This window comes from Callithrix jacchus, chromosome 5 (assembly GCF_049354715.1).
Source record: "Callithrix jacchus isolate 240 chromosome 5, calJac240_pri, whole genome shotgun sequence".
Taxonomy (NCBI): Eukaryota; Metazoa; Chordata; class Mammalia; order Primates; family Cebidae; genus Callithrix; species Callithrix jacchus.
In genome coordinates, this window is record NC_133506.1 from 58163838 (window position 1) to 58233655 (window position 69818).

At 58.0% G+C, this 69818-nt stretch overlaps 1 protein-coding gene across 6 annotated transcripts; it reads left to right on the top strand.

Moving 5' to 3' along the window:
* Positions 1-20190: 20190 nt before the first annotated feature.
* SLCO4A1 (solute carrier organic anion transporter family member 4A1) lies at positions 20191-52212 on the top strand. 6 transcript variants are annotated; one of them, XM_078372075.1, is made up of 13 exons: positions 20703-20747; positions 28768-29840; positions 34521-35451; positions 36860-36950; positions 38804-38925; positions 39401-39512; positions 43923-44077; positions 45249-45444; positions 46567-46732; positions 46820-46992; positions 47230-47294; positions 48661-48809; positions 51724-52212. In XM_078372075.1, the coding sequence occupies exons 3-13, from the start codon at positions 34638-34640 to the stop codon at positions 51865-51867; spliced, it is 2187 nt and encodes a 728-aa protein (XP_078228201.1). In that variant the 5' UTR covers positions 20703-20747; positions 28768-29840; positions 34521-34637; the 3' UTR covers positions 51868-52212. The 6 variants fall into 6 exon arrangements, with proteins under 6 accessions (XP_035155014.3, XP_078228201.1, XP_035155017.3 ...); XM_035299126.3 differs by having other exon boundaries at positions 28768-29044; XM_035299123.3 differs by lacking the exons at positions 20703-20747; positions 28768-29840 and adding an exon at positions 20191-20224.
* Positions 52213-69818: the final 17606 nt, after the last annotated feature.

Here is a 69818-nt window from a genome sequence, read left to right on the forward strand (position 1 = left end):
ACACCATCCTCCACAGCCATCGGGCGGGCTATGGTGGTTTTGGCTCCATCAGTGAAGTTTTCTTTGGTTCGCTCAGAGTGGAGCTGGGCATGGCTTCTGCACGGTGTCTCCTTGGGGGCACTTGGGAGCCTTCCCGAGGCCTGTGGAGCTTCAGGTGTCTGCTAGCGTGTGTGACACAGGCCTGGGGCTCCCCGCAGCAGCGGAGAGAAGAACCCGGAGGGGGTCAGGTGCCCTGCACCAACAGAGAGGAGGTGTGCGTGAAGAGGAGGGGTGGGACAAAGTGTGGGCATTGTCTGCAGACAGGAGAGGGGCAGCCTGTGCGGGTTGGAGCTGAAGGGCACCTGGGTGCTCAGTGAGTTGCAGGCCTGCCCCTCCTGGGACTTCCTGCCCTGCCCGGGGCTGGCTGGCTGTTGTGTTTTCTGCCTTAATGATTTAATGGGTATTTAACCCTCCCTTGGTATTTGCCTGGCTTCCAGGTACTCTGAAAAATTTCCCTAAAGGGGCTGGGGGAGGGAAGCTGGCGCCGTGCAGGTGTGAGTCAGGTGGGTGAGACCATGCTTGCTGGAAGAGGCCACGCGCCTTCTGAACACATGACTTAGAGCCTGCAGGTGTCCCAAAGGCCGTGCTTCCCTGTGACAATGACTGGACCCTGCCCATGTCAGGAAAGCCTCACACAGCTTTCCCAGCCTCCGGAGAACAGGAGCGACTCGCTCCTCAAAGTTCCCAGGAGCCCAGATTCTCCTGCCGGCTGAGACCAGCCCAGGAAACTTCAACCTCAAACCACCCCCCCCGCCGGGAGCAGAAACTTTGTGGCTTCCTGGCCGGGTAATTTTCCAGCGTTGAAACTTTCCTCCCTGGGGCAGGAAGGACCTTCAGCCACCAGCAGCTCAACCAGAAACGTTTCTGCCCGACCAGAAGTCACAACCGCCCAGAGCCTGACTTGACTCAGCCCAGGGGCAGGGCTGTGGGGAGTGGTGGGGGTGGGCCCACCTGCAGATAGGGACGCTTCTGGCCACGCCCCAGCAGCCTCTTCGAGGGACTGTATGTTCCAAGGCAGGCGGCCTGAGGAGTCAAGGACTCCGGTCAAAGGGAGAGGGGCTGCAGCAGGCCATCAGCTCCCTGGTGACCTTGGCAGGAGCATCATGCAAGGATGAGCTGGCCCAGGTCTCCTCTAGGCCCTGAGGTCGCAGGACTCCAGAGATCTCTGTGGCTTCCCCAAACCCAAACCAAGACAAAAACCTCTCATGCTGACCCTATATTCCCAAAATATAGGGGCCTCTCACGCTGGCCCCACGTTCCCCGCGCTGGCCCCACGTTCCTCACGCTGGCCCCACGTTCCCCACGCTGGCCCCACGTTCCCCACGCTGGCCCCACGTTCCCCGCGCTGGCCCCACGTTCCCCACGCTGGCCCCACGTTCCCCGTGCTGACCCCACGTTCCCTGCGCTGGCCTCTCGTTCCTCAGGCTAGTCCCGCGTTCCCCGTGCTGGCCCCACGTTCCCCGCGCTAGCCCCTCGTTCCCCGCGCTGACCCCTCGTTCCCGGCGCTGACCCCACGTTCCCCACGCTGACCCCACGTTCCCCGCGCTGACCCCTCGTTCCTCAGGCTTGTCCCGCGTTCCCTGCGCTGACCTCACGTTCCCCGTGCTGGCCCCTAGTTCCCCGCGCTGGCCCCACGTTCCCTGCGCTGACCTCCCCCCACCCGTTCCCCGAGCTTGCCCTACGTTCCTGAAACTGACCCCACGTTCCTGAAAATGGCCCCACGTTCCCGAAACTGGCCCCACGTTCCCCGCGCTGGCCCCACATTCCTCACGCTGATCCTATATTCTTGCTCCTCCTTAGGGGCAAGGGGCAGGGTTTGACTTCCCAGGGGTGGGAGACTCAGGTGAAGTGGCTGGAAGGGCCGCGTGTCACCTCTGGTGGAGACCCCTGGGACCTAGTGAGCAGTGCACCCGGCCCTGGCAGCGGCACCTGCAGCCTCCAGGTGGTGCCCGCGGGACCCGTGCAGGGACAAGGGACCCGGGTGCTGGCTCCTGTGGGGCCTGACCTGTCCGTGTTGACCGGCGCACCTCAGAGCCTGGAGGAGGCCCAGGAGGACCCGGAACCCAGCCCCTCCCCCATGCGGCTTCCAGGTACTTCTGTATTTGGATATTTTTAGGGGAAGTTCTTTATTGTCCAATGATGTCATTACTGAAAAAGGGAAACGACCACCACAGTTCTGCCAGCTTTACCGGAAGGGGCAGACTGTGCTGGAGTCAAGTCAAGTCGGAGAGGAAGGGCGTGTCCTCTCAGCCGAGGGAGGAGCAAGGACTGGCAGCTCAGGGGTCTTTGCCCGGCGTGCCAGGCTCCTGGGAACGACGCAGCCTGTGCCCCCGAGAGTCGCCCAAGTTGGCCTGGACAGAGCTGCAGGGAGCTGACCACACAGGGGGGTTCCTGCCGACGCTCGGGCTCCAGGTTCACTCATGCAGGGCCCCAGGCCTTGACTTTCCTCCCTACACAAGAGGGCAAAAAACACGTGAATCCCAGGCCTGGGGAAGAGCTTGGTTTTCCATTCACAGTGACGCCGGGGATTTGGAGGAGGAACCGGTAAAAGGCTGAGCCACATGGCCCGGGGCCTCCGTACCTGTCAAGCCGGGCCGTGGCACTCAATGGGCCAGTGAGCGAAGCAGAGGTGGCTCGTGGCTCGTGGCTCTCCGCGTCCTCTGTGCCACCGAGGCACATGTTTTTTCATCACCACAGCCACATCACACCACAAGCCCCACGACATTCCAACACGTTCATTGCTTCACTTACAGGTAATGCCGCACAAACCAAACCAAGCCATCCCCAGCCGAGGAAGCCAGGAGGGCGGGACGCCTCGCTGCGGGCTGAGCTGCGGTGCCCAGGGGACAGCTGGGCCGGCCCTGCAGAGGGTGCGGCCAGCCTGGGAGAGCCACGCAAAGCAGCAGAGAGGGGAGCCGCCTGCACCCTCAGAAGGGTGTGTGCCGCACTGCCGGGGGCATGTGATGTCGGAACAGACGAGAAAGACAGGGCTCTGTGAAGTGGGAGCAGCCTCAGGCTCCCCAGGAAGCCTCACCCTCTGGAGGTGGGCAGAGCATTGGCTTGGCAGGACCGCACATCCCACAGGCCTGGCGGCCCCTCTCGGGCATCTCAGCTGGAACAGGGCTTGAGCAAGGGCACAGAGGAGCCGAGCCAAGGCCCCACGGGGCTGCCTGGTTCAGAGCCAGAAGTCGAGGGGCAATGGGGCTGGCGGCACTGTGAACCGCGGGGTGGCCCAGTCTTTCCCCGGAGTCCCCTGGACTCCCCAGGTTGCCTTCCCCCCAGCTCCAGGCACCTCAGGGCCCACCAAGGCCTCACACTGGGCATGCAGGTCCTGAGGGCTTCCAAACCAGCTGCACAGTGCCCTGGTGGGTCTGTGGGCCTGGGGCAGAGGCCGACGGGGGTGTGTGCCTCAGTAGTTCTGCTCCTGTGTGTCTTATTCACTGGGGTTCTGGGTCAGGGTTCAGTCTCGCCGCTCTCAGAGCTGGGAAGCTGAGGCTCTGAGGAGGGAAACCAGAGGAAGAGCAGGGATGGATGCCCTCAAGGGGCGACCTGGCAGGTGTCTTCTGAAGTAATCTAGGCCCACAGTGCCACTGGTCACACCTGTCGTGCCTGCTCCCAGACCCAGCCGGCCTTTGCCTCCTCAGTCCTGACACTGGGCAGGAGAACCCTGCACTCTCTTGCCTCAACCACTGGGCCACCCGGGCGAAGCTTCCCAGGCTGCCTGTCAGGCTGGCAGTACCCGGGGCTCCCTCCTGACACTGAGCATGTGTGGCCTCTGGACTGACCTCCCAGGCCAAGGGGCACCAGGGAGAGGTCAGTAGCCTTTCCTCAGGCTCCTTGGGCACCACTGGCAGCCCCAGGGCACAAGCAATGTTCCAACACTCCCGCCCCTTCCTGCTGTCCCAGCCCATGCTCACTTTCACCAGCAGCCTCACCCAGAGGGCACCAGCCTTGGTCTAGGTAAATGCCACCTCACCTCCACAGATGACCCTGCATTTCTCACCTCTAAGCCTAACTGTCCCCAAACCCAGAGCTCCCTGTCCAGTGGCTGACCCACCATCGCCTCTGGCACCCAGCAGAGCTCCCCTGCCTGACTCAGAAGTTCTTCGGCTTTTCCCCAGCTGGCTCTCCCTGCCCCACTGTCCTCCTCATCTCGCTCTCCCTGCCTCACTGTCCTCCTCATCTCGCTCTCCCTGTGCCACCTGTCCTCCTCATCTTGCTCTCTCTGCCCCATTGTCCTCCTCATCTTGAGAATGGCCTCTTTCCCTCTGCCACTTCTGGCCTAAGAGTGAGTCCTGAGCCCTGTCCCCAAAATTTTCTCAAGTCTGTGGCCTCCTCACCACCCCTGCCCATGGCCTCTTACCTGGTCTCCTGCCTCCATCAGTCCCCCTCTCCAGGCCATAAGATCAACTAGGAACATACATCAAATTATGTCACATGCAGTTCTCTGTTGCTCTTTAGATAAAGTGGAAGCTCTTTACCATGTGTTGGGAGGAGGGCTGGCGTGAGGAAGACCTCCATATGTCATTGTCATCATCATCATAACTCTTATCATTGTCACTACCACCATCACCACCACCAACCCCTTCATCATCCTCATCACCCTCATCACAACCATCACCACTACCACTATGATCATACCATCATCACCACCACCATTGCCATCACCATCCTGACAACCATCACCATCACCACCACTACCACCATCACCACCACCAACCCCATCATCATCCTCAACACCCTCATCACAACCATCACCACTACCACTATCATCATACCATCATCACCACCACCATCACCACCATCATTGCCATCATCACCACCACCATTGCCACCACCACCATCACCACCATTGCCATCACCATCATCACCATCACCACCTCCATCACCACCACCATCATCACCATCACCACCATCACCACCACCATCATTGCCACCACCATCATCACCATCACCACCATTGCCATCACCATCACCACCTCCATCACCACCATCACCACCACCATCATCACCATCACCACCATCACCACCACCATCATTGCCACCACCATCATCACCATCACCATCACCACCTCCATCACCACCATCACCACCACCATCATCACCATCACCACCATCACCACCACCATCATTGCCACCACCATCCTCATGACAATCGTCATCACAGTCATCACAACCATCACCACCACTGTGGGAAGCAAAAAGTTCCTCTTCAAAGTTTCCTTTCTTGTTTAAGAAAAATTCGTAAGTGTTAGAAATGACAGTTTGTTTTAAACACCTTCTTCAAAAGCCTTCCTGCCATTTTGCTAGAAGCCCCATCCAACATAGCTGTTAGATAAGCTGACAGGCATGTAGTACATCTATGTCCTTGTACTTTAACCAAGAGACCTGTGCTGGACGTGCTCAAGGGCATGTCCCAGCTCGCAGCCTGTGCCCCTTCCTTATTTGGACTTCCTTTTTTGCTCTCTGTTGCTTTGACCTGTTTAGAAAAGTTTCAAGTTATTGGCTGATCGGGTTTTAGTTTAGGTTGTGAGGTCTGGCTCCAGCCAGCGGAGATCAGACACAGCAGTAAGGACGACCCCAAATGCCTAAGAAATAAATGTGTCTACTTTCCTTTGTTCGTCTTACTCTCGTGGCAAGATTGCTAGTGAGAGTACCCTTTCTGCAGGAAGTAAAAAGAATTGCTTTGTGAGAGATCCTTTGTCCCAGTACTAATTTTTCTTTGTGGCACCAAAAAGAAAAAATTTTATACATAACAACCACCAACATCATAACCGACATCAACAGCAGCATCACTATCATCATCATAGTTTGCCTACAAGGAAAGAGAGGGTTTTGGCTCGGTGTAAACAGGCTTTGGGACTCCAAGCTCACCCCCTAGAAGTGGCAAGCCAAGACCAGGAGGCAGGAGCAGCCCTAGACAGTGCCTCTATCACCAGGAATGAGGCTCGTTCAGAGGAAATTGTCCACATTTGTTTTGTGCTGCTAGAATGGAATACCACAGACTGGATGGTTCATAAAGAACAGAAATGTAGCCGGGCGTGGTGGCTCAAGCCTGTAATCCCAGCACTTTGGGAGGCCGAGGCAGGTGGATCACGAGGTCAAGAGATCGAGACCATCCTGGTCAACATGGTGAAACCCCGTCTCTACTGAAAATACAAAAAATTAGCTGGGCATGGTGGGCGTGCCTGTAATCCCAGCTACTTGGGAGGCTGAGGCAGGAGAATTGCCTGAACCCAGGAGGCAGAGGATACGGTGAGCCGAGATCACGCCATTGCACTCCAGCCTGGGTAACAAGAGCGAAACTTCATCTCAAAAAAAAAAAAAAAGAACAGAAATGTATTGGCTCACACTTCAGGAGGCTGGCAAATCTAGGACTGAGGGCTGGCGTCTGGTGAGGGCCTTCATGCTGCATCCCCCCATTGGAGAAGTTGGAAGAGAGGGCAGGAGAGAGAAAGCAGGAGGCTGAACTCTTTGATAAGGAACTCACTCCCAAGATCGTGGCACTAATCCATTCACTGCACCTATCACCTCTCACCAGGCCACACCTCCCAGTGCCGCCACAGTGGGGATTACATTTCCAGCACAAGCTTTTAGAGGGACACATCCAAACCCCTGCAGGAGTGAATATCTCTCAGGTCATTTAGAGATGTAAATGACGAGGGTTACAATGACAATGTCTGTCAGCACTCAGGGTTTTTCCATTTCCCTAATCTGATGCAGCCAGGCATGAGTAATTTGCCACTAGGAGCTGGGTCAGCCAGGTCCAGGAAGTGGCCACTGCCTCACTCAGCCAAGTGTAAAACCTGCCATCCGGCCAGGGCCGAGATCCAGGCACAGAAAACCTCTCAGCCCCTTGATCCCGCTATGAGATTCACAATAGCCTCGTAGACCAGGAACTCCCCCAGGGCCCCGTCAGGCCCTTCCTTGCTCTGTACCAGCTCCAGGGCCTGTGCTCTTGCTGCCCCCTCCTAGGGCATACTTTGGCCAGCCATCTGCCGATGACTGGGGTCTTTGCCTAAATGCCATCCCCTGAGAGAGGCCTGTGCTCCCCCCATCCCCCACCCCTGCCAGGTAGGTCTGTGAGTTTTCCCTGTATGTCTCATCACTGCTTAAAGTCAGCTTGTTATTCTGTGTTCACCTTTCTGTCTGAGCCATCTTCCCGGAGTGCCCTGGGAGAGTCACTTTCCCGGAGCCCAGGATCCAGCCCCCTGCAGGACTCCAGGCACTTTGCAGAGCGAATGGATCCCTGTGGTTACCTGTCCCTGAGACTGCCGGGCACAGCCCTTTCTGAGTGTAGTGGCATCAGTGCTCCCAACAGCCCTATGACCTTGACGTTCTTATTAACTTCATTTTAAAGATGAAAACCCCGAGGCTCAGAGAGACTGAGACTCCTTGCCCAAGGTCACACAGCAGGCATCCCTCAAAGCCAATAATCCAATACACGTCTGCTAATCCCAAGCCTGTGCTCACAGCAGCTGCACGAACTGCCCCAGCCTGTGCCACACAAAGCAGAGGCCTAGTGCAGGCAGTTCGTAAAAATCATTTGTAAAGTAAGGTGTATACACAAACATACACATACGTGTATGTGTGCGTGTGTGTGAGATATATATATTATATATATATATATGGTGTTATATAAAGTAAGGTTTTAAAATTAAGGTGTAAGCCTGGGAGCAGTGGCTCCCACCTGTAATCCCAGCACTTTGGGAGGCTGAGGCAGGAGGATCACCTGAGGCCAGAAGTTCGAGACCATCCTGGCCAACATGATGAAACTCCATCTCCACTAAAAATACAAAAATTAGCTGGACATGGTGGTGGGTGCCTGTAATCCCAGCTACTTGGGAGGGTGAGGCAGGAGAAGCGCTTGAACCTGGGAGGCAGAGTTTCTGGAGAGCCGAGATCGCACCACCACACTCCAGTGCAGTAAGACTCCATCCCTAAATAAGTCAATAAATAAATGTGTAAGTAAAGTGTGACAGAGCAACAGGGTTTTGCTTTGCTGTGCGGGCGCTCCTGTTTCTCCTTCCGACCCCAGGGAAAGGGCCTATGGTGGCTTCCAGTTTGGGGCACTTCCGAATAAACCCTCTGCACGCATTTGGGTTCAGGCTTTGTGTGGCTTCGAGGTCTCAGTTCTCGTGGGGCAGATGTGTGCTCCTCTTGGGAAGAAGCTGCTGAGCTTCCACAGAGAGCATTTCTGGCCCCACCAGCCGTGTGGGGGAGCCCTGTCTTCCGGTGTGTGTGTGTTCCCCCCACCCCGAGACGAAGTTTCGCTCTTGTTACCCAGGCTGAAGTGCAATGGCGCGATCTCGGCTCACCGCAACCTCCGCCTCCTGGGTTCAGGCAATTCTCCTGCCTCAGCCTCCTGAGTAGCTGGGATTACAGGCACGCGCCACCATGCCCAGCTAATTTTTTGTATTTTCAGTAGAGACGGGGTTTCACCATGTTGACCAGGATGGTCTCGATCTCTTGACCTCGTGATCCACCTGCCTCGGCCTCCCAAAGTGCTGGGATTACAAAGCTTGAGCCACCGTGCCCGGCCTCTTCCTGTGTGTTTTTAAAAACACATAACATAAAATTTCCTACTGTAACGGGATCCCAGCTAGAAGTCTCTGTGGCTGGTGGCACCTTTGCCCGAGTTTCGCTGGGACTTGCTGGGCTTGTTTCGCCCACTCGACCTGGCAGGCAGCACTCGGCCCATGCTGCTGGCCTGCATCCCATGCCTGCCAAGGGCAAGCCAGCCATGGAGCGGCAAGGGGTCTGGTCACTGCTCACATCTAGGTGCGCCAGCTGCAGCGGGGCTGGCAGCTCCAGGCACAAGCATGGGCACCAGCTCCCTGCGAGGCTGCAGCTGGACCAGGTGGGCCACAAGCAGCTTCCACAGCTGACACTGGGGAACGCAGTGGCGCCCGGAAGCTTGGAGCAGCCGAGACCTGCAAGGCCCTAAAGAGGGTGTCACAGCCCTGGCTCCGGCTGCTCCTAGGTCTGGGGTCCCCGAAAGGCCACAGCTCTCCGCTCCTTCTCTCTCCTCTCCTTGTCACCCTCAACGTGGTAAGCAAGGGGCGTGTTTAGCCCTGTCTGTGTTACAGCTCTTTCAGCCCAACATTTGGTGAGTCACCAGTTCTGGTCCTGCTAGCAGGAAGAATGAGATACGCAGACAAGTGGAGGCTGAGCAGGACGAAGAGGACATTTCCTGAGTGTTGGAACAGCTCAGGGGAGACTGGCGCGGCAGCTCCTCTCTGCAGCTGGTCGTCCCATCATCCCTTCTTCTGGTCCGGCTGAGTCTGGGACGTTTTATGGGCCCCAGAGGGGCGGAAGTGCGTGCAACTGGCCCATGGGAGGCCACGGACAGGCCTGGAGAAGGCTCCATAAGTTCCCACTCTGGTCCATGGGACCAGCAGCCCAGCCCCCAGACTTCAGGCCCTCCCAGGCTTGAAGGTACAGCTTCACCAGAGACCCAGCCCTTCCCACCAGGAGCCTGTCTGCTGCAGTCCATGGCACCCAGGCTGATTGTGCCAAGGGGCACCTGACGGTCAGCACCGAGCTGCCCCAGCACCCCCCTCAGCCTCCCTGCTGTGCCCGAAGTCCGGAGGGGGCCAAGGTGGCAGGGGGCTGGCATGTGAGCCCTGCCTCAGATGTATGCATACTGGCTGGGTGGCAACAGTGCCCAGGCTCAGCCTCAACTTTGCTGCACGATCAGAGCAGGTGCTGACAGTGGGAGCAGCCACTTCCAAACCTGTGGGGACAGGGGGGCCTTCCCAGGCCCCGGAGAGTGCAGAGATGCCTGGGTCCACAGCCCACTGACTTGGGCAGCAGTAGCCATCCCGGGAAGGTGGGGCTCCTGCCTACTCCCTGCCCCCAGCTCCCAGAGCGCAGAGGTGCCTGGGTGGCAGCTGCAGCTTGGGCGGCTGCAGTTGCACTGGGAGCTCCTGCTGGCTCTGTGGAGCATGGCACTGCCCTGGGGCCCACCTCTGCCTCAGGACCCCTCTATCCCCACCCCTCCATGCCCAACCATGCTGCTTTCCTGCCAGCAAGCGACTTGGCCCGGCCCCATTGCGGTGGCTCCCAAGGGCAGTGGGTGCTGGGGGCTTCCAGGGGTGGGGACTGCCTGCCTCCTCTCTGTGTCTTCCCTGCAGTGGCAGTGCGTGAAGTGCAGGTGGCACAGTGGCCTCTACCAGCTTCAAACAAATGAACCTTGGGCCGGCCCCACAAGTCCCGCTGTGCCTTCGACCAAGTGCTCACAGGCTCCTGAGACACAGCGGGGAGTGAGGCTGAGGCCGTGCTGGAGGCCCTGGGCCTGGGAATGTGTCCTGCCCCGCCTCGTGAGGTTGGGGTGGTGCAGTCAGCTGCCTCGGGGACATGGGTTGCAGGAGTCCAGCCACCGCCATTGCGGCTCCCGCAGCCACTCCTGCCACCACCGCCAGCACCTTCCTGCTGCAGCTGGCCTGACGATAGCAGCTGCTCCAGCCTGCTCCAGACGCTGCAGCCATCCCTGCCTTCGTGGCAGGTAAGTGCACAGTTCGGTGGCACAGAGCACACTCACATGTGGGCTCATCGCCACCACCCACTTCCGGAGCGCTGTCCATCCTGCACACTCGAAACTCTGCTCAGTAAACACGGCTGCCCCAGCCCCAGTAACCCCCGGCCTACTGTCGGGCTTGGGGATTGAGACTAGAGGCCTCCTCTAAGTAGACTCATGCCGTACTTGACCCTGTGTGACTGGCTGAGTTCACCGAACGTTACATACCCAGGTCTACCCATGTTGTGGCAGGCGTCAGAACTTCCTTCGGTTTTAAGATTGAGTGACAGCCCCTGTGAGGACGGACTGGGTCTTAGGGATCCGTGCCTCCGTCAGGAGACACCGTGGTGTGTCCACCTTCGGTGACTGTGAATTTTGCTGCCACAAGCAGGGGTGGGCGAACAGCTCCTCCTGTCCTTGCCTTCCATTTTGGGAGGTATATACCCAGAAGTGGAACTGGATTTTTAATTCTTTGAGAAACAGCCCTACCGCTTTCTACAGCTGCTACAGAGTCGTGCATCCCCACAGACAGTGTGCAGGTGCACTTTTAAGAAATCCCTGGAAATGTGAGGCCAAAACAAAGGCAGCACAAACAGACCCCCGAGAGTCATCAGATCAAAGAGCTTCAGCACGGCAAGGAAACAAAGGGGGAAGAGGCGGCCTCTGGCCAGCGGGAGGACGTGCCTCCAGTCCTACATCCGGCGGGGAACGGACATCCAGGTAGACGTGGGATCACACAGCAAGAAAACAAGGAACTCAATTTTAGGAGGGGCCAGTGGCCTCCACAGGGATTGCTCCAAAGAAGACAGGCGAATGCCCAACAGGCATGTGACAAATGCTCCCGTCAGCTCCTCAGGGAAATGCAAATCAAAACCAAATGGGCCATTGCCTCCCACCTGTTTGAAGGGAAATTACAGACGGAAGGCAGCTCCCTGGGGAGGACGTGGAGAAAAGGGACCCTTGTGCTTTGTGGGTGGAAGTGTAAATTAGGGCAACCATTATGGAAAACACAATGGGAGTTCGTCAAAAAATTAAAACTACAACTATCCTGGGATCTAGCAACCCCTCTGCTGGGGGTGCACCCAAAGGAAGTGGAATCTGCACCTCGAGGAGACACCAGCACCCCAGGTTCATAGCTGCACGGCTCACAACAGCCCAGATGTGAAAGCAGCCTGAGTATCCAGCTGCAGGTGGCTGTGTTTCACACGTGTGGTGTAGACGCACAGCGGGGGACTATTCACCGCAAAAACGAATGAGATGAGGCCGGGTGCAGGGCTCACGCCTGGAATCCCAGCACTCTGGGAGGCCGAGGTGGGGGGATCACATGAGGTCAGGAGTTTGAGACCATCCTGGCCAACATGGTGAAACCTCATCTCTCCTAAAAATACAAAAATCAGCTGGGCGTGGTGGTGCACTCCTATAATCCCAGCTACTCGGGAGGCTGAGGCAGGAGAATTGCTTGAACCCGGGAGACGGAGGTTGCAGTGAGCTGTGATGGTGTCCGGAAGACAGAGCGAGACTCCGTCTCAAAAAAAGAAAAAGAAAAAACAGAATGAGAGAATGAGATTCAGTCGTTTGTGGCAACATGGATGAACCTGGAGGACATTATGCTCAGTGAAATAAGCTGGGCACAGACAGACAAATACGGCATCACCTCACTTCCACGTGGACTCTGAAATTCAAGTTGAACTAATAAAACAGAGCAGGAGGGTGATTACAGGGCTGGAGGGCAGGAGAGAGGTGTTGGCCAGAGAGCACAGAGTTTCAGTCACAAGATGAGTCAGTTCTGGAGCTCTGGTGTGCAACGTGGTGATTAGAGTTAGTAATGTATACTTAAAAATTGGAAAGAGCGGATTTTAAATGTTCTCACCACAAAATAATGTTCGTGAGGGATGACTGTGCTAACCCCTTAGTCTAGCCGTTTCAGAGCATACGTGTGTCGAAAAACATGTTGAACATTTTATGTAGCATTTTTATTTGACTTTTTAAAAATGAATTAATTCAAATTTGAAACCTGAAGTTCCCCGAAGGCAGGAAGTCAGGAGCCATGGGCGGGGGCGTGCTGGCCACTGCCCTCACTGGCCCTGTCTTCCCAAATTCAGGCTTGAGAGAGGCTGATATGGGGCCTGGGAACGTGCAGTGCCCCCAGCACTGAGCCCCCCACCTCCTGCAGCTCTGGCACACACAGCGGTCATTTCCTAAGACCAAGACAATGTGCGGTCAGAACAGGAGGGGAATAAACCAAGACCCTCACAGCTCTGTGGACAAGTGGGAGGGGCTTCCGGGCTCAGGGGGAGGGGCAGAGGCAGGGCTGGGGCTCCACCAAATACCAAGTGCCCCAGCCTGACACCTGGGAGCAGCCCAGGAGAAGGGGAAATTGGCTGAGAACGGCCAGGCCCAGCCAAGGCCCCCAGCCCCCACCCCAGGACGGTCTTCCTGAAGCTCCCAGCATATCCCCTTCTCTCCCAGAAATTGTCCCATGTTGACTGGCCTGGCCTGGCCTGCCTGGCCGGCCCGGTGCCTCCCTCTCCTGGGACCCCACCTCCATCCACATGCCCTGCCTAGAGCCACAGTGGGGGAGGGGGTCATCTTCTCTGGGAGCTCCAGGCCTGGGGTTCAGCGGCTGTCCTCCTGCTGGTGGGAAGCAGGGGTGCTGGGGGCATGAGTCTCCAGGACTGAGTTGGGGAACACAGGGACAAGGGGAGGCCTGGACGGGTGTTGGGGCCTGGAAGAGAGGGAGGCCCAGTGCCCTGTGTTGGATGGTGACATCTGTGGTCGTGCAAGGGGAGGGGCGGGAGACAGAGAGAGACAAAGGCAGAGAATGAGGGTGGGAAGAGCTGGTGGGAACCCCTGCCGGACCATTCTGGGAGACGCCTGGCGTGGTGGCGCCTGGCGTGGTGGCGCCTGGCTCAGGGCAGAGGTGCCCTGGGTGTGACTGAGGTGATACCTGCTGGGTGCCAGGGGCCACCCAGGGGGCCAGCACCCACCCAAGAGGAATGTACCCAGCCTTGGGACAGGCCTGCCCAAAGAAACACCGAGTTTCCCCAGTGGCCTTTTTGAGATAAGGAAACAGGTGCTCTCTGGGGGCTGCATGGAGAGTGGGTTTTGACGTTGGCACAGGCGGAGGCCAGGAGACGGGCGGGGACACGAGGGGACAGGGTGGGGGTGGGTAACAGAGAACGCAGAAGTAGGGAACGAAAGGCTGGAGGTGTGTTCTGGAAGCAGGCTTGGCTCTGCAGCCGCAAAACAAATGGGACGCTGGCGGAGAACGGGGACCCCAGGGTTCTGGGCTTACGTTAAGGTCATGTGGTGAGATGGGACAGCAGGAAAGGGCCACACAGGTTGGAGGAGGAGACCTAGGGCCATGTCCTGGTCTGGGGGTGCAGTTCAAGAGATGCATGGCAACCCTGGGCACATGGAAACCGTCTGGCACAGGCCTCCGAGGGCAGCACTTGGAGGATGCCTCGCTGAGACACAGCCTGGGGCTGGGCAGGACACAGATGGCCACAGAGGCCAGGGGGTGGCCAGGCTGGGCCTGCCCTGAAGCTGGTCTCTCGAGGTCCCTCTGAGGAGGCAGAGCAAACGGGGCAGGACGGACTGAGGTCTCTGCATTTTAGGATGGGAAACGGGGTTGGGGGCTTGGATGGAAGTGCAGGGAGTGGGATTAGCCCTGGGGAGGAAAGGGGGGTGTGGCTGCCTTTTCAGGGGCCGAGGTGGGAGTCTGCCCAGGAGGGTGGCAGAGGAGGGGAGGGTGGTGTGGGCACGAGAGGCAGCCAGACATGGGAATGACCAGGTTTTGTGGCAACCTCAGCGGCATGGTTAGAACGCCTGGAAGGATTTGTGGGAGCATATCTGGGGGAATCAAGCCTCCGTGACAGCACAGAGGGGCCCGGCAGGCCTGGCTCCAGCCCCCACCAGAGGAGGGGCCGGAGGATGGGAAAGGCCAGGAGGGTACACAGAGGAGTGCAGTGCAGAGGCCACTCAGCCCAGCCCAGCAAGCGGGGCCATCCCCTTCCTGCAGATGGAACAAACCATCTGGAGTCAGGAAATTGAGCTGGCTCTTCTAATCTCCTCCGGAGCTCCACGTTCCCGGGGCTTAAGTAGAACATCCAGGCCTCTCAGTGAGCCAGAAAATCCCATTTCTACCCTGGGATGGGGAAAATGAAAATTCTCCTATGTGGGAAAGGCTCTGGCTTGCCTGCAGGATGCTGATCGCATGGCACCTAACCACAGAAAGTTCTGGAAGATTTCCTTGCTCCTATATAGGCTTAAACATTGTTCACTAGTTCTCACAGTTCACACGGGGCAGAGCAGTTCAGCACAAGATGGACGTCGTCATGGTGCCTTCCAGGGTCACGGGCCCTGTGGACAGCAGGCACCACGCAGGAAGGAACCTCAGGGACCTGCGGCGTCCCTGCTTTTGTGCCTCTGGGTTCTCTCGCCTGACCTCCCCCATTAATGAGCTCTGCACACGACCAGGGAGCTCTGCACACTGTCAGGGAGCTTTGAAAGGGCAGGGCAGGTCACCTTCGTTTCACCCCCAAGTGAGTGAGGCTGCTTGGGGGTGTCCATGTCCTCAGAGAAAGCTCCAAAGCTCCTAGCTCCTCTGAGGTGGCAACTTGGTGGGGAAGGTGCCAGGGCCCTGGATGGCGGACAGGGACTGCCCACTTCCATTTGCCAAATCCCAGCAAATGAAACATGAGGGAATGCATGCCCAAAGAGGGCTGCAAGCAGTCACAATGATGCCCACGTTTGTGTTTAATGCTTTTAACATGAACGCACTCAATGCAGTGTAGTCTTGCTAGTCACACTGGGCGGGCCGGGATGAGAGCCAGCGGGAGACCTGGTGGGGTGTGTGCCCCAGCAGGTCTGGACCACACACACAGTCATATTGGAAGCTAAGGTCATCACTTACCTAACTCAAGGCCCTTCCAGACTGTGAGATCCCAGCCAAGTGAACCCTGTGAACACCTCCACCCCCAGACCAGGGGGCAGGCTCAGGAGCCAGGCAGACCTGGGCAGTTCCAGATGCCCTCAGGCTGAAAGACATTTGCCTCTTTGTAAGAGTGTGTGCAGAAGACCACATAGGCAGAGCCCCAGTGAAATCCAGATGACCCTTCTAGAGAGGCTGTGGGCAGCCACGGCCCTGGCGTGGACAGGGCTGGTGCTCTGCAGGTGACAGGAACCAGCATGTTTCTTCCTGCAGCTCCACGTGCCCGTTCCACAGAGCCACCAGCATTCAGTGGCCTTTTCCCCAGTTGGCTGATCTGTGTCTCCTGGAACCTAGGGCACGCCAGGTGTCCTCAAATCACGTCTCAGAGCTCAGAGCATCTGGCCAGGCAGGGGAGTCCAGACTCCAGTTTTTTCTACCCCAAACCTAATCTCTAATAGCAGACTCTGAACACACAGAAATTAGAGGGTGGCTTCTAAAGAGAACGTGTCAGTGCAATGAAGCTGCCTGCCCAGAAGCTGCAGGCTGGCCCTGGTATTTGTGAATGATGGTCTTTGTTCTCCTGGATCAAAACTTCCATCTCGGCCGGGCGCGGTGGCTCACGCCTGTAATCCCAGCACTTTGGGAGGCCGAGGTGGGTGGATCACGAGGTCAAGAGATCGAGACCATCCTGGTCAACATGGTGAAACCCCGTCTCTACTAAAAAATACAAAAAATTAGCTGGGCATGGTGGCGCATGCCTGTAATCCCAGCTACTCGGGAGGCTGAGGCAGGAGAATTGCCTGAACCCAGGAGGCAGAGGTTGTGGTGAGCTGAGATCGCGCCATTGCACTCCAGCCTGGGTAACGAGAGTGAAACTCGGTCTCAAAAAAAAAAAAAAACTTCCGTCTCCACCACCAAGAAGGCCACCCTGTGTTGGCAGGCAAAACGCAGGTTATTCACATGTGATTTATCTGGCCGTCTATAATCCCAGGGAGAGTTCCCACCATCCACCAGCATTTTGGAAGAACGCCTGAGAACTGAGCTGGGTGCAAAGGAATCACACTCCCTGGTAGCCACTTTTAATGGTGACAGACAGATTCTCTGAAACTGACAAAGATTGAATTGCGTCTGTTTCCCTGGAGTCATCGTGCTATGGGAGACGAAGAAGGAGGACATTGGGAGGGAGGACGGCGGGAGGGAGGACGGCGGGAGGGAGGACGGCGGGAGGGAGGAGGGCAGGAGGCCTCTGTTGCTCTGGATTGCTAGGCTACTGTTCCCAGATGGTGGATGGTGGGTGGACGGCGTGTGGACGGTGTTTGTTCGGTGCTGGCCCAGCTCAGTGGGGCCAGTGCCTCAGGTCATGTCTCATGCCTGCAAAGGGGTGTGGATGGAAGATGGAAATCTTGGTCCCACAGAGGGCTTGCTGTATGCCCCACAGGACTCAGATCACCAGGAAGAGCAGGAAGGGAAGCTGGGGAAAGTTGGTGCGTCGCCTGCGGTATGGCCGGCAAGCTGGGCTCTCCAGCCACACCCTGCTCCAAAGGAGCTCCCTACAGGATGGACTGACAATTTCCAAGAGAGAAAATGCTTTTTATCATCTATGGAATTTTGCTACCAAAGAGCCTCCCAGCCACCCGTGGCCTTCCCTAACCTGACAATCTTAATTCTCCCACAAAGTTTCTCCGTCCCAGACATCTGTGCAGCTCTGGGTGGGGTTTTTTCCTGAGGCCACTCTGACCTTGTGCTTCTCTTCTTTCCAAGCTGTGTGCCAGCCGCCAGCCCACAAGTGGCACCATGATCCGAACTCCTCACCTGAACACAGAATTTAATAGACTGAACCATGTCTCTCTGTAGCTGGGGACTTCAAGCCACATCTCACCTGCAGCCCGATCGCCTTTAAGCTTCAGCAAAATCCTCTTTCTCATGCAAAACAGTGCAGTCATAACTTTATATATTTTTTAGAAACTTCCTCTAGAGCCTCCACCGCATGGCCACAGCCTGAGACTTTGAAATCTTCATTTCCGAGACTTGTCCATTATCTGAAATGGCCATTTGTTTTGGTAAGTCAAGGAAGGACAGGCAGTTTCAAATGAGTCAGCTAATACATATGCAAAATTCACAGAAAATAAAAATGAAATATGACCACAAAACAAAAACAAACACAAAAACATAAGCAGGATTTTAGGTGTTCTCCTAATCAAGTGTTAATAGCTAAGTGAGGTCATTTTGGGTGCCGTTCCTGGTCAAAGCCAGGAGTGATGAGTTCCAGGCTGGACCCCTCCCCACCCTGCAGAGGTGCTGGGACCCACCTCTGTTTCTCAGTTGGCCACTGACCGGCCCCTGACCTGACCACATTTCTCTCTCTACACTTCTCTTCTGATCTTAAGATTGATTTTCCTCCAAGTGACAATATCCATAAAGAGAGGGCTGGCACTTCTCAGCTATTTGGGGAGCCCCAATGGATGATGTCAGGGAACAGTCATTGGCCATAAACACAGGCAGCACGTGTTCTGTCTCCTGAAGCCTCCTGGACGGGCAGCAGTGCGGCCCCACAAGGCCACAGGGGAGCCAGAGGGCTCGCTCTTTCTTTCTTTCCTTCCTTTCTCTCTCTCTTTCTCTCCTTCTTTCTTTCTTTCATGGAGTCTCACACTGTTGCTGGGCTGGAGTGCAGTGGCACGATCTTGGTTCACTGCAACCTCCGCCTCCTGGGTTCAAGCAATTCTGCTTCAGCCTCCCAAGCAGCTGGGATTACAGGCACCTGCCACCACGCCTGGCTAATTTTTTGTATTTTTAGTAGAGATGGGCTTTCACTATTTTGGCCAGGCTGGTCTTGAACTTCTGACCTCGTGATCCACCTACCTCAGCCTCCCAAAGTGCTGGGATTATAGGCGTGAGCCACCTCACCCGGCCCATTTCTTTTTCTTTTGTTTTCTCTTCAAATAAAAGAAAAAGAAAAGAAAAAAAAGCCCTCATGGGATAAACTTACTGAGTTCAGAACATTTCAGGTCACGTATTCAGGCTGGCCTTGTTCTAATATGCTGCTGTGCTCTGGAGCTGACCCCGAGTCCTCTAGGGCAAGACCGAGGACGGAGTCGGCTCCCGAAAGCTGGTGCCGATGAACCCCACCACGGGCCAGACCTACAGACCCCTTGATGCCCTGTGCTGGGACCCTTCGGGCAGCTCGCACAGGTGTGGCCTGGGCCAAACCCTCCTGGCGCTCCTGGGGGCCTCTTGGGGAGCCTGGGCACCAGGGTTTGCCTGTGAGGACAGGACTGGGGGCCTACATTTTGCATCGTGTACCTGAAATGTTTGCTCTGGATTTTCCTTTCCAATGGTGCCTATGCAGGAATCCCACAGAATGCCTGGCGGGGTCTGAGGCAGGTCGGAGGCCGGGAGTGCTCCACGGGCAGCAGTATTTGGCTAGAATTTAATACCACTTTGTTTCTTTTTATCTGTTTTTATGGTAACCTCTCTATAGTAGTCGACACTAACCTACTACCTTTTTGAAACTAAACGTACCCTTTGAATAAAATACAAGAATTGTTTAAAGGAAAAGCATTGTGTAAATAATGGTTTCAGGGGATAGAAAGCAGAAGTAAGTTTTGAAGAGTCGAATTCTGTTTCTGACGTTTGGAGTGCTTTGCCAGCATCATCACCAGAAGATGGACCACCTCTGCTTGCATGCCTCCTGTAACAGGGAGCTCACTACCTTTCAAAGGCACCTGCTGCCAGGTCTGCTTGGAAATGCTGCTCCCTGCAGACCCCTCACTGAGGCCAGGCCTGCAGCAAAGCCCGCTCCCCGCTCGCAGGGGAAGCCCTTCCGGTGTGCTTCTTTCACTCCCGGCAGGCCTTGGGCCCCTGCGGCAGCACCTCACCCTCTGGGAGGGACCTTCTCTATCCTGGAACAATGGCGGCTCATTTCTTTCTCTTAAAGGACAGTGTCAGGAATGGAAGCAGATACCCAAGAGCAGCAGGTGAGAAATGTAGGGTGGCCTGGGACAGCGGGAGCCCTGAGGACACACCAAGGGGGTTCCAGGACCAGACGCGTGTGGGCACCAACTCCAAGCCCGGAGGACAGAAAACCATTTCATAAATAACCACGTGGGGCCGTGGGCCTTTTCCATAAGCTCCAGCACCCCCGTCTCCTGTTCACCGCAAATGCCCCCCATGCTACAGGGCCGGGCCAGGTCCTGCTGGCACCGCCTCTGTGGCTCCATGGGGACTTCCTCACCAGCCTGGGGCCGTGGGGGAGGGGCGGGTCCTTGCTCCTTTATCTGACTTATCTTAGGATTGACCGCGCGCGAGCGCGCGCACACACACACACACACACACACACACTTTCGGAAACTTTTAAAAAATAAATTAATTTCACTGACACTAAAAGGGAAGCTTCGTGGAGTGTGATTGTGGTGACCTGTGAATACTTGGCGACAGTTATGAGCTCTGACATGAGCTAACATCTTCCGTCTCATCCGTCATTGACCCCATTTTACAGACAAGGAAACTGAGGCTCGGAGGCCTGGAGCAATGTGTCTGGGTCACACGGCAGGGAGCCGGGCAGGAATTCAAACACTGCCCGCTGCAGAAGGGAACGTGGCCAACGTGGCCGGCACCTCCCTCCCCTCCAGCCTCACGGCTAAAACGAGTAAGAGGATGGCGTTATGGAAACGGCCACAGGCCGGAGTTTGCCTGGGTTCCCAGGCAACCACGCCGGCCTAGCCGAGCGCGCACAGGTAGGTCAGGCCGGGGCCGGCGGGGACCGTCACCAGAGCGGCCCATGGCGCCCCAGCCCCTCCGCCGCCGGCCCCACGTGGCCCCGACACCTCGGCGACCTTTCCGAAGGGCGGGGCCGAAACTCGGCGGCTCCGCTCCACCGGGTCCCACCGCGCCCGGCAGCGAAACCCGGGTCCGCCCGGAACCGCCTCGCCGCGTGGCTCGGGGCGGCGTCTCCCCCGCGCGATCTAGGCTTCCCGGCGGCGGCGGCGATGCGAGCCCTGGGGCTGGAGCGGGGATTCGGGAAGCGGTGGCGCTCGGGAAGGAGAAGCCGGGTCCCAGCCGCGCCTCCGTCGCGCGTTCCCGCCGCTGAGCCCTCGTGGGCGGCCCGGACGGCTCAGTCATTGGCTGTGGGGTGAGGCCGCGAGCCCCGCCCTTCCCTCTGCGGCGGGGGCGGTCCGGGCGGATGAATGAAGCGGCGCGGGCGGCTGGGCGGTCAGAGCGTGGAGCGCAGCGCGGCGGCCGTGCCTCGGGACCGGGACGGTGAGTGCGCCGGGAGCGGGGAGCGGGAGGCCGGGAGCGGGGAGCGCAGGGCCCGACCGGCTGGCGTAGGAGCACGGCAGGTGCCCCCATCGTGGCCGGGGCTGACGCGCCGCGAGGATGCTCGCGGGGGCGGGAGGCTTGGGCACCGGCCTAGCGCCTGGGGCCTCTCCGCGTGGGAGGTCAGGACCGGGCGGGATTCGAGGCGAAATTCGCCGCCCGCCGCTGCCAGCTGCGCAGGTGGGGCGCTCCCCAGTGGCCCGCGGGCGGAACGAGGCGAAGGGGCCCCCGCTGCGCGGGTGCGGAGCGGAGGCGGTGAGCACTGGGGGCCCAGGGGGGCCTGTCGGGGTGGCCGGGGCGGGGGACGTGGGCAGGTGGCCGGGAGCACACTCAGGCGCAGGCCCCACGGGTCCGGCCGGGGTCGAACGCGTCTCCGCGGCGTCATCCACCTGCGGCTGGGGCGGCTGCCGAGGTGGGGAGGAAATCCTCAAGCGCGGAAGTTTCTCGGGGACGGCCGGGCTTTGTTTGCGCCAGAGGCGCTCAGACACCTCAGGGGTGAGAGGGGAGGAGCGGGGAGGAGCGGGGGCCAAGAGGCCCCTGCGGCCGGACTCACAGGGCTGGTCCCCGGCAGCGGCGGCGCCCCTTTCCCTGCCCCTCCACGCGACATCCTGGCGGTGACTGGGGAGACCCAGGCGCCCCCCAGGTGCAGGCAGAGGGTCAGGTGCCGCTGGGCGCCCCAGCCCAGGGAGGACGGAAAGGAAGGCGCGGGCAGCTTAGCTCCCTAGACCGGCCCTAGACCCGGAACCCCGGAGCACACCCGGCTCCACTTGCCAGGGAGAAGCCGCCTCCCGCACTGGCGCCCGGAAGGGAGAGAGAAGCACAGGGAGGTTTCCGCGTGGTTGTGAACCCTCGGGCTGGGGGTCCCCCGCCTGGCGTGCAGGGCCCTCTTTGGAGCCGCCGTGGGAACTGGCTATGCAGCCCGATTCAGTCTGGAGATGCTGGAACTCAGTAGTTTTCCACAGCGAGGCAACCAGCTTGTCGGCCGCTGCTCCTCAGCTGTGATGTCTGGATCTCGGGTTACCTCGTCTCATCAGAAACTGGCTCTGTGGAGCCCGGTGCCTGCCAGGTTTTCATTCCTGGCAGCATGGGGTGCTTGGATCTCCGAGGACTGCCCCTTGGCCTTAGCGGGCTCCGCTGTGACTCTGGCAACAATAGCAAGGGCAGTGACAGCAGGGGCTGGGGCTGGGCTGGAATGTGCCCCCCAGCAACCCATGAGGTGACCGCTGTGACTCCCACTTCATAGATGAGTAAACTGAGGCACTCAGAGGTGAAGTGACTCGCTCTCGGCCACAGCTAGTGAGTGCTGACAAGGTCTGACTCCAGGCTTGCTCATCACTGTTTTATGACTCTGCTTAAAGAGGCAAAAGGCAACTGTGGGGGCGGCTGGGGGGTCCGCGGTTTCGGTCACAGTTATGGGGCCACAGTGTCTGTTCTGGGTTGTCAGTAATCTCAGGGCACCAGTAGGATGTCCCCTTCGACGGAGACCACCCAGCCTGACTTTCCCCTTGCTGCTGGAGTGAGAGAGACTGGGATGCTGACTGCACCAGGCTGCCCTGACTGCCCTCAGCAGGCTGTGCCCTGCTGTCCTGCTGGGCAAGGTCAGCAAGTGGTGCCTGGAAAATTCTTCATGAGGGAGCTTCCCTCCCGAGTGGCCGTGACCTAATCTGTGGCTCACTGGGTGTGGTCCCTGAAGCAGGTACTGGGCAAGTGCCTTCCACAGTGGAGAGCTGGCTGGGCATGAGGCAGACACGGCAGGCTGGGCTGGGTGAAGAATGGCCGAGTGGATGGACGTGCTCTCCTTGCTGGACCAGCTGACTGCAGTGACGGAGTGCAGTGAGGGGCTCCTCCAGGCTCTGATGCACCCCTTGGCTGACGAAGCCCCATTATGGTTTTGGTTCCAGGTCGGTCTGACGTCCGAATAGCAAAGCTTTTCTCAGCCCGTTGTAGAATGAAAAGTTAATTGATCGAGCTTAGTATTTTGCCTACAAATCCTTGATCTAGCTGTCTCCATGAGTGTGAATCCATTTCCCAGTGGGTGCTGCTGATGGCTTCGTGGACTCGTAGACTGAATGTGTCAGGTCCTGGTGCTCTTAGGTGGTCAGAGATAAGCCACAGAAAGTCTAGCGTGCAGCCTGGTGCTGGGGGCAGGAGGGAAGGGGCCCTCAGAGCACCTGGCTGGGAGGGAGCCACTCCAGGCCAGCCCTTCTGCTTCCTCCAGTGGGATGTGGACAGACCACAGGATGTTCCCTCATGAGCCACTTGACCACGTCATTCACAAGAGTGGCCAGGTGCACACCGTTGGCTTTCGGACAAGGACATGGGACAGGCCTCAGACCCTGCCACAGCTCTTGTTCTGGGACACAGGCTGCGGTCTGGCCCCCCTCAAGCTTACTGAGTGTCTGCCAACTTTGGGCAAGATCTGGGTCTCACCCACTTGTTGAAACCACGGGCACGTGGGGAGTGCACTCCTTGAGCAGGGAGGGAGGCGCCATCGGCTCATATGCCAGGTTAACAGGTTCTGCGTGACTCAGAGCCTTGGGCCAAATAGGGGTGTGTGGAGGAAACTGGCCCTGCCTCTGGACAGCAGACTCCCAGCGTGTCCTCCCGCGGGTTTCCGCAGAGGCAGCAGACTAGGGCTGCAGAGAATGGCCTGGTCCTGGGGACTCTCCTTCCTCCTCTGGTCCCTGCCAGCCCTCTGGCCTGTTGGCTGTCCTCAAACGCGTGTGTCTCCGGCTGTCCCTCACCCTTCAGTTCTTTTCAGTAGCCCTCCCGCCAGCATCACACAGAATCAGACCCTGGGATCACATTTCTGGGGGAAGGGAATGCTTTTTCAAACCACATGCGTTTTACAAAAGCCCCTCCCCATGTTGCCCAAGTGCAGGGTGAGACTTGCCACCACCAGCCAGGTTGCTGAAGGTGCCGAGAGCCTGGATTCCTCTCCCTCCTGTGCATGCCCGGGCCCCTCCTGCCCACAGACCCTGCCTTTTCTTGGTGGTTTTTAAAATCTGGCAACCTTGGGGGGCACCTGATGCATCGCCCCTCTGGCCCAAGTCGCGGGGGGGAGCTTGGGATCCTCTGGGTGGTGTGTGGCGTCCATTCTGCCCCAGGCTTACTTGGGGCCCTTCATTTGCCACTGGGATCTGCCCTTTGGGAGACACTGTGGACCTAGGACCTAGGACCATGGGCCTAGGAGGCCACCTGGAAGGAGAGGGGCCACCAGGTAGGTCCCTCATCTGGACAGAGCCTGCCCACCACAGCCTCTCAAGCTCCCCGAGGACCCTTCTAGGTCATGACTCTTCCACAGGTTGGGGGTCAGGTTAGAGCCCTTTTGCTGGTGGCCCCTCTGAGCTGCCCACTCTTCCCTCCTGCCGCCCGCCCTGCCTCCTGGGGTGCACAGGGCTCTCCTAGGACAGGGAGGTCATGGGCTGCCCACCTCATCACCTTTACCCTCAGGAGTCCCAAGGCCCTGGCTGCTCTGCACAGCAGGCTGGGAAGCAGACCCTGTGCCCACGGACTAGCCTGAGAACTGGGAAGGTCCTTTCTCCTTCCCTAGAGGACAAGGAGAGCCGTGAACACCACGGGTCTGTAAAGGGGACCCCCACATGCAGGAAGGAGTGAGTGTAGCATCACTTACACCTTTGCTTACCAGCAACGGAGGCATCGCGGGGTCCTGAGCAAGGGCAGGACAAGCCGCTTTCACCCCAACTGTGGGAGGAGGCTGGGGAGGCCTGGCCAGCAGGAGGGCCTGCAGCGGGCAGGGCCTGCAGGCTCCGCGGCCAGACTGGGCGGATTTCCATTCTGAGTCTGCCTCCCATGAGCTCCTGGTGCTGGCTGGTCCCACTTTGAGTAGGATGCTCAGTGGCTTATTCCATTCCCATGATCTCTCTGTTATGGGGGAAACTGAGGCAGAAAGAGGCCTGTGACCCCCCTGGCTTGGAGCCAGCCTCTTCTTCTCAAGGACACCTTTGGATGGCAGGAGAGCTTTCAGCTCCACGGATGGGATGATGTGTCTGAGGGAAGAGAAAACTGCACACCCGCAGTGCATCCATCCTCCCCACGCTCCTGGGTTCAGTCAAAGACCACATGCAAGCAGGGTGTCCAGGTGGAGGGACGGGTCCTTCTGGGCTGGCCTGGTGCCACGCCTCGGCTCCGTTTTGCTCAGACAATCCTTCACTGTCGGCCCCATGCAAAGTGGTAGCTTCCTGCCTGCTCTCGTTTGCAAGGTCACCAGGTATGCAAATGGCTGAGGCCCCTGATGCTGCTCCCGGGGTCTGTGCCTCAAGCTGAAGAAGCGAAAGCTCCCTTCATTCATTCATCCTGCTTGAGGAAGAGACCCCGGGGCGAATTTGGAGACAGAGGAGAGAGTCCTGGTGTCTTGGGGGAGCAGGTGTGGCTGGGTAGGTGGCTGAGGATGGTGTGGAGGGCAGGTGGGTGCTCTGGGGGACTGGGTGCCCGGCAGACACATGGTTGTGGCTGGCAGCCTCAGAGCTGTCAGGTGCCAGGAGGAGGGACTTGGCTTTCCCCAGGCAGTGCTGGGCCAGAACCTGAAGAGAAAGGAGAACCGAGACCCTGGAAGCCTGGCCTGGGGCAACCGCCAATGTGGAGGGGGTGCCACCCACACAGCCCAGCTCCAGGCCTCCCTGCGGATGCTTGCTGGGCCACAGTAGGTCAGGCAGGCCAGGGGCTGGGAGACTCCAAATAGGTCTCTCAGGGATCCTGGGTCCTTTCTACACACTGCACTGAGAACCAGTGCTTTGCAGAGAGCCCTGCTGAGAAGTGGGTAAGTGAATAGGTCCTAGGGAAGTCGGTGGGCAGAAGTGGCACACGGGATGCGGCTGGCACCCAGTTCCCACAGGCTGGGCTGCGTCAGCCGCCTGCACGCACCCACTGGCTCCTCCCAGGCCCCTGTCCTGGCTTGAGAGCAGGGGAGGCCAAGGATCAGCTGGATTTGCCGCTAAAGGACCTCCTGTCTCAGAGACGCAGCTGACTGACCCGGCCAGCACGAGGAGCTCAGAAGAGAGCTCTGGCCCTGCGGCCTCCTCCTAATGGTGGCACAGGCCCAGACACAGGTACACACGCACGCGCACACCCTCCCTGGCCTGCCCTCAGCTGGAGGCTCCAGGGACACATTATCCCCCAGCTGATCGCTTTGGCCTCATTCATGCCCTGGCTGCTGAGGCCTCTGGCAGCAACTTCACCCCTGCCTCCCCTGCAGAGTTGTTGTGGGTCAGAGCAGGGACAGGGCCAGAGGGGGCTGAACTCCCAGAAAGGGCAGCTTAATCTCTCTTTGCACAGGAGGAGTGGAGGGGTTCATGCTTTTCTCAGCTGAGAGCCACCTATGGCTCCGCTTGGCTTCTGGACTCAGATGTTCTCCCAGGGATGGAGGTGGGGAGTGAGGGGAGGATGGGCCCAGAGGTGAGTGGGTGCCCAGGGCATGGTGGCCACAGGGGCCTGGAGTGGCTAACAGGCAGGGCCACCAGCCAGGCTCTGGGCTCTGCTCATAGGGGCTCCTTCCCACCTGCCGGCTACATGAAGCCGTGTGGCTGGAGCTCCAGGGGAGACTTGTCGCTTGTTCTGGAGCAGCCATCAGGAGTACCAGGCAATGGGGAAGGCCCTGCTCTGTGGAGGTGACGGGCCCACCTCCCTCAATGGGGTGGATTTCAGTGGCTGTGCATGCACAGGAGAGCTCAGCTGGTTCAGGCCTCCAGAAGGTTCCTGGATAGCAATGGCAGTGGTGTGCAGTCAGAGCCTCCTCCCCGAAGCCCGGCTCCTGGGGCCTTGGATGGTGACTGGAGTTGACTCTGAGCTCCAGGCTTCTTGTCCCCACCGGCTCTCTGCAGCCCACGCGGTTCTGATTCGCAGCCACGGGCAGCCTTTACCCAGCTCTTAAGTGACTTCCCTGGGCGTAGGGGGCCGTGGGCTCCTCATGGGTGAGACAGTGCCCTGGGAGTCCCTGAAGCCCAAGACCCTGCAGAGCCTCCCACACAGCAGGCATCAGGAAGTGGGTGCCTGAGGAATGGAAGGACTGGCCTGCGTTAGTCTGAGTTATCCAGAGAAGCACAAGCAACAGGACAGGTGGGAAGAGATGGATTGTAAATGCCTGGCTCAAGCACCTAGGGAAGTGGCAGGTCCCGAGAGCTATTGCTGGCAGGCTGCAGGCCCAGGAGAGCTGCTGGTTTGGGTCCAGCCTGAGTCTGAAGGCTCAAGAACTGGAGAGAGGCAGGTTCCAGCTAAAGGCTGAAGACCCAGGAAGACCTGGTGTTTCAGGCCATGCCCAAAGGTAGAAAGAGACCAGGTCCCAGCTGAGGCAGTCACAGGAGGAGGCCTCTCACTTGCCTTTGGTCTTAACCAGGCCCACAGCTGACTGGATGAGGCCAAGCAGACTGGGCAGGGCCGCCCCTTCACGTGCAGTCAGGTGTTTAGATGGGGATGACCTGGGATGCTGACAGGAACCAGGGCGCCCTGGGGGCTGGCCGCTGGCCTGTCCTGCATAGAGTGCAGTCTCCTGCACCCCAAAGCTGCCCCATCCCTGCCCCAGGTCTCCCACACCCTCCTCTGCTACGTGGCTGCTGTGGCCTGGGCTTCCATAGCTGCCTCTCAGCATCGCCCCCACATGCAAATTCAGTGCCTCACCTGTAGCGCCAAGGCCACCTGCATCTGGCCTCATTGGCAGGTGCAGTCTTATCTGTGTATAAACCAGCTGACCTCATGCAGCCAGCTTAGGATGAGAGGACTGTCATGAGGTCGCCGTGGCCCTTGGAAGGAGGCCTTGAAGAGGCAGGTCCTTTGAGTTTGGCCTGGGACTAAGGCCGCCTGCAGCTCCCCCTCAACCCTGTGTGTGGGCTGCACCCATGCCTTGGAAGAAGCCACCACCTTTGCTGGGCAGCTGAGGGTGTGGTTCTGGCATGGAGAGCCACATATCCCTCACCATTGCAGGGACCAGCTTGGGAAGCTAACACACCTTTTTGTCAAAACCAATCCAAGTGGGAAGAAACTATATGCACACATGCATATGTACACAAATATATACAGCAGACATGCACACGGATGCCCAGATACACACAGGCACACAGCAGACATGCACACACACACAGTGGACATGCACACATACATACAGCAGACATGCACACACACACAGTGGACATGCACACACACATACAGCAGACATGCACACATACCACAGACATGCGCACACACATGCAGCAGACATGCACACATGCATACAGCAGACATGTACACACACACAGCAGACATGCACACACACAGCAGACATGTACACATACATACAGCAGACATGCACACACACAGCAGACATGCAAACACATGTACAGCAGATATGCACACACATACAGCAGACATGCACACAGACACAGTAAACACAGCAGACATGCACACACAGCAGACATGCACACAGCAGACATGCATGCACACATACATACAGCAGACATGCACAGACATACAGCAGACATGCACACACACAGCAGGCATGCACACACACAGCAGACATGCACACACACAGCAGACATGCACACACACATACAGCAGACATGCACACAGACACACAGTAAACAGCAGACATGCACACACACAGCAGACCTGCACACACACACACGCAGCAGACATGCACACACATATAGCAGACGTGCACACACAGCAGACATGCATGCACACACAAATACAGCAGACATGCACACACGCAGCAGACATGCACATACACACACAGCAGACATGCACACAGACACAGCAGACATGCACACACAAATACAGCAGATGTGCACACACAGCGGACACGCACACACACAGCAGACATGCACACACACAGCAGACGTGCGTACAGTCAGGCACACAGCAGACATGTACACACACACAGCAGACATGCGCACACACAGGGTGCCGGAAAGAAGAATCAAAAGGACAGGCCTCCTTCTCTGAGCCAGCTGCAATGTCCTGTTCCCCTTGGCAGGGCCAGTCCAGGAGCCAGGCGGCCCCTATGTGGGGCTTGTGAGGCTTTTCTAGCCCCTGAAACTTCCTTGCCCACGAGCTTACCCATATGGGCCTGAGCACAAGAAACCAAAGGAATGGGCCACCAAGCCGCCGGCCTTATCGTGGACCAGACGTCACTACTCCAGGAACCATTCACAGCGAACACAGAGGCAGCAGCGTTCACCTTCTCACTGAGCCACGCGGGCGTCTGCCTTGGCCATCTCAGAAGCTAGTGGATCCCAGAAGGAAAGCTACCTGTGAGTGGCCTGGGTGGTACTCGAGGGCCTGGGCAGAACTGTCCTTGAGGGAACTGGTGACTGAGACCAGGACAGAGGGGCTGGCTGCATCCCCAGTGTGCGTCTGGCTGTCCACGTTGCTGGACTTGGCTGCTGTGCTCAGATGCTTTCACGTCCCACGTTGGGCCGGTTTTCGCAGCAGACGTTAGCCCTGAAACATAAGTCCTGCCTGGCATATTCGGCAAGGCCTCCTTCAGGTCCTGGCCAAGCACGGACATACATGTTGGGTGCCCGCTTCTCCAGGCAGAATTCTCATCTCTCTGGCTCACCAGCTCAGCACGGCACACTAAGTAAACGTCACTGCTTGGGATGCATCCACCTGAGGTCTTGGTACAATCTGGGAAACTTCCTTTGGAAGTCTGCATGAATGTGGGACCGTCCTCATTGCCTTGAGAGTCCAGGGTGTCACCTGCCCAGCCTCACTCAACAACCCGTCTGTCCCCTGGCGACAGCAGGACCCCGGCCAGACGCCCCACTGGAGCCAGCTTTCATACTGCTCCTGTCCGTCAGCCCCTGAGTCGTGGAAGCCCAGCCTCCCCTTTCCAATCTAGGCCCTGCTGCTTAGTGGGGAAAAAGCCTCCCAGAGAAGATTTCCAGCTTCGGAAGAGAATCCGGAGCGGAAACTCTTGGGCATGGTTAAGATGGAACGGGCACCGTCACACGTGTGCAGCTCACATGAGGGCAAGTACAGATTCAGATATGGGGAGGCTGGCTGGATCTCAGGCCCCAATGGAAGCCCCCGGAGGCTGCATAGCTGGTGAGCTAAGTGGTGCCCGTGATTCCCATCGTGTGCGGCCGTCTGATGGGCATCTGTCAGAAGGCCACGTGGCTAGTGTTTAAAATAGGATTTTAAATTGGCTGATTTAAATGTGCATAATAGGTAACTTTAGGTGGAGCTTTACGTATTTATGTCAGACTTGTAAATTCAGGTAAAACGGCCGTCAGCTTGGAGCTGTTTGGACGCCTATAACTACCCGTTCTTTCTCAGCTATGGCTTTCATTTTCAAGTAGGACATCCCTCTGTGTCTCTGCAGCCATTGCTGATCATGAAGCTTAGCAATCTGGCTTCCACTCAGAGTTGTGTGGAGGGGATCCTGCCCCTACCTGCTTTGGCCCAGCGTCTGGTCCTGAGGCCAGGGCTGAACAGACAGTGTCCGTGAGGCAAGCCCAGTGCCTGGGAGTTGAGTGGGTGTTTCATGGCAGCCAGGGTCTTGGTCCATGATGTTTTGTGTGGCTTGCCCAGCACTGGGCATCCCGGGGACCCAGCACAGACAGCCTTTGCGGAAGCGCTGGTGAGTCCGAGCCTCCCATGTGTAGAGGTGGGACCTCAGAGCACTCCCCTGCCCCCCTCAGGCTGTTCTTGGCTCCCTCGAGGCTCAACCCTTGATGTTCTGGCTCAGCCCCGAAATGAGGTCACGTTTCTGCTCCTTAAGTGTGTGCATGTGCATGTGTTTGTTTGTGTTTGCATGTGTGCACATGTGTGTGCGTGTGCATGTTTGCGTGTGTGTGCACCTTAACCTCCAGGCAGTCCTCAGGGCACTTCTTGGCTCCGTGTTTGTGCCCTAAGAGAAACCATGTGAGGGAAACACCCAAACGCGGCCTCGGGGAAGTCTGGGTAGCTCTGAGCCTGACCTGTCCTTCTCCAGGTCTCTAAAGTTGCTTTATTTCAGCAGCGGCGGAGACCCTCCGGGCAGCTGAGTGCAGAGCCTTTGCCCTCCTTGCCTGCCCCGTCCCGGGGCTCTTGCTCCTCCCTCTTTTCTGCTTGCTTCAGTGGCAAGCCTGTGGCTTGTGAGTGGCAGTGGGTTGCCCTGTGCCCTGCGGGGAGGCATGGAGCACTGCTCTTAAATATAAAAGTCTCTCCTTCCCCGCGCACTCCCTTTCTGATACAGCAGGTCCCAAACCAGCCTGGCCTGCCAGCTCACAGAGCGGTGTTGGCACTGTAAATAAAAGCCCAGGTGTGCTGTCCAAGGCCTCCAGATATGGCCTTAATCAGCCTCACAGCACCAGCCTCCAAGGTCAACAGCAGCCGCACCTCAGTGCCAAGTGAGTGTAGACGGTTCTTTCAGTAGGTGTCAGAAGGCGGCTGTGAAGCAGACACTTGGCTCTGGGCAGACTGCGGGGACCATGTGCTAATTGCCACCGGCAGGCTGTGTGGCCTCGAGCAAATGACTGACCCCTCTGGCCTTCTTCCCCTTCTGTGAGGCCTGAGACGGTGTTTGGGACACAGCTGGTGCTCAGTGTGCACCGTGGGTGTTAGCACTCCACCACCCAGCGGATTCTTCACACACTCTACCTGCATTCACGCCAAGGAGCCTGGGGCCAGGGTCCCCATCCGTGACAAGGCGAGACCCCTGATTCCACAGAGGAGCCGTGTGGGGACTGAGCTTCTGTGGAGGACGTGGTGGGAAGACCTGGAGCTGGCTTTGGGGGTCCATCCTAGATCTGTGTGGCCCTGGGGAAGGGATGCTCGTGCTACCAGATCTCCTCAGATGTAAAACAAATGGTGCCTGGACCTGGGGGAGATCCTACAGCCTGGTCCGGCCTGGCCATGCCAGGCTTGGTTTATTTGCCCTCACAGATGAAGCCATCCCCTTTATTTAAAAAAAAAGAAAGAAAAAGCCAGCAGTTTGTCATCCCCAAATGCCCTGGTGTCTTGTCAGCATAGGCCTGCCCCAGGGGCTGGTTCTACTGAGGCCCCTGTGTCCCCTCAATGCCTCAATGTGGGGGATCAGCAGCTGCGCCTCAGCCCCACCCACCAGTGCCCCTCACAGTGTGTCCAGCTCTTATCAGTGGCTGTGCCTCAGCCCCGCCCACCAGGTGCCCTCACAGTGTGTGTGTCCAGCTCTGTCAGCGGCTGTGCCTCGGCCCCACCCACCAGGCGCCCTCAGAGTGTGTGTGTCCAGCTCTATCAGCGGCTGTGCCTCGACCCCACCCACCATGCACCCTCACAGTGTGTGTCCAGCTCTATCAGCGGCTGTGCCTCGGCCCCACCCACCACGCACCCTCACAGTGTGTGTCCAGCTCTATCAGCAGCTGCGCCTCAGCCCCGCCCACCAGGCGCCCTCACAGCATGTGTGTCCAGCTCTAACTCTTCCTGCACCCCAAGACCATCTCTCTGGCCAAATCCACATGGGCCATGCAACCCCCGGGGCCCTGAGAACGGTCCTTCCTGCCCCAGTGGCTCCCAGGGCTCCAGGTGGCCCTGGCAGTGCCATGCCACCTCTGTCTGTCTGTGTCTTCTCTAAATGCATCTGTCCTGGGTTCAGGGCCACCTCATCCAGGACGAGCTCTTAGCTGGCTCAGCACTTCTGCAAAGACGCCCTTTCCAAATAAGGTCACGTACATAGGTTCCGGGGGAACATGACTGTCTGGGGAACATGGTGGGGGGGCTCCAGGCTGCTCTGTAGAATGCTGCCAGGAGAATCCTGGGTGTCACCCAGCCCAGGTCCCCATGGAACCGTCCGCCATCCCTGTATCTCTGTGCATCTCTGCGTCTTAGCTGTGGCTGGAAGGACACTTGGGGCTTTGGACTCGGCAGAGCCCTGAGCACTGCTCTGGCCCCAGCCCTAGGCCGACAACAGTGGGAGCAATTCTCATGCTTTGTGAGGGTTCATGGACTGAATGAGCTTCCCGAGGCGCCGAGGTCCCTGTTGAATGTGATACAAAGTGGCCCAATAGGGACCCGCCACCTGCCACCCCACCCTAGCTCCACAGTGAAGACAAAGGACCCCAGACTTCAGACTTAGACAGCAGAGACGGGCTCTTTCTTACCCCTGAGGACCTGAAATCAGGAATCATGGTGTCCAAGGCTGACCCGTTCGGAAGCTGTTCCCAGCCTCCTTTCTGGGCGGGGGATGGCATGTCTCGTGCACCCGGCCTTCTCCTTCCTGGAGGGGATGTTTGCATCCCCCTTTTTTTTTTGAGACGGAGTTTCGCTCTTGTTACCCAGGCTGGAGTGCAATGGCGCGATCTCGGCTCACCGCAACCTCCGCCTCCTGGGTTCAGGCAATTCTCCTGCCTCAGCCTCCTGCGTAGCTGGGACTACAGGCACGCGCCACCATGCCCAGCTAATTTTTTGTATTTTTAGTAGAGATGGGGTTTCACCATGTTGACCAGGATGGTCTCGATCTGTTGACCTCGTGATCCACCTGCCTCGGCCCCCCAAAGCTGGGATTACAGGCTTGAGCCACCACGCCCGGCTGCATCCCCTTTTTATGATACGGATCCCGGTCTCATCGGATGGGGGCCCACCCATTTCCCCATGTAACCTTAGTCACCTCTTTAATGGCTGAGTTTCAAAACCTGCCACATTTGGAGGGATTGGGGGGTAGGGTTCCAAGACAGCTTCTTTTGGGGTCACAATTTAGCCGTAACAGGAGGACCCCAGATGGGAAGCACCTCGAGGCCTATGGGAAAGATGCCCCAGGGCCAGGACAGCACAGGTGTTTGTATCACAGCAGCCTGTTTACTCACCAGTTGATTTCTAATGTGAAACCCCTCAAGATGCAGAGAGGCCGCAGCCACCGGGGTCCCCAGAAGGCCTTGGGCAGTGGGGGGGCCTGTTTATCTGGGAACTGGGGTGGGTAGTGAGGAGGAGCCCTATGGAGCCTCGGTCTGGTGGGGAATGACGGCTGGTGAGGGCAAGGGGAGGGCAGCATGGGGTTCAGGAGGAAGGTGGTACGTGGCACATTTGCCTGGTAGCTGGTCCACACGGCGGCTGACCGTGGCTCCTGTTAGCCACAGGCAGCAATGGCAGCAGACCGAGGCCGACCCAGCACTGGCCAGAGCTCAGTGGCTGGGCGTCTCCCCTGCTGGGGGCTCACGCAGCCAGGGAGGCCGTCTCTTTCTCATTCCCGCACCTCCCAAGGTTGGCACCAAGAGGAGCTCCTTTCTCATGCTGGAGGGTCCAGAAAGCTTTCAGGGCGTGAATTTAAGGAAGAATAAGGTCAGGCTCCAGGACCAATGTGTACACCCCCCTGCAGAGCCCATCAGGGCCACTCAGCTGCAAATGGCAGACAACAAGGCTGACAGGGAGAGCGGGGGCAGGGCGGGTGCAGGTCAGGGTGATCCGGGTCCCCGGCCTCTGACTCAGCCTCTGCGTCTCAGCCCCACTCTCCCCCATGTGGACCCGTCCCAGTGGGCCCTGAAGCCACACCGCTGAAGTGCCAGCTTCTCCTTCCAACAGTCGTAAAAGTGCAGGACTCGGGTCCCTGTGACCAGGCCATGCACAGCCCCCACCTTCCCGCGGCAGAGCTGTCCCTGGGAGGCACGGTGCCTGAGTTCGGGTCTGGCTAGATGCCACCTGGATTTGGGAGACTCTTGAGACAAGGCAGGCAGAGCTTTTGGCCACCCCCATTGGGGATGTGCTGGGACGTTCCTGCTGAACGTGCTGTACCCACGGAGAGACATGCTCTTGCTAACCAGACATTCTTCTCAGGACTCACCAGCCCCTTGGACCAGACATTCTTCTCAGGACTCACCAGCCCCTCCGATACCACTTGGCCACACCTGCTGCGTGGCTGAAGCCTGGAGGACCCCACACGGAGGCACGGAGATGCCCCTGCACCCTCTGGGGGACAAGCCCTTTGTCCGGGGGCCACCACTCACCTTCCCCAGCCCCACTTCGGCCATGGAAAACGGGTTTGACCACACCCTGCCCGGCAGGAGGGCGCCCCTGGACACGCCCCTGAGCCCTGGCTCCCTGCATTCCGCTGCCCATAGCCCCCTGGACACCAGCAGCCAGTCCCTCTGCCAGCCCCGGGCCGAGAAGCTTGGCACCCGGGGGGCCCACAAGGCACGGTACGTCTCGGCCAGGCAGAGCGCGGTGTGCGGCTGGTGGGCCTTCGCGCCGCAGTGTCTGCAGGTCCTCAACACGTCCAAGGGCGTCCTGTTCTTCCTTTGCGCGGCCGCCTTCCTGCAGGGCATGACCGTGAATGGCATCATCAACACAGTCATCACCTCCCTGGAGCGCCGCTACGACCTGCACAGCTACCAGAGTGGGCTCATCGCCAGCTCCTACGACATCGCAGCCTGCCTCTGCCTCACCTTCGTCAGCTACTTCGGGGGCTCCGGGCACAAGCCGCGCTGGCTGGGCTGGGGCGTGCTGGTCATGGGCGTGGGCTCACTGGTCTTCGCACTGCCGCACTTCACGGCTGGCCACTACGAGGTGGCGGCGGACGCGGGTGTCAGGACGTGCCCCGCTGACCCCGGAGCGGTGTGTGCCAACAGCGCTTCAGGTCTGTCCCGCTACCAGCTGCTCTTCATGCTGGGCCAGTTCCTGCACGGCGTGGGTGCCACACCCCTCTACACGCTGGGCGTCACCTACCTGGATGAGAATGTCAAGTCCAGCTACTCGCCTGTCTACATTGGTGAGTGGGGTGCGGGGGACCCAGGGCAGGGCAGCCGAAGGTAGTGTTGCAGAAGTGAGGATGAGTGGCTGGAGCCAGCGCTGCCCCTGCCTTCCTGCGGCCCTTGTCTGCATGGCCGGGGGCTGCCACGAGAGGTGGTGGGGGAGGGGGTCCATCCAGCCTGAGGCCCAAAGCTGATGCAGGGGACCCCAGCGTTCTTATGCCCTGCTCAGGGCTGCAGGCCACTGGCTCGAGAGCCTCAGTGGGACCCCTGCTCGGCGTGCAGCCCCCCTTGCTAGGACCAAGGGGCACAGGGTCACCAGGTGCTGGGCAGTGCCTGGTCCACTGTGACTGACCTCATGCTCAGGATGGGAGCCTGGCACCTGACTGGGAAGGAGGGGCTTTCCGTGGGCTAAGAGCCCAAGACCACACCCACGTCTCCCTGAAAGCGCCACGTGGGCCCCAGCAGCCACACGGGTGCAGAAAAATGGAGCAAACCTGGAGAGTCAGAACGTTCAGGGAAAATCACACAAAGCAGCTCAGGCTGCTTCACAGCTGCCCAAGAGTTAATGTCTGTGCCACACTCCGCGAGGCAGCTGCCCTGGGCCCCTCACTGGCTTCTGGCTCCTGTTTGTTGAGACACAGGGAAGCCCCGTGGCCTGTCCCATGCAGCCAAGTTGACCCTGTGCACGGCCCGCCTGAACCCACTTCTCCGCGTCCCCCTGCCTGGCTTGGCTTTCCTGGGAAGGCCCTTGTAGGGACAGTCACAGGGAGCAGCTGGCCGCAGCTGGACTCTGCAGCGACCTCAGTCTCCTCCTGTCCGCCTTGAACTCCATGCATCCCAGTCACTGGCAGTGGCCACCCTGAGAGCCAGGGCAGGCGCTGGGGTATCACTCCAGCAAGGGGACATCCACCACGCCAGACCTTCCACGCGGCTGGGCCAAGGGGCTGAGGCCTCTCTGGGCCCTGTCCCCATGCTGGGCCCTCATTCCTGCCAGGGTCAGCCTGTGCGGCTCCTTAGCCCCAGATGGGGCTTCCAGAGCCTTTGACCTTTCGTGAGGGCAAGACCACAGTGCACTTGACTTCAAGGGCGTTTTTAAAAGCGGACACTGACCCATGTCAGGCCGAATGGCGGCTGCATGGGCCGACCTAACTTAAAAGAGGCCCCGAGGGGAGTGGGGGTAGACGAGGGACGGGGTGGGGCGGGGAGATAAGGGATAGTGGAGGGCAGGGGAGACACGGGATGAGGCCGGGGAGACGCGGGACACGGCGGGGGAGGAAATGAGGGATGGTGGAGGAGACACAAGTGGGATGCTGGGAGACGAGGAACAGCAGGCTCAGGGCTCCTCCCAGGCACCGGGCCCCATGTGACCCTCGGCAGCCCCTGGGTGGTGCACGGGTGGCCCTGATGCACCTGCCTGTCTCACAGCCATCTTCTACACGGCGGCCATCCTGGGCCCTGCCGCTGGCTACCTGATTGGAGGCGCCCTGCTGAACATCTACACGGACGTGGGCCGACGGTGAGTGGCCACCACCCTCCTGCCTACTGCGGCGCTGCACCCACAGGAGCCCACTGAGCTGTCTGCACAGCGGAGAGACCTGCGTCTCTCTGGAGGGGGGTTCTGAGCCAGCACGCTGAGTCAGGCCTGGCGAGGAGCAGATGCTGGGTCCCCCAGGCTGGAGAGAGTCAGGGCCGGCCTTGGCTCTGGAGGACTTGGGGGATCTGTGGGGGGCCTTGGGATTCTGCCCCAGGGCAGGGGGCAGTGAAGACGGAGGGTACCCGAGGCCCAGGCACTTCCCCAAAGCTCAGCTGTCCCTGGCCGCTATTTCCCTGATGGAACTGAGATTCCTTTGTTTCTTTCCTTCTTTTGTATCTTGTGTGTGGCCCTAGTTTCTGTAAATGCAAGCAGGAGAAAGCAAGGGGGAGTCAGGGAAGGGGCAGAGAGAGAGACAGGGAAAGACAGAGACAGAGAGAGACAATGCGTCTCTCTGGAGGGGGGTTCTGAGCCAGCACGCTGAGTCAGGCCTGGCGAGGAGCAGATGCTGGGTCCCCCAGGCTGGAGAGAGTCAGGGCCGGCCTTGGCTCTGGAGGACTTGGGGGATCTGTGGGGGGCCTTGGGATTCTGCCCCAGGGCAGGGGGCAGTGAAGACGGAGGGTACCCGAGGCCCAGGCACTTCCCCAAAGCTCAGCTGTCCTTGGCCGCTATTTCCCTGATGGAACTGAGATTCCTTTGTTTCTTTCCTTCTTTTGTATCTTGTGTGTGGCCCTAGTTTCTGTAAATGCAAGCAGGAGAAAGCAAGGGGGAGTCAGGGAAGGGGCAGAGAGAGAGACAGGGAAAGACAGAGACAGAGAGACAAGGAAGGACAGAGAGACAGAGACAGACAGAGAGAGACAGAGGGAAAGACAGAGAGAGACAGGGAAAGACAGAGAGAGACAGGGAAGGACAGAGAGACAGAGACAGAGATAGAGGAAAAGACAGAGACAGAGAGAGAGAGAATGAGAGACAGAGATACAGAGAGAGAGAGAGAGAGAGAGAGAGAGAGACGGGGCTCATGTCCTGCATCTGGATGCTTCTCTGGGTCTCTGTGCCCTGTCTGGCTCCCGGTTCTGGCCCTACTTTGCACAGAGGAGGGAGGCAGGCGGGGTCTGGCCCTGGAGGCGCCACAGCATTTCCGCGCCAGAGCAAGCCGGTGCCGCCTGGCTGCAGCTTTGTGGGATGTTGGTGCTCCCTTCGTCCTCCATCTGTCTCTGCAGCTTTGCTCCCGGCCTTTGCTGGCCTTTTGCCCTCCCGCCTCTTTCTCGATGCAAAGATGCATCGCTGGAGGTCCAGAGCTGGGATGGGCTTCTGCCACTCACTGTGGCCAGCTCAGCCCACGCTTCTCCACACACCTTCTCATTTGAAAGCGCACCTATGTGCACATCGCCGCGTGCCCAACAGTGCCTTTGAGGGGAGCTGTTGGTGAGCTCCAGCTGAGCCCTCCGGTGTCCCCAGGAAAGCCACCTGTCACCCTCTGCACCGTGGGAGGGATGCCTCAGCCTGCTGTTGCCTGGAGAGCCTGCCCTTCCTAACCTCCAGCGCCACTGTGGTCTCAGTCAGGACCAGGCCACGGGTGGCGTCTCCAGACCTGGAGCGTGGGCCAAGGCAGGGACCCGTCTGTCCTAGGGGGACAGCCAAGCCAAGGTGGTGCTTGCTTTGGTTTGCAAGGAAGTGACAGGACCTGTGGCCAGAAGCCCTGGGGTCTGGTGTTGACCAGCGTGCAGGCAGACCCTGGAGGTCTGCCCGGAGGAGGGGTCGGGGTCCCCAGTGTGTGTGCCACGGAGGGCACGGGTGGGCTGAGTGCTGACCCAGGTTTGCCACTATCTCTTCCACAGGACGGAGCTGACCACCGACAGTCCACTGTGGGTGGGCGCCTGGTGGGTTGGCTTCCTGGGCTCTGGGGCCGCCGCCTTCCTGATTGCCGTGCCCATCCTCGGCTACCCAAGGCAGCTGCCAGGTGGGTCTCCTCCCCAGCCCAGCCTTCATGTCGGGAAGACCGTCCCTTAGTCCTGGTGAAGGGGTGCCTGTTTCCTGTGCTGTCTCTTCCCACCGTGATGAAATCTGCAGCACACACACCTCATTCTCAGCCTTTGATCTTCATCTTCCTATCTGGGCAGAAAGATGCCTTCTGGCTGTGGCACAGGTTTTGTGTCCCTCCTGTCCCCCTCAGGAACAGGCTTGTCCCAGTCAGGGCAGAGGCTCCGTCCCTCCTTCCCGCCAGCGCAGCTTGGGGCCCCAGCCCTCCCACGCCTCCGACCCAGCTTGCGACATGTTCTCATGCGGTTTCTGCTCCAGTGCCCCCACACTGGGGCTTCGAGGGCTGCAGGGATGTCAGACAATGACATTCTCAGAGTAGGGAGGGCGGGGGAGTGGGCAGAGCCTCCCCAGAGAGGCCCCGGGAGCCCCCAGCCCCAGCTGGCTCTGCCTTCCAGGCTCCCAGCACTACGTGGTCATGAGAACAGCAGAAGTGCAGCAGCTGAAGGACGGCGGCCGCAGGGCAGCCAGCAGCCCGGGCTTCGGGACAACCCTCAGAGACCTGCCTCAGTAAGCACCCAGGCGGGGTGTCCCCCGTGTCCTAAACCTTTGGAGGGCCGCAAAGCGGGGGAGTTGGTGAGACCCTTCCACATCGTGTGATGCGGATGCAGCCCCTAACCTCTGTCTCGACCCACCAACCCCTGAGACATGGGCCAAGAGATTAAGGAGCAGGAAATAGAACCTCTCAGGCCAGGGGACACAGACTCACCATGAGTCCCACAGAGCCGTGGCTGAGTCCCACAGAGCTGTGGGTGAGTTCCGTGGGGCCGTGGGTTAGTCCCATGGGGCCGTGGGTGAGTCCCGCCATGCTGTGGGTGAGTACCACAGAGCCGTGGGTGAGTCCTACAGAGACGTAGGTGAGTCCCGCCATGTTGGGGGTGAGCCCCACAGTGCTGTGGCTTAGTCCCATGGGCCGTGGGTTAGTCCCACAGAAACGTGGGTGAGTCCTGCCATGTAGTGGGTGAGTGCCGCAGTGCCGTGGGTGAGTCCCCTGGGGCTGTGGCTGAGTCCTGAAGTGGGGCCAGGGCCTCGGCCCGCTCCCAGGGACCCGTCACTCACAGTGTGGAGGCTCCTTCGGACTGAGCCTGGCTCCTGATGGCTGCAGAGTAAATCCCTTCCATACCAGCGAATCTCCTCAAGGCTGCATGTCCTGCGTCCCCTAGGGAAGCTGCATTGGACTTGACGGCCTTCCCCAAGCATCTGACTCCCTTTCATCAGGCGTCACCTGTGCTGTGCCCTGGGGTCTGGGATGCTGACCTCTGCCTCCCGCCGTCCCACGGGGTCTCTGATTCCCCTTTTGCCTCCCCTCCATCCTGCGTGGCCGCTCAACACTCCAGGGAGGTCACCTGCTTTGCTGCCCTGCCTTTTCTGCTGAGTGTGATCCTGCTCCCTTTGCTGACTTGCAGCGCTGCTAGGGAGGACCCGGAGGCCTGAGCCGGTGGGGTCCTAGAGGGACAACATGGGGACCCGGGGCCTACCGGTCTCTTCTGGGGATCATGCCTTCCCTGGGGGGACTCTCCCCAGGGCTGGGCAAGGTGGCCCTCAGGGTGGTCAGTGCCCAAGTCCTCAGCCTCTGAGGCCCTAGCACGATGGCTCTGTGCCCTTTGACAGCAGGTCCCTGCGCTCACCAATGGCTGCATCTCACTGGCTGTAGTGGGTGGAGGGTGTGGGCAATGGGCGAGTCCCCACTGCCTGCCCTCAACTGGGACAAGAGGAAGGCGTCAGGGCCAAAGGCGGACCCTCAGAAAGCCCCGGGCGGAGAGGAGCCGGGCTGGATGAAGGTGGGAGGAGAGGCTTCATTAGGGCCTTGGTAGACCCCAAAGGAGCTGGGAGCTGCCTGCTAAGGAGGGTGACCCCATGGACCAAGGTGACCCGGGGCCATGTCCACCAGGAGTTGAGGGAGTATGGTGCAGGCAGCGGCTCACCCTCTGTGTCCCACCCGGCAGCAAAACGGCTCAGGGCTGAGGACTGGGCGCCCTGTTCCCCTCGGGGTTGGCTGCGAGCCAAAGGTGTGGGCCTGGCCCTGAGCCTTTCGTTCATCATGTTAAAGAGGTTTGTGTCCAGAGCTGGTTCCCTGAACCCATTTCTGGTAAGAAATGGATTGTGGGACGTGCGTGCTTTATTAAAGTTATGACTAACTCTCTGGGCAAATTCAACACGAGAATTTCAGACAAGCAATCCGTGATTAAGAAACAAGGAAGTTTGCGTAGAGCCTCGGAGAGTCATGGCCCTCCTAACGCAGCCGCACACCCCTACCCTAGCCTGGGCAGGCCTGGGAAAAGCCCCAGGAAGGGATTCCCCAAGGACCCCACACACCAGGACCCCCTGAGGATGCCCCCAGCCCTGTCACCCCACACACCAGGACCCCCTGAGGGTGCCTCCCCAGCCCTGTATCTCTACATACCAGGATCCTCCCAAAGTGCCCACCCCAGCCCTGTCCCCCCACATACCAGGACCCCCTGGGTGCCCCCTCAGCCTTGTCTCCCAACACAGCAGGACCCCCTGGGTGCCTCCCCAGCTCTGTACCTTGGCCAGGACCCCCCAGGGTGCCCACCCAGCCTGTCACCCCACACACCAGGACCCCCCAAGGGTGCCCACAATCCTGTTCCCCCACACACCAGAACTGACTGGGGAGGAGGCGGTGGGGGGCCGTGAGCCAGGGTGCCTTCTGCCCTCCATCTTCTTGCTTTTGTCAAGACAGGAGACCCAAGTGGGTAACCAGAAAGAAAGGCGTTTCACTCCTCACGTCAGGAAATAAATGTTGAAAGAATTCGGCTCTCCCATTTTAATCAGGGAGGGGAACAAAAAGCACCCGTGTTCATGCCTGCTCTGAGGCCAGTCTGCCAACACCTCCAAGGCGGCAGTGTCTGTGCAGCTGGAGTGGGGTTTCGGTTGCTAACATCAGCTCTACAAGGCACCCGTGGGCCTGTTGGGGCTCAGAGGCTAACTAGGGCCGCGTCACCCGGCCCTAATTCTTCAGAATCTATTTACATTTGGCCACGTCCTCAAACACAAGCATTTGAATGTTTCAGGCATTCAGAGTTGCGTTCATCGGAGCCAGTTCTAGGTGTGGCCACAAGGGAAGGGCCGCCCTCCTGCCAATGGGGTGACGGGAGGCCGCCCTCTGCTCTGGGGAGAGGTGAGAAAGCCCAGGTTTACAAGACGTCGCTAAGCTGCAGGCGCAGGGTCAAGTCAGCGACACCGCGGTGTGAGCAGAGGTGACTGCGCAGGCCCCTCCCAAGTGGTAGACGTGTCATGGATTGTGAAAATTTGCATGACCGAGGGCTGATGTGAGAGCAAGGCTACTGTGCCAAGATCTAGGGCTTCAGGGAAAGTCTCTGCCGCAGCCCATGTTACTCATGAGTTCCAGGGACAGGCCAATAGCTGCACCTGCAAACACCCCCGTCTGAGGCCAAGAGTCCCAGTGCGGCTGTGAACAGGGTGCAGCCGTGAGCTGGGATGACGGCTTTGCCCAGTCTGGGTGGTCCGTGCACTCGCAGAGGCGGAGTCTGGGTGGTCCGTGCACTCACAGAGGCGGAGTCTGGGTGGTCCGTGCACTCACAGAGGTGGAGTCTGGGTGGTCCGTGCACTCACAGAGGCGGAGTCTGGGTGGTCCGTGCACTCGCAGAGGTGGAGTCTGGGTGGTCCGTGCACTCGCAGAGGCGGAGTCTGGGTGGTCCGTGCATTTGCAGAGGCGGAGTCTGGGTGGTCCGTGCATTTGCAGAGGCAGAGTCTGGGTGGTTTGTGCATTTGCAGAGGCAGAGTCTGGGTGGTTTGTGCATTTGCAGAGGCAGAGTCTGGGTGGTTTGTGCATTTGCAGAGGTGGAGTCTGGGAGGTCTGTGCATTTGCAGAGACGGAGTCTGGGTGAATCGTATACTTGCAGAGATGGTTTCCCCCGTGCCTGCCTCACTCGTTGCACTGGCCCGGAGGGCTTCGCGTGGTTGACGAGACGCAGCACGTTTTCCATCTCAGCATCTGTGTGCATAAGCAGTAATCAGGAGCCCTACTTGGCCTCCAGCGCTAACAGAAACAGGGAGAGCCCCCAGCCCCCAGGACCCCGTGTATGGGGACTGGCAATCCCGGCCTCTGCCCCACCGCACTGCTGTCTGCTACCTCCTGAGTTAGAGCCTGCAAGGTGTGATGTGGGGCCTTCCCAGCTTCCACGCAGCACAGCCTCATCCTGAGACTGCACAGCCAGGACCATAACAGGCAGATGTAGAGGTTGAGGCTGAGCCTGCAGGGCCGGACAGGACTGGGGGTCCCCACAGTTACCCCAGGGCTCCAGGTTCATGCCCCAAGGAATCACCCTGGATGAGGCCTCACCACTCCTAGGGCCACTGGCCCCCAAGTGCAAACCAAGCCAGCCAGGTCCAACGGGACCCCTTGAATCGAGGATTCCAATCGCAGAGCCTTCCTGCCCCACTTCTCCCAGGGGCTGTTGGTGGAGGACGGGCCGCATCTCTCAGTGACTCCGTTCTGCTATCCCAAGGCCCATGCAGTCCTGGACTTGGTGGCCTCTGCCTCCCCTAGTCAGTTCCCTTTTTCAGGCCCTGCTGCTGGCTCGTAATGGAACAGGGTCCTGGGTCCCTTGGGGTCTCTCCCCACCTGAGCTGAAGCTCAGGCCAAGGCACTGATAAGGTTTCTCCCTAACAAGAGACTGCAGCTTTAGGACGAGTGGGCCAGTGGCTTAGGCTGGAAACATGGGTCTCCACCTGCCAAATGCAGCCTGGCACCCCCCTGGGTTTCTCTGGAATAATGTGGGTGTCCCATACCTGCCTGCACCCCACTTCACTCCCTGTCAGAATGAGGCCCTTTGTGCTCAGGGCAAGGTGACAGCCTCAGGAACAGCAAGCTTCTCACACCCTGGGTCTGGCTCACTCTGACCCTCGGTCTCTTCTCCACCCCCCACCTCTGCCCAGCTCCATCTGGCTCCTCCTGAAGAACCCCACATTCATCCTGCTCTGCCTGGCTGGGGCCACTGAGGCTACACTCATCACTGGCATGTCCACGTTCAGCCCCAAGTTTCTGGAGTCCCAGTTCAGCCTGAGTGCCTCAGAAGCTGCCACCTTGTTTGGTAAGAAAACTCTGAATCTTGGGGGTCCTCTGCTTTTATGTCAGTTCTCAGAGAAGCGGAGAGTCTTTGAGGGCGTCTTCTAGAAAGATCCAAAGAGGGCACGTGGCAGTGAGTGCCCCCACCACCAGAGCAGGCTTGAAGAGCACAGGTGTGGAGACTGCCCTGGGGCTCAGCCGTTCAGTCCACAGGCCCGGGGGTGGTAGTCCCGCCCCCTTCATGGGCTCCACCCGCTCACCACCCAGCCTTGGCCTCTGTGACTTGGTGCAGGAAGGGTTTGGACCTGGCTGCCCTGTGAGCCGGGCACTGGTGCCTCAGGACCTCCTGGGACAAGGCAGCTGGAGCCCTGGGGCCTGCCTGTGGGTTTCTTGGTGCCAGAGACAGGTTGGGCCTCCCAGGCTGGGCAGGTCTGCAGAAGGTGGGGACCCCTCTTCAGAGCCCTTCCTCCTGCTGACCTGTCCCCTCCCACCTTTCCCCCCATGTGTCCCCTCCATGTGTTTCCCCTGTCCTCCTCCCCACCTATACCTCCCACCTGTCCCCCATCTATTCTTTCCTCACCTGTCCCCTCCCCACCTGCCGCCACCCACCTCTCCCCTTCCCACCTATCCCCTCCCCACCTGTCCCCCTACCAGTCCCCTCCACATGTTTCCACATTCCCCTCCCCACCTGTATCCCCCACCTATCCCCTCCCAACTTGGCCCAGAAGCCAGGTTATGGCTAATCCCACTTTTGTACGGATGGTGGCCATTTGGGCTTTGACAAATGTCCTCATCACTGTTACCCTGTAGGGACTCGGCAGAGGCCTCTGGGGGAGGGGGTGTGTGGCTGCCCTGGGGGGCACTGGAGGAGTCATTGGCTTCCCCTGGAGCAGCGGCCTCTGACCTTGCAGCACTGTGGGCTCTCCTCCACCCCCAGCCCCGCCCCTGCTCCCGCCCTGCATCTTTTGGCCTCTGAGGCATCCCCCCGAAGGCCCTGGACAGAGGTCCCTCCCTCCAGGGGCTTTACCAGCACAGCAGCTGAGTGCTGAAGCGTGGGGTCGAGTGCTGCCAGGCCAGCAGGAACTGATCCCTCTGTGCCTCAGTTTCTGCACCTGTAAAGTGGACCTGGCTGATGCACCTCCCTCCCCCACCCCGGCCTTCTAACTGAGTCCCTTGCTGAGTCTCCCTCTCCCCAGGGTACCTGGTGGTGCCGGCAGGTGGTGGTGGCACCTTCCTGGGTGGCTTCTTTGTGAACAAGCTGAGGCTCCGGGGCTCCGCAGTGGTCAAGTTCTGCCTGCTCTGCACCCTCGTCAGCCTGCTGGGCATCCTCGTCTTCTCCCTGCACTGCCCCGGCGTGCCCATGGCAGGTGTCACGGCCAGCTACAGCGGGAGGTGAGGGCCACGTGGCGCCTGGGTATGGGTCTGGGCCCTGAGCAGCCGAGGTCCCTGGGGATGGCTGAGGAGGGGCGCAGCACCTCGGGGAGGTGGTGTTCTGGAAAGGGCTATGGTGCAGGACAGCAGCAAGGGCAACACCCGCTCAGCGTCCCCATGAAAGGGCGTCGAGGCAGCCTCAGATGCGCCTATGCTCAGGTCCTGGCTGGGCCCCTGGCAGTCACGTGCCTCTCTGGGCCTCGGCCCTCTGCTCTGTAGCTCTGTCAAATGGAGCCACAGCCCCAGTGTACAGGGTCCTTGAGGCTGTTCTCTCTCGGTGACATAAAAAGTGTCCCAGGATGGGCTCCCAGCGTTGCCGTATGCTGGGAATTGGAGGAGACCTGCTGGTCAGGTGGCAATTAGGGAATATCCAAAATGCACATGGGCAGCCTGCACCTCGGCCATGCCGTGTGGGCCCCGGGAGTGCACCTGCAGGCGCTGTACGGGGCAAGACGCACAAAGCGGCCACCGTGTCATTGTCGGAAACACGAATGCTGAAAGCAACCCGAGAGTCGTGAGGGTGGACGGGGTCACCATGCTGTCCTCACAACAGAGGCCCTGAAGGAATGGAGGAAGCTCGTCCTGGGCCACCTCCAGGACATGTGGTGAAGCGGGAAGAAGGAAGGAGTTGGACAGTGGGCGCAGTGTCCTCCGATGTGAGGGAGAAGTGCACACGTCTGTGACGGCCGAGGGGCATGTGTGTGTAGCGACGCCTGCAATCACACGGCCGGCCTGTGCTGGAGAACTGAGGACCGGGGTGGGGTTGCCTTTGTCCACCTGGTGCTGTTTCTGTTGTAATGTACGCATCCGGTCCCTGTGAACGTGTTGCCATCTAAACCAAACCAATGAACCTGGGGGCCTGTGCACGAGTGGACCGAAGAGGAGGGCATGGTGTTCCCTGCATGAAAAGGAAAAATTCTGTCACCAGAAGGCAGTGCCCAGCGTGCTGGGGGTGGCACAGCCTTGGCAAGTTTAGAGATCCAAAATGCCGACTGGGGGTGACAAGACCCAAGGCTGACCCTGTGCCTGCTGGGCGCCCGCCTGGCCCTGGCCTGGCCCCACCACCCTGTGTCCCCTCTGCAGCCTCCTTCCTGAAGGCCACTTGAACCTAACAGCTCCCTGCAACGCTGCCTGCAGCTGCCGGCCAGAACACTACAGCCCCGTGTGCGGCTCCGACGGCCGTGGGTACTTCTCGCCGTGCCATGCGGGGTGCCCTGCGGCCGCCCAGACCAGCGCAGATGGCCAGAAGGTGAGTGCGGCTGCTGCCTGCCCTGGCGCAGACCCTGGGGGGGCCTGGCCTTCCCCTCGTAACGCACGCTGTTGTTGCACTTCCCAGGTGCACCGAGACTGTAGCTGTGTCCCTCAGAACCTTTCCTCTGGGTCTGGCCATGCCACTGCAGGGAAATGCACCTCAGCTTGTCAGAAAAAGCCCCTCCTTCTGGTTTTCATGTTCGTTGTAATTACCTTTACATTCCTCAGCAGCATTCCTGCACTAACAGCGACTCTACGGTAAGCCGGGGTCGGGTGCATGCTCATCCACAGCCTCTCTCCACAGCAGCCCCAGGCGGAGCTTTGCGGATCCTGCTCAGTGGGCCTGTCTGTCACTGGCGGCAGGAGAGACCTTGCTGTCTCTGACCTCTGACGAGGGGCTTCCCACTTGGGGAGGTGACGATGTGGCTGGGGGCTGACTTGGCATGCCACCCAGCTTCTGTGGGCGCTGACACCGAGTTCGGTTTTCTATTGCAGGTGTGTCTGTGACCCTCAGAGATCCTTTGCCCTGGGAATCCAGTGGATTGTGGTTAGAATACTAGGTACTGTGCAGTGAGGAAGCCGTGGTCAGTTATGCAGTGTGTTCACTGCACAAGGGCACGGGCAAGTGTGTAACCACCCAGCGGATGTGCCTCCCAGCAGGAGGCTGTGCCCACCTGGGAAGGGTTCCATTCCCTAACTGTCCACTAGAGGGGCCCATCGTCATTTATTTACCCAAAGACTCTCCTGGGAGATCGGGGGAAACTCCCAGCTCCAATACCCCGAATACCCAAGGAAACGAATATTTGAGCCCCTTGAGAACTCTGACTGCCAGTATCACCTTCCCAGAGCCCATGATTCCAGGCCTCTTAGCCGCCCACACCTACCTGGTCCCCTGACCACCAGGAGTGTGGGTGTTGAGTGTGGGTGCTGAGTGAGGGTGCTCAGTGTGGGTGCTGAGTGAGGATGCTGAATATGAGTGCTGAGTGAGGATGCTGGGTCAGGGTGCTGAGTGTGAGTGCTCAGTGAGGGTGCTGAGTGAGGGTGCTGAGTGAAGGTGCTGAGTGAGGGTGCTCTCAGGATGCTGACTGTGGGTGCTGAGTGAGGATGCTGAGTGAAGGTGCTGAGTGAGGGTGCTCTTAGGATGCTGAGTGTGGGTGCTGAGTGAGGGTGCTGAGTGTGGGTACTGAGGATGCTGTGTGAGTGCTGAGTGTGGGTGCTGAGTGAGGATGCTGTGTGAGTGCTGAGTGAGGGTGCTGGGTGAGGGTGCTTTGTGAGGATGCTGAGTGAGGGTGCTGAATCGGTGCTGAGTGAGGATGCTGAGTGAGTGCTGAGAGTGCTGAGTGAAGATGCTGAGTGTGAGTGCTGAGTGTGGATGCTGAGTGAGGATGCTTAGGGTGCTGAGTGAGGGTGCTAGGATGCTGAGTGTGGGTGCTGACTGTGAGTGCTGATTGTGAGTGCTGAGTGAGGGTGCTAAGTGTGAGTGCTGAGTGTGAGTGCTGAGTCAGGGTGCTGAGGGTGCTGAATGTGAGTGCTTAGTGTGGGTGCTGAGTGAGGGTGCTGAGTGTGGGTCTGAGTGTCCGTGGTGAGTGTGGGTGCTGTGAGGGTACTGAGTGTGGGTGCTGAGTGAGGGTGCTGAGTGGGTGCTCAGTGTGGGTTCTAAGTGTGGTTTCTGAGTGGGTCATGAGTGAGGGTTCTGGGTTTAGGTGCTAGGTATGAGTGGTGAGTGAGGGTGCTGAATGTGGGTTCTGAATGAGGGTGCTGAGTGCTGAGTGTGGGTGCTGAGTGAGGGTGCTGAGTCGGTGCTTAAGTGTGGGTGCTGAGTGAGGGTTCTAAGGGTGGGTGCTCAGTGTGGGTGCTCTGTGGGTGCTGAGTTAGGGTTCTGAGGGTGGGTGCCGAGTTTGGTGCTGAGTGGGCTTCTCTCCGCAGGGGGCATCCCGGGGCCCATCGTCTTCGGCTGGGTGATCGACAAGGCCTGTCTGCTGTGGCAGGACCAGTGTGGCCAGCAGGGCTCCTGCCTCGTGTACCAGAACTCTGCCATGAGCCACTACATACTCATCATAGGGCTCCTGTACAAGGTGAGCAGGCCCAGGGAAGGGACCAAGGGTCTGCCCTGAGGGCGGCTGGGGCTCCGGACACCCTGCAATCTTCCAGCAGCTTGGACCACAGCCGCAGACATCACAGGCATCCTGCGACTGGTTTCTAGAAGAGGCCCGTCCCGCATTCCTCATGAGCTGGTTGTGGGGGGAGGCGGGCCAGCCACGGGGGCTCTGGGGTTCACTGTCCAGACCCCCAGCAGCTCCAGCAAAGCCCAGGCTCAGGCGCTGCTCCCTCCCCCACCTCCCGGGGCTGCCCCTCCACAGCCTGGCCTTGCACTTGCCTGGGGTGCCCATTAACTAAAAGCTTTGCAGAAATAAAAGGCGGCCCCTCCCATCAGAGGGGCTCCACCGGCTGTCCACTCTGGGCCTGGGCTGGGGGCCGGTGGGCAGGTTGCAGCTTCTCCATGCTCCGTGTGCCTTCAATTCCACTGAATCTCTTAGCCTGGCCCTCATTTTTCAAGCGCACAAAAACTTTCTGTTGTGACTCTTGGCATCTGCAGCTTGGGAGGAAGCTCCGGATTGTTTGGAATTTGCCCCCATTAGAGGATAAAGTACAAAAGCTTTTAAAGAAAACGCGGTCCCAGGGCCAGCTCTTCAGAGGATCTTGATGCTCTTCCTAGGGTGACAGACCCAGGAACGTGCAGCCATCAGGAGCCCCTGGCCACAGGCTGCCAGGAGGGAGGTTAGAGAAAGGGAAGGAACCCAGCTGGTTCACCTCCCCTGGGATTAGCAGAGAATAGGCCAGTCTGCAGAGGGTTAATTTAAAGACAAATGCCTCAGTTTCCCCTCATCTGAGGTTTCACTTTCCACAGTTTCAGTTATCCGAGGTCACCCACAGTCAGAACATATTAACTAGGAAATTCCAGAAGCAAACAGTTCCTACGTTTTAAAGCATGCGCCATTCTGCGCTCTGGTGAACCTTGATCTGTCCTGCCCAGGACTCAAATCCTCTCTGTCCAACTTTGGAAGAAGGTCAGAAATTACTCTGCAGGGAGCTTTGGGGATATTGGATATGAAGGCACAAGCCCTCTGTGATTATGATTTTTGCTTTGGCATAAAATAACTGATGACAGGCTCATGCCTGTGATCCCAGCACTTTGGGAGGTCGAGGCGGGAGGATCATCTGAGGTCAGGAGTTTGAGATCAGCCTGACCAACATGGAGAAACCCCGTCTCTACTAAAAATACAAAAAATTATCCAGGTGTGGTGGTGCATGCCTGTAATCACAGCTACTGGGGAGGCTGAGGCAGGAGAATCACTTGAACTCAGGAGGCGGAGATTGCGGTGAGCCGAGATTGTGCCATTACACTCCAGCCTGGGCAACAAGAGCCAAACTCCGTCTCAAAAACTAAACTAAAATAAAAAAATAATGGAGGTCCCTCTGTTGGGCGTGTCTCTGCTCAGGCTTGGGAGCGGTGACGTTTGGGGAGACCCAAAGGCATGTACACATCAGGAAATTGACGAAATGACTTCATGAGACATAACCTCACCCAGCGCATGCAGGCTGTCCATACCACAGCCTCTAGTCACTTCATAGCCGGCCTTGTCACCGCACCCCATTACCATATCACAGTGCCGTGTTCCAGCCGCACCCATTTTGCCTAATGGCCACAAAACACCAGAGCGCTGACGCCACCATTCAGCTCCACCAACAGGAAGCTGGAGGTGCTGCCTTCAGTGAGAAGCTGTGGTTCCTTGGCTGGGCCCAGTGCCACCCTTGACTCATGTGTCCACAGGGGTCTCAGTGTCTGCAGATGAGGGGGCTGCAGTATGTTCCCAGGGAGCCCCCTGAGGGTCTCTCTTTGCTGTGTTGAGTGCATCCCTTAGCCAGGAGCAACAGGCAAGGGCCCTGCACACACAGCCAGTGGGAGCCGTGTCCAGAGGGTCAGAGCTGGCCTCAGCCACGAATGCATCCATGTTCATTTTAGTGGGGAGCACACAGTGTCTCTTTATAATATCCCGCACGTTCCACTTGGTCCAGCACTGAGTCAAAACAGCCTCCCTCCACGAATGCAGCCTCAGAGCCATCAGCCAGGCTGACTCCGCAGGAGGCACCGTGGGTGTTTCTGGGCTGTGCCCAGCGTGGGAACCATAGTGGTGCACATGCACCCTGCGTGTGCGTGGTGGCAGCATCCGTGCTCGGACCGCGCCATCTTTGGGGCCCACATGGGATTCCTGCCACGTCATCCTCACCCAAGGTCGGTGCGGCCCCTGGTTGCTGATGAAGAAACCAAGACCCTGAAGGTTAAGAACTGCCCATCGTGATGGCACCAGGGCTTGGCTGTGGCAGCTGCGGGCAACCGGCTTTATGTGAGGTTCCTGTGGCCGCCACAACAAAGGACCATGAATGGGTGGCCTAACCTGGCAGAACCAGATTCACTGGCAGGGCTGGTGCCAGAAGTCAGAATCAAGGTGGGGTCAGGGCTGGCTCCTCCCGGGCTTCGGCTCTGCCTGCAACTGCACGTGGCCTTTCCCTCTGTGTCCCTGCCTCAAGTCTCCTCTCCTTTCTGTCCTGAGGACACCAGTCATTGGATTTGGGGCCCTTAGATCCAGGATGATCTCATCTCAAATCCTTAATTACAGCTGCAAACACCCTATTTCCAAAAAAGTTCCCATTCACAGGTGTCGGGTGCTGTTCAACCCATGACAAGCCTCCAGTCCTGGGCCTGTGTTTTTAGTCAAGGGGCATGTTTCATTGTCTCCTTAACAACACTGATGTCTGCTCTAGGAACTAGTTATATGGGAAAGGTACCCTCAGAGCAGATTGGGTTCCGTGGACCTGGTGAGGGCCCTGCAGGCCAGGGGACAGGGACAGGACTGAGACAGGCCCCCCGTGTCCAGAGGCTCTGGCCGGGCTCCCCACAAGGTCAGCAGGCTCCTCCTCTCTCCACAGGTACTGGGTTTCCTCTTCTTTGCCACAGCCTACTTCCTATATAAGCCTCTTTCGGGGTCTTCAGATGGCCTGGAAGCTTCTCTGCCCAGCCAATCCTCGGCCTCTGACAATGCCACAGATATCCAGCTCCAGAGCAGCATCTGACCCCACGGCCACAGCCACGGCAGCCACTCAGCATTTCCTGAGGATGGAACAGTGCCCTTGGGTGACACAGTCACATGGAAACTTCAGTTTGACCTGTGGCTGAAACTGCTGTGACCTTCCGTCCTGGAGCTTTTCAACCCTGCTGTGGGGGGGAGCACCTTGCATAAATTTATATTTATGGACACATTTTGCATCAGAACATATTTATCGAATGTGTTTTATACCTGATTGTGTGTGGTGTGCGTGAGGGCAAGCTCCACAGGGAGGATGTGGGCCTGCAGCCCAAGGAAGGCTCGTATGTCCTCAGTTAAAACTGTGCATCTGTAAATATATTTTGTTACTTAAGCCTGCGTCCCCGGACTGTGTGCTTTATTTCTATGAGTTTGCAGAATTTGCTGGTCTCGCTGTCCTTGGCCTGGTGTTTGGGACTCTGTGCTCCAGCAGAGGGAGGCTCCCGCCTTTAGTCCAGCCTCAGGCGCCAAGCTTGGCTGCCTGCCTCAGGCATGTCTGTGAATGACCTGGGCTCTCTTTGCACATTGGAACTGAGGATGGAGGTGGCCGGCCACTGCTGTTAACACAAAATGTGTGTATGGGTGCATGTGGTATGCATGTATGCATGCATGTAGGTGCCTTTGTGTGTGCGTGTGCACATGGGTGTATGGGAGTCAGCGCAGGCTCTCTTGTTTGCAAGGCCCTTGGACAGCCGTGCCTCATCCCAGGAGGGTGGTGAGTTGCAGGTGGCAGCCCGTGTGGTCGCAAGGCCTGTGGAGTGGCTCTGGGGGCCGCTGGCGCCATGGACCCCACTGAGAGAGCCCCATGGGAATGAGGGGAGACATAGGCCCCAACCCAGGCCACAGTGTCCCCAGGGTGACGGTCTGAGGTCAGGAGGAGGCTAGGAGGTTTGGGAACCAAGGAAAAGGCTGTTGGAGCTGCCCCGTGGGATGGAGGGCCTCGGGATGGGAGCGGTGAAAACAGTAGGCAGGAGACCCAGGTACCAGGAAGACCATGACCCCGCGCATCCTGCAAGATCAGGGGAGTCTGTTACCTTTCCCTGAACGTCCACATCTGACCAAGTGGTGACCAGGCTGGGCAGGACTGACGTCAGAAGTTTGGGGCTTTGCTCTTGAGGGAAGCTCCTCGACACCCCCTCCTGACCTAAGTGTTGGCCCCTGGGCAACGGCTGAGCCTTGAGTGACCCAGGTCAGGTCTCTAGAGGCGCTGGGAACAACAGGACGGGTGAGGGACAGGTGACCAGGGCTGAGTGGCCAGGGTGTGCACAAGACAAAGAGGTGCCCCCAGGAGGCCTGTGGGGGGTTCCAGCGGCACCCAGGCCACATGCCCCTCCCCAGTGGCAGCATCTTGTGTGATCACAGTGAGGGCTGCACCGTGAGCTGTGTGGGCAGGTGTGTGGTGCTCTGCCATTTGCCACGCGTGTGGGGGACTGGGCTGCAGAGCTGCTCTGTGGTCACGGACAGCTCCCCGGACCCACCCCTTATGCCACCTCCACCACCCTTCCGGCCATCCCTGCCCCTGTGCCCACTGAGCCAGTCCCTGTCTCTGCAAAGTAGCTGTCTCAAGAATGCTGCTGCATGGAGTCATCCTGTGTGGGACCTTTTGGGACTGGAGTGTTCACTCAGCACAGTGCCAAGACCCACCCCAGCGGCTGCGGCATGGATGGAGATTACCACGCGCCTGCCCTTGGATTATTTCTGTTGTGAGGACCCCATCCCACTCCAGGGCCTCCCCTTTAGGGCTTCTGGCCCCACAGGGTCGTGGGTGTCCCTTATGCTGTGCTGAGACACAGGATCCGAGGAGTAAGGAGACAGGACACTGTCTGGAGAAGAACTGGAGAAGAGCAGCTGGACTCGGGGACCACGCCACCTATGAGCAGAGACAGGCGAGACCCGAAATGCTCAGAAGCCTCTGTATTTATTGGGTACAAGGCAGAAGAAAGGGTCATGAGTAAGGTCATCTATAGGCTTAGTAATAGGGCATACATAATCATGCGAGTAGCAGGCGAGGGGGCCACCCATTAGGTCACCTGGGCAGAGAGGTGAGCCGTGTGCAGTAGTAGAGGGCCGTGTACAGAAAAGGGGTCCACCCCCATTAGGTCACCGAGACAAGGAGGTGGCTGTGTGCAGCAGGTGTCGTGCACAACACTTATCTGGGGGCTAGAGACTTCAAAGGGTTTCTAATAGAAGGATACTGTAAGCCAATGCAGTGGGAGCTGACAGACGTGTGCTCTTCTCTTTAGATATTTATGGGAGGATGATTTGAGCTAGCACAGAATCGAGAAAAGACTGACAGGGTGTACGTTGCTGTGACTGGTCACACCAGAGGGGTCCTTCTCCCTCCATTACTTCCAGGATCTCAGGCCTGAGACCTACTTTCCACAGGAACTGGATGCAAGGTACTACAACTCCTTTATCAGGAGGAAAGGCTCTTGCTCCAAGCCTGCCAAACAGGGTTTGCCCTTTCAGGAAGGGACGCCACTGCCTGGGTCTTTGGTTCCTGTCCTGGTCTGGCTGTTTCCCATGTACTGCTTCTGTTCTGTGACTGCTCTAGGCATTCCTCCTACTACAAACTACTATATGGTTATATGGAAGGATTCTATAAATCAGCACTAAATGTGTCAGTACAGCTCTGCCTACAATACCTATATGATTATATAGAAAGATTATATGGGACTAAGTGTGCTAGATATAAGTACTAAGTATGATGATATAAGCTAGATATATGTAAGCAAAGTTATTCTTCAGGCACTAATTGTGCCTGGGGTCTGCACAGCTCTCCTTCCTCGGTGCCCATGTGTGGGGTTACCCACATTCCCCTGCCCTAGGTCACCTGGTTGACCTCATCTCACAGAAAGGAAGTGGAGGCCCAGAGGCATGAGGGTGCCTCCCACATCCCCTGGCCCCGCCTCCCTCATCCCTGAGGCCTGCCTCCCTCATCCCCCCCAGCCCCGCCTTCCTCATCCCTAGGCCCTGCCTCCCTCATCCCCAGACCCCGCCTCTCTCATTCCCCAGCCCCTCCTCCCTCATTCCCCAGGCCCGCCTCCCTCATTGCCCAGCCCCGCCTCCCTCATCCCCAGGCCCCGCCTCCCTCATTGCCCAGCCCCGCCTCCCTCATCCCCAGGCCCCGCCTCCCTCATTGCCCAGCCCCGCCTCCCTCATTCCCAGGCCTCACCTCCCTTATTCCCCAGCCCAGCCTCCCTCATGTCCCCTGCCTCTCTCATCCCCGGGCCATCCACTTGGACTCTGCAGCTGGCCCTGGGCATCCTCCAAGGATTGATTGGCTCCAGGAGCCCTCCCCAACCCAAGTCCTGTAGTCAGCCCTGTGGAATCTATAGATGTGAAAAGCCAGCCCTTCTTATCCTCAGGCTCCTGACCCAAGGATGAAAAATTCAACCCACCCTGGATGGAAAATGCAGTTTTTGCGGAGACGGAACCGGAGGATAAGGAGGGCAGATATACATACATGACTGAAAATATACCTACATGAGTGTACCTACGTTCTTGTGAAATAGAACCATGTTGCATGAAATCGCTCATCCTCCTGCATCACATTTCCCTCGTTATTCATAAACAGCTGGGATCAACGGCCTGGCATCCCCCAGAGCCATGTGTTGAAGCCCCGGCCCCAGTGGCTGTGTTTAGGGGCAGGGCCTTTAGGAGATGGTTATGCACAGGGTCGTAAGGATGGGGGCAGACGCCCCAGGACTAGTGTCCTTAAAAGGAGAGATCCCTGCCATCCCTCGCTATGGCCGAACGCTTCCCGATCACTGAGCCCTGCAGCCCCAGGGCCTCTCTGAAAACTGACCTAGTTTCAGCCGGGACAGATCAGAACCCACAGGTGGTCCCAGCACTGAGGACAGACACCACCGTCGCCCTCCAGGGCTCACAGCCTGCAGCGCTTGCCAGGAGTTCTCAAAACCCAATAATACTTCAGTCAAGAGCCCCCCAAATTAGGGCACAATCTGGTGCTGGTGACATTTTGATCTGCCAAGTAAGGAGATAAAACACAGCTAGCCAGCCATAAGGAGAGGGGACCTGGGCTCACCGGATGCTTGTGCAGAGCTCACTGCTGTGACTGCTGGGCCAGGGAGGGGCATCGGGGGCAGAAGGCACCAGCCATCTCCTCCTAGAGTCCCAGGATACTGTTTCAGTGGACGCCTGCCCTCATGCCCTCTGCTCAGAGCTACGTCCCACTGCGTGGGAGGGAGGCAGGAACCAGCCCTACTCCCAGCTGAAGGAGGCATTCTGGTGCCAGATGAGTGTTGGGGCACAGCTGGCTGCACCTGTCAGAAACACATGGCACTGAGCGTCCGTGTGGAGGTGTCCCCAGGGCCCTCGGGGAGATTCGTGGAAGCCATCAGCCTGCAGGGTGAGCTGAGCTTGGTCAGGGGAATCATTTGGGAAGACTAGGTAGATCCAGCTGGAACCCAGGGACCCCAGGACGGATCGGGTGGAAAAGGCCATGTCCTCACGTTAGGAAAAGGGAGAAGAGCCCGGGGCACTGGGTGGAGAAGGGATGGGAGGGAGACAGCACCCATGGCCTGGCCACCAAGGGTGGTGCATTCTCAACTGCCAGTGGTCAGGATGGTCTCTGACTCACAGATGACAATTCCACGGGTCTGAGTGGCCCTGTGTGGTCCCCGACGTCTCACAGTGACAGATGGGCAGAGGCAGGGGCTGGACTGCCAGCGTCTGCCAGTTCTTAGGTCGAAGCCCAGCCCCAAGTGTGATGGTGTTAGGAGCTGGGACCTTCAGGGGGTAACTGGGTCAAGATGAGGGGCTGAGGGTGGCTCCACGATGGATTCAGCCCTGTACGAAGAGGAAGAGACCGGGCTCCTCTTCCTCTGCCTGCTGACATGAGGAGAGACAGCTGTCTGCAGACCAAGGAGTGGACCCTCCCAGGGAACCCAGCCTTGCTCGTGGGCTTCAGGACTCCGGAAGTGAGCAAGGCACATGCATTGTAGGAGCCGCCGGCTATGGTTCTGTGACAGCCGCTGAGGTGCTGGAGGCCACAGAGTTCCGACTGCGGGCTAGGGGCCCCAAGGGCTGTCCCACTTCAGTGCCGTGCCCCTACCCTGGATGCCAGGAAGGAAAAGAAACGACCTGAGCTGCAGAGAGGACAGAGAGAGGGAAGGAAGAGGACCAGCGCATTCGCACAAGGCACTGGTAAACCCTAACACAGCGGAGGCTGGGCCAGGAGGGAGCTTGGGTGTTCCAGGGAGCGGTTCGGGAAGACACGGCCTCGCCCACCATCCCCCGAAGCAGCTGGGTGTGCGCTGGCCCGCTCCTCAGTCACCGGCATTGTGAGCGTCCCTCTCCCTGCAAGGCATCAAGAGCTCGCCGTGTGTGATGGATGAGGCCACCAAGCCCAGGTCCCCTTCCTAGTTCCAGGAGGGCCCCTCCAGTGTGCTGCCTTTAGGCAGCTCCAAGAGCCTTGGGGTCTCTGCAGCTCTTGAGCTCCATTTAAGCTCCCCTCCATTTAAGCTCCCCTCATTGACATCGGCCTGGCTCTGACTCAGTCAGATCCAGGGAAGAGACATGAGCAGACGGCTGATGGGGACAGTTGGGACACAGGGGCAGAGAGGAGTCTGGTTGCAGCCTGGTCCCGGCCCCAGGCCCCCAGGCCCCCAGGCCTGGTGACACAGCCTCTGCATGACTCACAGTGCAGGGAGAGTATGGCTCCTGGCCCTGCCATGGAAGCCAGAAGTCATCTGCAAATCCACACACAGCCCACGTGCTCCTCTGGGGTCACGGGCACATCCAGCCTAGCAGGCACACAGGCCCTGGGCATGCCCTCAGCTCCACGCTGGCCTGGTCCTGGCTGCCTCCCATAGGTGGCCCCTGCCCTCCCACATCCTGGGAGGAGCCCTTGGGGTTAGCCAGGAAGGTGCAGCCACAGGGCCTGGCAGCCTATGGGGAGAAGAAAGAGACACGTCCTGGGAAGGGAGAGGTAGGCAGGAGTCCTTCGAGCCCACTTGGTTTTCCATAGAGAGATTTTCCACGGCTGCTGGGACGAGGGCTATCGGGACCTCCCGTGTGCTGTGCATTAAATGCACTCTTCAAGAGTCAGATGCCAGTAGTGGCTGGAATTGTCAGATTTTCTGATTGTTGCACCAAGTTCCTTGTGTTCATTTAAAAATAATCATTGAATTTGGCCAGGCATGGTGGCTCATGCCTATAATCCCAGCACTTTGGGAGGTCGAGGCAGGCAGATCCCTTGATGCCAGGAGCTTGAGACCAAACTGGGCAACATAGCGAAACCCTATGTCTACAAAAAAAAAAAATACGAAAAATCAGCCGGGCATGGTGGCATGCTACTTGGGTGGCTGAGGTGGGAGGATTGCCTAAGCCTGGGAAGTCAAGGTCGCAGTAAGCCCTGATTGTGCCACCACACTCTAGCCTGGGTGACAAAGTGAGACACTTTCTCAAAATAATAAGACGAATTGAATCCAGGATACAAGAAGAATTCCTACAACCCAACAATTCAAAGATGATCCTATTCTAAAATGGGCAAAGAATTTGAAGTTTATTTCCTCACAGAAGACACAGAAAAGACCAACGAGCCCAGGAGTAGATGCCCAACATGTTCCCAGACACCCAGGGAGGAGCAAACCAAAGCCACAGTACTGACTTCACCAAAAATGAGACCATGCACACAGCACCAGAAAGTGCCAGATGTCGGCAGGGATGAGGCACGGATGCGAACCCTCATGCACTCTGGGTGGGAATGTGGAGAACTCAGAATCCTCAGGCACTCCGGGTGGGAATTTAGAATAGTAAAACAGTGCAGCCACCTTGGAAAACAGTTTGGCAGTTCATCGAAAAGTTTACCATGGAATTAGCAGATGATCCTGTGATTCCACTCATAGATATCTACCCAAGAGAATTGAAAACATATGTCCACATAAAAACACATATACAAATGTTCACAGCAGGATTGCTCATGATAGACAAAAAGTGAATCAGCCCAAATGTTAACTGACTGATGAGTAGGTAAACAAATGTGGGCTGTCCATACGGTAGACCTCCCTTGGCCGTCAATCAAAAAGAATGAATCACCAGCATGCTACAGTGTGCGTGGACCTTGAAAACGTTGTGTCCAGTGAAAGACACCAGACACAGAAGGACACGTGTTTTGTGATTCCTTGTATAAAACATGCCTGCCGGGCACGGTGGCTCACGCCTGTAATCCAAGCATTTTGGGAGGCCAAGGCAGGTGGATCACCTGAGGTTGGGAGTTCGAGACCAGCCTGGCCAATATGGTGAAACCCCATCTCTACTAAAAATACAAACATTAGCCAGGTGTGGTGCAGGCACCTTTAGTCCCAGCTACTCAGGAGGCTGAGGCGGGAGAATTGCTTGAACCTGGCAGGCAGAAGTTGCAATGAGCCAAGATTGTGCCACTGCACTCGATCCTGGGCAGTAGAGTGAGACTCTGTCTCAAAAAAAAAAAAAAAAGAAAGAAAAGAAAGGAAAATGTCTGGAATGGACAAATCCATAGAGATGGAAAACGAACAGTGGTGCCCGGGGCTGGGGGAGGGGAGGTGGGAGCCGTGATAATGGGTGCAGGGCGTTTTGCTGCAGTGATGAAAATGTGGAGTTAAATCATGGTGATGGTTGCAGACAACTCTGAACATGCTTGAAAAACCGAACCATGCACTTTAAAGGGCGAGTATTTGGGGAAGTGACGTAATCTCGGTAAAGCTGATGTTAAACACACACACCTGTGCGCTCATTGTGGCGTGCCTGGCCTGTGCTCTCTCACCAGTTTGGACCCTGGAGATGTGCCAGTGTGCACAACACGAGGTCCTGCCTCTGTCACTTGCTTTCTGGCATCTGTGCTGTAACTGCAACTCTGCCAGGAGAGCACATGCGGGCCGCGTGTTCAGATGCTCCACAATCTCCCTCCCTGCTCACTTCCCTAGAATGGCAGGGGCAGGAAGGGGCCTTGGAGACCTACATTCAGACCCCACTGAAGCAGGCGGTATTTTCCACAACAGCCACAGTATGTCCCATTCCCTCTGCCGGCGGTGGGGTCTGTGCACCCTCTCTTTGACTCTGGCAGGCGGTTGGGACTGCCTCGGTGGCAGAGGTGACACAGCTTCTACTGGCAGCACCTTCTGGGCACGCTGACCCTGGGAACCCAGTGCCATGCTGTGGCGAAGCCCAGGCCACAGGAGGCCCCACTCTATGCACCAGCTCAGCCCAGTCGAGTCCGCCGCGATGCAGGTGCCATCTTGGGTGCTCCAGTCCCCAGCTGGGCTCTCTGCCCTTGCCCACCCTGTAGGGGAGAGAATGAGCCCTCTCCCACCAGCCACCCCATATCTGCAGATCTGGGAAGGAAAGAAGAAATATGCTGTTTTACGCCTGAGGGTCTCTGCTGTCGGTAAAGGCTTCAAGGAAAGTGAGGCAAAGGCTGATGGAAGCTGGAGGAAGGGAGAGCCTGAGAAGCGGCAGCAGGGCTCCTGAGGCACCGTGGCCTGCGGGCACACAGAGGTAGAAAACGTGCAAATGCCCTGGGCGAGTGAGCCGGTCGCCAGGCAGACACGCCAGCAGGATTGACCGCAACTGCGCATGATGAGAAGAAGAGAGGGTTTTTTTTTTAACTTTAGTTTTCAAGAAAAATTTAGATAAAATTAAAGAAGTCAGGGCTTCACAGGATTTAAAAGAAAGCTGTTGACAATGCCAAGTGTGGACGAGGACTGGAGCGGCTGGAACACTCGGCACAGCTGCTCGGGAGCCGGTGCTCCAGTCTACACAAAGTCAGACCTGCACCTTCTTATAACACAGAAATTCCACTCCTAGGGAAACACAAATTAAGTTCACACAAAATCCTGTACACAAACGTTTCTCTTTAAGAGCGGGTTTTGCTCTGTCACCTGGGCTGGAGTGCAGTGGTGCAATCACAGCTCGCGGCAGCCTCTGCCTCCTGGGTTCAAGTGAATTTTCACAATCAACAAAATTGGAAACCACCCACATGTCCTCTGGGGAGTGAAAGGATGAACAGTCGTACAGCCACAGCCTCAGCCGTGAGGGAGGCACTGCTGACACGCAACAGGCACGAACCTGGAAGGTACCGCGCCGAGTGACAGAACAGGCCCCGGAGGTTAGCAGTGTGTGGTTTCATTTACACCATGGCCTCCAAAAGGCAAAGCTGCAGGGCTGGAGGAGAGGCCAGCAGTTGCCAGGGGCTGGGGTGGAGAGGAAAGTGTGGCTTTCAAAAGTAGCATGGGGCCAGGCACAGTGGCTCACACCTATAATCCCAGCACTTTGGGAAGCTGAGGCAGGCAGAGCACTTGAGGTCAGGAGTTTGAGACCAGCCTGGCCAGTGTGGTGAAACCCTGTCTCTACTAAAAATACAAATATTAGCGGGACGTGGTTACACATGCCTGTAGTCCCTGCTACTCAGGAGGCTGAGGCAGGAGAATCGCTTGAATGAGGGGGGTGGGGGCGCAGAGGTTGCAGCAAGCCGAGATCACACCGCTACACTCTGGCCTGGTCACAGATGGAAACTCCGTCTCAAACAAACAAGCAAAGCAGCCTGTCGGAGCTACTCTGGGTCATGAAGCCATCTGTGTCCTGACAGTGGGCATGGTTCCACATATCCATACCTGTGTCAACACTCATCAAATTCCTTCCCCCCCAATACCCCCCAGGCTGGAGTGCAGTGGTACAATCAAGACTCACTACAGCCTCGACCTCCTGGGCTCAAGTGATCCTCCCACCTCAACCTCCCAGGTAACTGGGACTACAGACATGCAGCACCATGCCCAGCTAATTTTTGTATTTTTTGTACAGATGGTGTCATGCTATATTGCCCAGGCTGGTACTTTATAAAGAAAAGAGGTGTAATCGGCTCACGTTCTGTGGGCTATACAGGGTTCTGCTTCTGGGGAGGTCTCAGGAAACTTATAATCTTGCCGGAAGGGGAAGGGGAGGGAGCCCATCTTCACATGGCAGCAGGAGAGAGAGAGCAAAGAGGGAGGCGCCACGCACTCTCAAACCACAAGACTCGGGAGAACTCTACAGGAGGCAGCACTCAGGGTGGCACTAAACCACTAGAAACCACCCCCACGGCCTAGTCGCCTCCCACCAGGCCCCACTTCCAACACTGGGATCACAATTCAACATGAGATTTGGGTGGGGACACAGAGCCAGACTGTGTCCCCAGCCAAAGAAGCAGACATCTCTCCAGCAATCAAAACTTACAAGAGAATCTGTGTGGACTGGCGAGATACATGGTGAGTGGAAAGGGCGGCCTTGTGCTGCCCTCCCCCAGTGGCACTCCCCACCGTGACAGCCCTGGCTGGTCACAGGCATTGCTTGTGTGCCTGGGAGAGAGGTGTGCCCCTTGAGGGCTCCCTGGGGATGCCACAATATTGGCCACGTAGGTGGGAGCCCAGAGCAGAAGGGTCATGCATGGACATGGGAAGAAGGTAGGTAGGCCTGTGGCCTGGGTCCAAAGACTCTACAGGACTCAGATGGGGATCCCTTGGTCCTGTGAGCATGGTGACCATGGAGTGGACAAATAGGGAGTGAAAGGATAAACAGTCGTACAGCCACAGCCTCAGCCGTGAGGGAGGCACTGCTGACACGCAACAGGGACGAACCTGGAAGGCACTGCGCCGAGTGACAGAACAGGCCCCGGAAGTTAGCAGTGTCCCAGAGGAGGGGACAGATGAGCATGGCCTGTGGACCCTGAAGCTGCGCAGGCCATGAGGGCACTGGTGCTTCCTTTCAGTTTCAACTCCTTGGGAGACACAAAAGATGAGCCGTAGGGAGCGATTACTCAGAACCATAATTTGCACTTAGATTTATTTTAATCGGCAGCGCATTAGAAAGGCACATGTGATCACCATTTAATGAGTGTGATATGCATAATCCATTTTATTCTCAGCTGGCTCCTGGGGTAATTACATTTTTCTAGTGTTTAATTCATAACTTGATCATTTATTCCAAGTCCTGTTGGGCTTGGACCATGGGCTCTCAGAATGGCTGCTGAAGGAGCTTAGACCCAGTGCTTCTCCTGCAGAGCCGGCCACTCAGCACTGGCTGCGCCTGAAGGTGGCGAGGAGACTTCTCTGTCACTTGGTCAGTGCTGGCCATTCCTAGGGGTGACAAGGACAGACTTCTCCGTGGCTCTCAGTGGGGGCGCCTGCTCCGGGGGCAGCTCCATGGGTGCTGGTGGGACGGAGGCTCGGGAATAGTGATGGTTCAGTTGGTGGCGACAGTGACGACTGGGAGGCTACAATTGGTTCCCGTGGAACCAGTGTTCAGGCCAGGGATGACCCCATCGCGCCACAGTGTCCCCTGTGGTATCAGCCCTGTTGTTGCTGCACTCCTTCTAGGTCCAGGTGTGTTTAGAGACAGATGCTCACTGCGGTATTAGTTCTCCACCGTATTCGGCGCAGCAATGCACGGTGGGGGTTTGTAGCCTTGGCACTACGGTAGCACCGTGTGGGCTCGGGTGTTGCAGGTGGCACGTCTGGGTTTCTGTGGGGGCTCTGCCGTGTTTGCAGCCAAACACCGACTTTCTCAGAACTCTCTCCATCAGTAAATGATGCACCCACCGCTGCACCAGATTCAAGTTCACGTGACCATGCGCTCCCCACTTGTGCACGCAAAGATACCACGTGATTACACTCCACACACACACAGATATCACGTGATCACACGCTCTCCACATACACACAAAGATATCACCTGATCACACGCTCCCCCCACACACAAAGATACCACGTGATCACATGCTCCACACACACAAAGATACCATGTGATCACACACTCCACACACACAGATACCACGTGATCACACTCCACACACACAAAGATACCACGTGATCACACACACACACACACAAAGATATCACCCGATTGCACGCTCCCCACACACACAAAGATACCACATGATCACATGCTCCCCACACACACAGACACCATGTGATCACATACTCCACACACACAAAGATATCACCTGATCACACACTCCTCACACATGCAGATATCACGTGATCACACACTTCCCCCACACACAAAGATATCACTTGATCACACACTCCACACACACACAAAGATATCACTTGATCACACACTCCACACACACACAAAGATATTACCTGATCACATGCTCCCCCCACACAAAGATATCACGTGATCACATGCTCTCTGCACACACTCAAAGATATGTGTCCACACGCTCCCCACACAAAGATAATCATGTGATCATGCACTCCCCCCACACACTCATCCCCAAGCGGCAGTGGGAGGTCCAGGGGCATGTGGCAGGCCCCAGAGGTCATGGGTGTTCTATTTAACCTTTCTGTGCCTCAGTATTCCACCCTCTGAGATGGGCTGATACCACAGTCTCAGTTTCACTGGGGTGATGAGCTGGGGTGCCTGGATTATAGGAAGTGCAATACATGTGTTGATAAAATCATGGAAACCATCAGTAACTTTGCCTGACAGGTGAGGAAACTGAGGCGCAAGGAGCTGATTGGCCCGTGATGGCCTCAGAGCTCATCAGCCGACCCCCAGCAGGCTATGCTGCCTCTTCTGGGTGCCTCGGTCTCCCCAGCACATCTGTCCACTGGGGTGAGATCTATCCAATGTCCCCACCAGAATCACAGGGGAGCCAGCTTGACAATGAGGGGCCGGCCACCCTGGCACCACAGTTTAGCCCCTAGGGAGGGCCTTTCCCTGGCATCCCGGGGCTGGGCTGTTACTTAGTTTAGGCCACTGACGCCTGCCCATTCATCCCCCCACGCCCTCCCTCAAATTTCCTGAGTGTGCAAGCAATCCCCCCACACACACTGCCCTGGACACACGCATTCCCACTAGGGGATCAGGGGTCCCCATCACTCATCAGGGCAGCCCCCACCCCAACAATCCCCACACCTGGAAGTCGCCCTTTAGGACCTCATTAGCCCACCTCTCAGCCCATGGCCGTGGTGAGTTTAGTCTGCAGCAGCAGGGACCAGCTGGGCAAGGAGCGCAGCCTCGAGAATGACGGCGCTGATTATTCTCCACTTTCCCCAGGAAGGCCAGAGTGCATAGGCAGCCACACCGGGGGCTCCTGCAGCACCTCACAGAGACCAGAAATCAGACAGATTCCCAGAGGTTGGGGGCTGGGATCAGGCCATGGTGCATGGAGGCTGGGGCACATGTGTCCAGCCAGGGCTAAAACCCACAGTGGGAGCAGGGGACTCAGCTGCCAAGGAGGGCACATGGGGAGGCACGGGCAGGCCATGGGTGCAGTGAAGTGAGCAGGCAGGGGAGGATGGGAGCTGGGTGTGGAGGCGGGGAGGAGGGAGGTGGTAGGGAGGTGGGGCTGGGTCCCCGCTGCCCTGGCTGTCCCCACCTTCCCCAGCCAGCCTGCCCAAGGTGGGTTCCTGGGACAGTGGTACCCACCAACGCTCTGTCTGCTGTGGCTGCGGACAAAGTGGCCGTTTTCTTGCTTTGTTTTGTTGTTTTTTTCTTAAGGAAGAGGAGAATGAATTTGGAAGGCTGTAAACCACATCTGAGCCTTGCACACAGTTCTCTCTAATTGGATCTTCACCGAGGCTGTGATGGATGTGGAGGCTCAGCTTTCCGACAGCGGCTCCAGAACAGGCTTTCTCTAGGGGGTGGACTGCCCCGTTCTCCTGGGAGAGGATGCATTTGCTTCTGATGCCCAGGGCACAAAACAGCTGGATGGAATAGCAGAAGTGGAGGGGCAGATTCTCTACCTGGGATACACAGCAGGGCACGTTCACACTAGAACTAGGGTCTTATACCAAGTGTGTGATGCAACTGTTCTGCTCTCAGGACATAAAGTGTTTTGCCCTCCTAGGAAACCCCTGCAAGGGTCATGGAGATGGCAGAGCAGCTTCCAGGGTTCCTCCTCCAGGAAGCCTTCCGTCTTCCTCCCAGCTGTAGATGCAGGTCTGCTCAACAGGTAGCCGGCAGCCCCACAGCCTCTGTGTGGTTCTAAGGCAGAGCAAGTCATCCCTGGCCACTGCCATCTCCGATGACAGAACGTACCATGATGAGAGCCACTGAACTAGGAAGACAGTCAGAGGGGCAGGGCGCTTCTGGGCTCTGAGGGCCCCTCCGTCCATCCCCAGTTACCTCGGCCACTGCCCCTCTGGGCCAGGTGGTCTCTGTACCTGGGGAGTAGAGTCACCCATGCATAATGAGCTGAGTGTCTCCACGGAGATCCTGCCCGGTGCGGAGCTCCTGGCAGAGGATAGCAGGTGGTGTCTAAATAGCTGTTCACAAGACGTTATCTCCAAGCACTGGGTGGAAACCAGCCTCCCTCCCCGCGCAGCTGAGAAGTGACAGGCACTTCCCTGTTTACCAGGGACAACAGTCAACCTCGGAGAGGCGTGGAGCTCGCAGCTCTTCCAATGCCGAAGTTGAGACTGAGCGTCATGTCCCAAAGCTTCACGATGGACGGTCACAATCCGCTCCGCCAAGGGTAGGGAACAGAGTCAGAAGACACCTACACCAGGAGGGGAGAAAAGGGGAGGGGCCGGCTAAGGGAGACCTGTGGGGATCGCTCCCGTGTGAGGGCCCTAGGAAATGGGCCTTGCCATACGGTGAGCTTGAGCCCGGACACAGATCCCCAGTTGGGGGAGTCGAGCTAAGGGAAAGCGGGAACCGAGAGAGGGACTATGTTATTCTAAATAATTAACAGACATTACTTTATGGATATGAGGACTTGGGAGGCCATGTGTCCACTTTTGGCTCCGTATGGTTTATTGCTTGATTGTGTTCATTTTGGACCCTTGTTACCTTCATTGTAAAATATTAACTTAAGTATTTACACTTGGTAACTTACTTACCGTAACTTACTGGGCGTGACTGTAACTTAACTTCCCTTGACCTATTGGGCGTAACCTACTTACTTACTGGACTTAACTTACTTCCTGGGCGTAACTTAGTGGGCCTAACTTGCTTACTGTAACTTAAGTACGTTAATCTGGCGTAAACAACTTTAACTTCAGAAAAGTATATAATGAAACATTGCAAAAATAAAATTGCTGCATGAGCATAGCGCATGTAGCCCTCCAGACCTCGCCTTTTCTATCTCCTATTTTCCGGCGCGCGTTCTCTTCCAGGTTTGGGACCCTCTCACTGGACGAGATTCCCGGGCTCGTGTTCAGTTCACAACAGCCGGTGACCCTAAAGAACAAGCCCTGCCACTGTTTCTGAGCCCCCAAGGGCCCTCTGACCCCAGACACCTTCCCGGGCAGCTGAACACCACTCCAGAGTCAGACCTTGGTTTTTTTTTTTTCCTTTCTTTCTTCTCAAAATATTTTATTATAAGCTAAAAAGAAAAGGAGAATACATTAAGCCTCAGCAGTCGCTGGCCCTTCAGTCTGAATTACTATATCAGGTATTTTACCAAGGGCAGCATTGGATGGTGCAGAGAGTATCAGAGCGCCTAGCGCCACAGAGAGAAGGTGGCTGGACAGGGTGCCCATTGCAGGCAGATGGAGAGGGTGTCCCCACACAGGAGCTGGGACCTCTGAGGCCAAACATCCTCGGCTTCTTAATCTGGGCCTCATGTTGTTCCAAAGGTCCATGAAGATGACCAAAGGCCAAACAGCTGGAGAGACACGGTGGCCACCCTGGGGCTTCTAAACCGAAGGCCAAGGACTTCGGAGGAAAAGCCGTCTGAGCCGAGGCCTGGGGAGGAGCCAGCTGGCAAAGGAGGCCGAAGAAATCATACAGTGGTGTCCAGGGCAGGGCAGGAGCATCACCCAGGCTGGACGCAGAAATGCACCCCTTCTGCAGACCATCGAGGAGCCCTCTGCACCCCAATGATGAGCTGGGCAGGGGCCACGCAAGGAGGCAGCACACGGGTGGCACAGAGCCTCCAAGCCAGAGACGGGGGTGGGGGCCTTCAGGAGGCCCCTGCCATGCCCCACTCTGGGTGGGCCTCTCCAGCAGGACTCTGTACCCCAGGGGCAGGGCTGGGTCTAAGCCACACCCCAGGGTGTACAGGCTGTTGCGGGTTGCTCCTGGACACAAAAGGATGACACCGGCTTCCCCACACCTCTGCTGGGGCCGAGTGTGGGTCCCATGTCGTCAGCCTGACCACCGCACACCAGCCCAGCGCAGCCTCCAGGGCAGCCACAGCCCAGCCAGGCTTCCTGGCCTCAGGGGTATCCCTGAGCACCTGGGAGCACAGGAAAAGGTACCACCAGGGGTCCCCACTCACCTCCCAGCCCTGCCCTGCCAGGCACTAGTGCAGTGTTGCACCCCCTGCCTTGGGTCTCACTCACCTCCACCCACTCAGGCCTAGCCCCACCAGCTTCATGGCCTTCCAGGCATTCAGCAGCATCAGAGACATACACACATACACACACATGCAGAAGGGCTAACACACCACCCCACATGTGAGCCCCAGAAGCTGCATGTCACTAAGCAGCAGACATGGCCCATCCCAGAGGGCAAGGAGGAGCCCTGGGGTCTCTACAAGGACACCTTGCTCAGGTCCTGCCCACGTTCCCTCACTAGATCCTTTGAGGAGGGTGACTGCCCTCACACCACTCAGTGCCAGGGCTTACCTGTGTGCCCCCAGCCTGTGCGTCCCCAGGCCTGTGCACCAATGACCCGCTCACCCCTGGCCTCGCACACCCCAACCCCGCTCACCCCTGGCCCTACCAGGTTCTAAAGCTAAAGCTCAGTCTCTCTGCACACAGCAAACACAGCTCTGCCTGTATTTTCTGGGGGTTTTGGGCTCACATTGGACACTGGAGATTCTCTTGAGGGAGTAAGAGCAGCAGCTCAGACATTTGAAGGAAAAATGGGATGAATGCAGGGCCCAGGAGACAGCAGCTGGGTGACAGCAGGGCTCCAGAGCTGGCAGATGCCCAGGGTAGGGGGGATGCCCACCCCCTGCCACTCCCTCCTGCAAACCTGGTCCCTGACTTGGGTTGTGAAAGTGGAGCTTCCGGGAGGAAGGACACCCCCTGCAATGTCGGAAGCACCCAGCACAGGGGAGACCTGACTTCCAGGCCCTGGGGGAAGCTGGTAGCCAGGCTGGTGGCAGTGAGATATCAGCCTTTTCCGAGAAGTCCTTTAATGTAAACCAAACGAGTACAAACCTCGACATGCAAGCACATCTTTCAAGAAGATGGAAAATCAGACTCATTGCAAAAGCTCGAGCAAGTTAATTTTCTCTGACATTTCCTCCTGTAGGTGGCTGGAGGTGCCCCATTCTTCCTCATAAATGGATGTTCTCTAGGGAATCAAGCCAGGCCCTCACCTCCAAACCCTCAGCCCGTTTCTCCCCGGCCTGCACGTGGCTGGCTGTGCCCGGTGCCTCACAGGCCTGTCCCTTGGGCACAGGGTGGCTCCCTTTTTCCATCAGTCCTTCCTCCATCGCACCGGGGCTTGTGCAGAAGCGGTGGCTTGCAGACGTCACCCTAGTCACTGAGGATACCAGCTGCCTGAATGGACAGACGGACAGACGGACAGATGCTCAGCCTCTTCAGGCACTGGCCTCCCAGGCTTCGTGAGCAGCAGGTCCCCACGGGAGACCCCAGCCCCAGCAGGCCCCAGAGAGCCAGGCGTCCAGTGCACTGGTCCCTGAGCAGCTGTCTCCATCCTGAATTGAGCTCCTCCTGGGGACCTCCCCTTTCCAAAGACTTCCTGGTCATCTTAGAGCCCCAGATGCTCGAAGGCAACCGCCAGGGCTCGAGAACTTGCGAGGCCAGGTGAGCCACAGGAGCCCTGCCAAGCTGCCTGATTCCTTGTGTTCCTGGCAAAGGGGGCCCACACTATCATCACCCCACTCCACTTGTGGGATGGAACACCCAGGAGTGTCCGGGGTCGAAGAAGGTGGGCCTGAGGGAACCTTGACCTGCAGGAAGAATATGGAAGGAGTGGAACAGATGCAGGGACCCGCGTCCCCACCCTTGCCCCCAGGGGCTGAGCCAAGGCCCACAG

What these genes read in the sequence shown, in the direction of transcription:
- SLCO4A1 (XM_017972160.4), top strand. Translation starts at nt 20,865, where the DNA reads ATGCTCGCGGGGGCGGGAGGCTTGGGCACCGGCCTAGCGCCTGGGGCC. An exon ending in TACACGGACGTGGGCCGACG is followed by an intron (nt 36,951 to 38,803) that starts GTGAGTGGCCAC and finishes TCTCTTCCACAG; the next exon opens with GACGGAGCTGACCACCGACA. An exon ending in ACGGCCAGCTACAGCGGGAG is followed by an intron (nt 45,445 to 46,566) that starts GTGAGGGCCACG and finishes TCCCCTCTGCAG; the next exon opens with CCTCCTTCCTGAAGGCCACT.